This window comes from Lynx rufus, unplaced genomic scaffold (assembly GCF_022079265.1).
Source record: "Lynx rufus isolate CCGP_SWC_20201006 ecotype Redwood Valley unplaced genomic scaffold, mLynRuf1.p SCAF_8, whole genome shotgun sequence".
In the NCBI taxonomy this organism is placed as follows: Eukaryota; Metazoa; Chordata; class Mammalia; order Carnivora; family Felidae; genus Lynx; species Lynx rufus.
In genome coordinates, this window is record NW_025814896.1 from 1,111,981 (window position 1) to 1,173,112 (window position 61,132).

General features: G+C 61.5%; 2 protein-coding genes across 2 annotated transcripts; one reads left to right on the forward strand and one right to left on the reverse strand.

Annotated features, from left to right (window-relative positions):
- Window positions 1-12,181: 12,181 nt before the first annotated feature.
- On the forward strand, window positions 12,182-18,888 carry BHLHE23 (basic helix-loop-helix family member e23). The gene is made up of 3 exons (XM_047068121.1): window positions 12,182-12,209; window positions 13,991-14,160; window positions 17,848-18,888. The coding sequence occupies exons 1-3, from the start codon at window positions 12,182-12,184 to the stop codon at window positions 18,886-18,888; spliced, it is 1,239 nt and encodes a 412-aa protein (XP_046924077.1).
- Window positions 18,889-46,060: 27,172 nt separating this feature from the next.
- SLC17A9 (solute carrier family 17 member 9) lies at window positions 46,061-60,081 on the reverse strand. The gene is given in 14 exon segments (XM_047068934.1): window positions 46,061-47,074; window positions 47,574-47,603; window positions 47,766-47,821; window positions 48,049-48,164; window positions 48,505-48,539; window positions 49,463-49,550; window positions 50,173-50,269; window positions 50,464-50,560; window positions 51,131-51,261; window positions 52,280-52,379; window positions 54,042-54,117; window positions 54,119-54,182; window positions 54,571-54,768; window positions 59,932-60,081. Coding segments are annotated over 14 exon segments (1,314 nt in total). The 5' UTR covers window positions 59,994-60,081; the 3' UTR covers window positions 46,061-46,910.
- Between the last annotated feature and the right edge of the window lie 1,051 nt (window positions 60,082-61,132).

Below are 61,132 nucleotides of genomic sequence, written 5' to 3' on the forward strand. Positions count from 1 at the left end.
ATTCTTTCCAGAGCCCTCGAGCTCTGTTGTGAGCGCCCTGTGACAAGGGCAGAGAACTGGCAGCCGCAGGGGGAGGCCCGAGTCCCCGTAAGGAGTGCTCAGGAGGAAGAGCCTTTATGCACAGGTGGCCTCCTGTCCGTGTACCTTCACGTCATAAGCAGGTGCCCTGTCCTGTTCTGAGGGCTGAAATTGTGTGGTGTCCGCAGCGTGGCATGGCCTCCGGCCGGCGAGCGTGGGCAGGACCGCCGGCACAGGTTAGGCTGCTTCTCTGGGTCCCGGGAGCTGAGGGGTCTGCTGAGCATCTCGGTGCCTGGGGGGGTGAGGTGTGCCGAACACAGGGGGCTGGGGCACCTAGGGACTCCACGTGTTCCCCACTGACTGCTTTCGTGGCCAGAATATTTCAAATGGTTACTCCAGTTTTAATTCATCTTAAAAAATAAAAATTTCGAGGGGTGCCTAGGACGCTCAGTCAGTTGGGCGGCCGACTTCAGCTCAGATCATGATCTCACGGTTCGTGGGTTCGAGCCCTGCGTCGGGCTCTGTGCTGACAGCTGGGAGCCCGGAGCCTGCTTCAGATCCTGGGTCTCCCTCTCTCTCTGCCCCTCCCCTGCTCACGCTCTGTCTCTCTGTCTCTCAACAATAAATAAATGTCAAACACTGTTTTAAATAAATAAATAATAAAAATAAAAATTTCTCCAAGGCCACTCTGTATTGTGCTCAGTCCTCAGTGTCCCACATGAGAATGTGAGCCAAACGACCCCTAGCCCCTCCCCTCCCCTCCACAACCCTGCGCGAGAACCACGGTGGCTCCTCTCTGGCCGCACAGAAACCGCTGGAACGTGAGGGGCCTCTGGAAGGAAAACAGAGTCGAGGATCATATGCTCACAACCTCCACTCACCGCAGGTGACTCACACCCCCTCCGGGGAGACCCCTCACCCGGAGGCCCAGGGGCCCCTGCCCCGTGTGACAGGGTGACGTGGCCACCGTCCAAGCCACAGTTCCAGGCTGTAGCGAGCGGCGACAGGCAGGAGTCAGCCGTCCGGCCCCCGGCCGCCCCGCCCCACGAAGTGTGCACAGCGTGCTCATCGAGTGAACCAAACGGCGGCAGGAGGGCGGGCCCAGGCCACGTACACGCCACGAGGGCCGTGGGCCCAGAGGATCTCGGCTCAAGGGGCGCCCCGGAGAGGAGCAAGGGGCAGGGGGCCGCGAAGGAGGACATCGCAGCCACTAGAGCTTTGTGGTCACAGCGTCCAGCCGAACGAACGCATCAGCGCGGAGGCCAGGCCAGAGCGCGGAGCCAGCAGCCCTGACCAGCCGTGTGGCGCCTCCACGTCAGGGCGCATCTGCGCCAAGCGTCTGACGGGGGTTGCTTCCCACGGGACACCCGGAGGGGCTCTGCCGGCCGATGACACCACGGCGACGCCACGGCCAGCGCTGGCCGTGCCCCAGCAGCAGGGGCACCCGAGAGCCATGGCCGGCCCGGGGGGCCTTTCCTGGGGGTCAGCAACCCCACAGCGACGGACCCTGAGCTGCTTCTGCCGCGACGGAGAGGTCGCACGAGTGCTTGTGCGCGAGGGCCTGGAGGCGTTTCCAGCTACGCCGGCCGTCTCATTTCCGAGTCGCTCTGGAGCCTCACCTTATGCGGAAAGTGGGAAATAACGCTCGTCTCCCACCCGCTTCCGAAAGCCGCCCACTCTGCCTAACTTGGAGCCTCGCGCTGAGGCGGCTGTGACCACCCGTCCCCACCAGGTGGCGCCACCACGGGGAGCGGCTCTGGCCTCCTTGGGGCCTGGAAGCCGGGTGGGCGGTCAGGGGGCTGCACCTTCGGGGTCCGGGGTCAGCAGCCTGATCTCCTCCTGGGCGGCTCCCAGGACAGGGCGCCCAGCTGTCCTGAGCTGGAAGGTTCGGGCACACACAGCCCAAATTTTCTCTGTCGTGGCTGCCCCTTCCCTCTGGACGAAGCCGACCTGGGTTGCCAGTAAGAACGTTTGTCTGGATGACACTGTCCCTGAGGGTAGGATGGACCCGGGGAAGGGGAAGGAGGAGAAGCACGGGGAAGGGGGGCTGGTGGCTCCACTCCCAGCAAGCCCACAGCCCTCTGCTCGAATAGGACGCGACCCAGTGCAACCTCCTCCAGGAAGTCCTCCTGGGACCAGCGCAGCTGGGTGACTCTCCACAGCCCTCCCCAGGCCACTTGGCAGACGGGGTGGGCAGGCCTGCGGGGCACCCACAGGCGGATGATCCTTCTAGATGGGGGTCACTCTAGGCCCGTCTCTTGGGTGGGGGTGGGGTCAGCCAACCAAACCACAAGGACCAAGAGTCGGGACGCAGTTTCCCGGCCGAGAGAGAGAGCAGCTGCCGGAAGGGAAACGAAGTGGTTTCCCCCAGGGCGGCCAAGCTGGGCCGAGGTTCGGCTGCAGCTGCCGGCAGCCTGTGCTACTCGGGGGCTGCCCGCCTGAGAGCAGGGCAGAGCTGAGGGCTGAGGGAGAGCCCTCAAGCCAGCCTCGGACAGCTGGATCCAGCGGTGCCTGAAGCCGTCCTTCGTTCACACAACTGAAAACCCAGAGGTCCCTTTTCTTCTTAAACCAGTTTGCATTAGTCGAGATTCCTTCCCTTGCAAGTGGTCGGGTCTCAGCTCTGACGAAGGCCAAAGCTGAAAGAGACTCCAGACGGGTGTGGAGCGACACCAGGAGGCCACCCCCGGGTCTGCCCTGCACACGGGTCTCTGGGGCCCAGACCCCAGCCTGCTCTCCCTCTGCAGCTGGAGCCCCTCCCCACCCCACAGAAATGGAGGAGGGGCTGTGGGCAAGGCCAGAGGCTGTTCCTCGTGCCGGTGGGTCTGGGAGGACTGGAGACCCCCCCCCCGCCCCGCCCCGCCGCCATCAATCAATCTCACCGCCATAACCAGCGAACGCGCTCACCGAGCCAGCAGGCTGGGCCATACAGGGTCCCGCACGCCGCCCAGGACCGCCCCTCCCGATCCCCTGGCACACCATTCACTTGCTTTCCGATTGTGCCGTAAGCAGTTGCTGGCCGGAACACCTCTTTTTAATTCCCACGTGCTGATGTTTAATCTCAACCAAGTACAAAATCATTTGTGCAATAACGTGGGAGCCACGGGAATAAGAATCAGTAACAGACACGTTCAGTCTGCTCTCAGCGTGTCTCAAGGGTCCCCGCCCGCTGGAGGCGTTCACGCCTTCTTGGACACGCGGGCCACCCAGGACTCCGCGGCCGGGGCAGTCTCGTGGGCTCGGGGCAGGTCCAGGCCAGTCTTCTGGGCCACCTGCGGGATACAGACGGGGCGGCTGAGGGGTGACCGGCCCCTCTCCTCCACGGGCCTTCAGAGGGCCCCCAAGTCCTCATGTCTCCACAGGCCTCGTGTGCAGTGGGGCCCCCTCCTCCTCCCACAGCTGCCGGAGGCTCTGACAGAGAGCTAGAGAGCTGCAGCCACGCCCACCCGGAGAGGGACTCTGCACAGGGGTGCGGGGTGGGGGGAGAGCCAGGTGCCCTCGGGGCCCCCAGGTGAGAGAGTGCAGCTCCCCCCACCCGGGACTCTGGACCCCAGGTCCCAGGTCCCAAGCCTGGGGCTGGACTTTATCCCGTCTGCGTCCGGACAGATGCAGCGCATCCCTGACTCTGTCCCAGGGCCATGTGACCCTGGGCAAGCCGACCCTCTGGGGGAGGGGAATGAGGTCACCGAGTTCCTGGCAAAGCTGTCGGAGCTGGCGCCTCCCTTGTTCAGCAACAGCGACAGACTCAGAGGCCGAGCTCCCCGGTGGCAGGCCAGCGGGAGCATACGTGGCAGAAGGACCTGTGAGGACCTCCGACCCTGCGGGACTGTGCCCTTTGAGGGACAGAAGTCCATCTCAGAGCCCTTGGCTACCAGCTCGCCGGCGGGGGACAGCGCCCAGGCTGCGGCTCAGGAAGGCCCACGGGCCCAGAGGCCTCTCTGAGCAGAGGAGATAGAGGCCAGAATCAGGGAGGCCAAGGCAGCGGGCAGCCCAGGGCCGAGGCCCCGAGCGCCATCCGGAGGGAGCCCCAGAGATCTGCAGAGGGCGCCGAGCTCGGCGCAGATGAGGGTCTGCACGCGCAGGGTGCGAAGCCCCAAGATGAGGGCAGTGGCAGGACTCACGCGGGGCCGGGGCAACGTGCGTCCCAGCAAGGGGCACCGGGCGGGGCCCCAGAGGGACTCTCTGAGGGTACGTGAGCCGCACACAGTGCTCCAGGGCGCCCGTCAACAGAAAAGCCCGCCCGGAAAGGGTCGGTCTGGCCCCTGCTGACCTAGCTGCACAACACAGAGACCTCCCCGAAGCACTAGGACAAAATCCGCACCCAACGTCACAGGGTCCCCAAGGCCAGCGTCCCAGCAAGGTTGCCAGGGACAGGAAGAAGGGGTAAGTGTCACCCGCAGCGGGAGGAAAATGGGCCGGCAGGAGCAAGCCCAGAACGACAGAGGGACGGCAGAGGGATGCTCGGGCCTCGTGTCCTCAGAGCATCGGGTGGTGGGAATGTGACCCCCACGTCTTCTCATCCCACACGTGAAAAACGCAGCCTCTCAAGTGACAAACACAAGGGACAAGATGAACAGCAAATCTCACGTCACAAAAGGAAAAACGTGAACGTGAGGACACGGCAATAAAAACTACCCGCAAGGAAGCCCAGAGGGGACAAAATAGACTGAAACAAGAGTATCAGTGGCACGCAGGCCACCGGTAAGGGGGTGGAGGGACAGGAAATACGCCCTAAAAAATAACAGTCAAGTTTTCCAAACCTGCTGAAAATCCAGAGACTGAAAGAGACCAACAACTTCCAGCGGAATAAACCCCCACGAAAAGCCTGGTGCGGCGATCCCAATACAACTGCCGAAAACCGGCAATAAAGGAAAACCTCCAGCAGTCCAGGAAAACAGACGAATCACACACAGCGGGACGGGGATCGGAGCTACGGCGGACCGCTGGGTGACACTGTACGGGCCAAACACGGCGAGGAGACAGCTTTAAAGTATCCACAGAGAAAGAAAATCTGTCCAGCTAAAACCCGACGTGGCACAAAAATATCTTCACAGATAAAACGTTTTTAAACAAACAAAGAAAGTCAGAGGATTTGTCACCCGCAGGCTCTCAGGAAAAAGTCATCAAAGATCTTCAGGCACAGCGAATGACGCCGGGCCGGTCTACGCAGACGAACAAGGTGGGCCAGACACGGAGAGCACGTGGGTAAAGGTAACATACTGGTTTATTTTTGATTTTCGGAAGGTAATCGAGCGTTGAAAGCCGACTTATTAATGATGTGCCTTGGGCTCCGCCCACACAGCGTGGGCCGTGCGACAGTGGCACCAGGCAGGGGCGCGAGTCCACGGCTGCCGGGCGTGCAGGGTGGGCGCTGGGTTAGCAGGACCCACGCTGACCCCAGACAGCCACTGCTAACGTGCGAAACTCGGAGCCAACAGGAGAGAAAAAGATGGAAACACTTCTCAAACCCAGTCCACGGCGATACAGGAAAAGACGAAAGGAGACGTTTCGTGAAGACGCGTATCCGGAAAATGCGTGTCTCCTTGAAGACAAGGAGAGAGCCGTCGGTGGAGGCAAGGACTGTGCGTACCAGGGAGGACATCCACTCACCGGCGATGACAAAGGGACACCAGCCGAACTCCACAGGCCAGAGGCAATGCGGCTCATGGGACACAGCCAGGCAGATGTCACTCGCACCCTGGCCGACCAGCCACGGTCCAGATGGGGCCACGGGCCTCCGGTGGGGGTCCACACAGGTGGCTTCACGCAAACACAGCGGCAGGTGTTGGCGAACACTGGGCCGGGACAAGGCCCATCGCCCAGATCGGCCGGTGACCCGGGGTTGTGTCTTACTGGCCGTGAGGGCACCAGTGGGGGACGGGCTCCCGCCTGCTGCCCTGGGGGTGGGCGCTCCCATGGCCCCGTGTGGCAGCCAGGGTGTGAAATGGCCACAACCATCTGACCCAGTGCCATAGTGACGGGGCTCAGAATGAGGTCCAAGGTGCCGTGGGTTGAGGGAGCAGGGAGAGGGGACACCTGAGTGGGAGGCCAACAAGCCATCGTGCCTGCCGGCGACCGTCAGCCTTGCTACCCCATTTTACAGATGGGGAAGAGTGAGGGAGGCCTTTCTGGACGGCTGGGCAGGGCACCGGCGTCCACACTGCCATCGTCCCAATAAGGTGACCCACTGAAGTGTGTGAATCGCATGGTGCACACGGGTCCTGTCCCCACACACGCAGACCCCGTCTGCACACATGGGCCCTGTCTGCACACGTGGACGCCGTCTGCACACATGGGCCCCGTCCACACACTTGCCTAAAGCACACAGAACCTGGGAGGCAGGTGCCGTGGCCGGGCCTTGCCCAGGTGAGGAGAGAGTTGCGGGTCCCGCATCAGCCGCCAGGAGCCTGGCCTCAGGTCCCCAGCCGCCGCCCGCCGAGGCCTGCTCCTCCTCCCTCTGGGGTCATGCTCAGTCTCCTGGGCCCAGATCCTCCCTGCAGCCAGAACCCACCATCCTCGGGCACCAGGCTGGAACCCCTCAGCCATCGCACAGACGCCCCTGCGCCTCCCTGCAGCCCTTCCCTGTCTGCGGGGCCCCCTCCCAGGCCCAGAACGGCTGCTGGTGCCTGCAGCTCCCCCCATCCCCGCTGGACTCCACCTGATGCAGGGCTGCGGGGGGCAGGGTGAGGGGACCGGGGCTGTGTCCTGATTACCCCAGAGGGCCCAGGGCCAGAGGTCGGGCCCAAGAGCAACCAAGGACACGCTTGGACTCCATGACTCCGCAGCCCCCAGACCTGCCTTGGAAGCGGCTGGACCCAGGGGCTTGCTGCCCCCTGGAGGCCAGAAGGAGAACTGACCCTAATGGGCCACCCCCTCACCCCGTCAGGAGGTGGTGCGGGGCGCTGAGCCACACCCACGCGGAGCCCCACTGATGCCCGCACCTGCAGAGTGCGGGGCAGGGGCCCAGGGCACGGTGACCTCAGGTGACCTGAGCAAGTGCTGGGCAGTCACTGCCTGCTCTCCAAGTGCCCGCAGAGAGCACAGGCGAGGGGGCAGCAGGTGAGCCAGGACCTAATGGGGTTAATGGGGGAGGAGTGGGCAGGGGACACAGAGGACAGAAGTTGGAGCAGGACTCAGGCAGGCCCCCCGAGAGGGGTGCAGGGGACAGAGGGGAGTGGCATGGGCCTTGCAGGGAAAGTTCTGCCTGCAGATGTCGGGGGCTGAGGGACCACCTGGGCCAAGGTGGGAGTGGGCCGGGTGCGATGAGGCCACCGTTCTCCCGAGCTCTGGGCGGCAGCCAGGGGCCCCTGCAAAGGGCCAGGTGGGCCACAGTCTTACTGTGAATGAGGGGACCTCGGCAGGGACACACCTGACATGCTTCACCGGGATCTCCCTTGTCACCTGGGGAGGAAGAAACGTGGGGAGCCCGTGCAGCAGCGGGGTGCAGGGAGGCTGTCTCAGGTACTACTCCTGCGTGACGGCCAGCTTTTATCACTCGTGATCCCGCGTGTTGGGAATTGGAGCGGGCTCAGCAGGACAGCTGTCTGCTCCACATGCCGTGGGCTGGGCAGGGTCAGGAGGTCCAAGAAGGGCCACCGATACCCCAGGGCCTCCTTGCGGGCAGGTGTTAGGCACATCCTCTCTGGAAACTCTCTCCTGAGGACAATGTGTCCAGGGGCCAGAGGCAGTGAGGGAGAAGAGGCAGAGGCACCCCACCACCACCAAAAGAACAGATGCAGCCCCGTCTGCTGCACGGCTGGAGACCCACGTCCGGGGGGGGGGGCGGGGCGGGTAGCTGTGGACGCCTCAACTCAGTGAATGCTGAGGCCAACGGCCTGGACCGGGTGGGGAGTGGCAGCAGTGGGCAAAGAAAGGGGTGTCTCCAAGCACCCACTTAAGCAGCAGAAGGAAGGAACGAGGTCTGTCTGCACGGCCACGTGCTTCCAAGAGCAGTGTCTGCCCCAGGACCAGAGGAGCTGGCCCGGACCCCCCCACACCCTCACAGGTGGTCCAGAGCACACCCCTCCCTGAGGAAAAGGCAAGAAATTGGGGGAACTCTCAGCACACCTCCTCCTAGTGCCCCCTGGTGAAGACAGGAAGGTGCCCGGGGGCCCTAGGTGGCATTTCCACACTGTCCCACATCGGCATTACAGAGCCACCTCTGCCAAGGGAAGCCTGGGATCCACCAGCCTCTGATCTTGTTTCCAGCCTCTCCAGCTCTGCCTCCAGTTCTGCCTCCAGGACTCCCATGCCAGCCCTGTCACTGGGTGCTCACAGCCCTCCCCTGCTGCCTTCCCTGCCAACTCCAGTCAGCATGAGTGTGACTGATCAAAGCCAGGGATGGGACACCGGACCCCTCACCATCCTCAGGCCCCAGAGCGAATGGTCTGCCAGCAGCGGGGGGGAGCACAGTCCAACTTCCATTTCCTCCAGAGTCTGAGGTCAAGGCTCTGCCCACTTTTTAAATCAGTTTGCGTTTTTTGCTACTGAGTTGTATGAGTTCTTTACATAGTTTGGATATGACCCCTCCCCTTATCACATATATGATTTGCAAATATTTTCTCCCATTCTATAGGATATCTTTTCATTTTGTTGATAGTTTCCTTTGCTGAGCAGAAGCTTTTTGGTTTGATGTAGTCCCAGTAGTTCGTTTTTGCCTTTGTTTTTGTGTCAAATAAAAAAAAAAAAAAATCATCACCAAGACCAATGTCAGAGAGGTTGCTATCTGTGTTTTCTTTTAGGAGTTTTAAGGCTTCAGGTATTATGTTCAAGTGTTTAATCCATTTTGAGTTGATTTTTGTGGATGGTTTAAGATGGGGGACCAGTTTCATTCTTTTGCATGAGGTTGCCTAGATTTCTCAACACCATCTGTTGAAGAGAATGTCCTTTCCTCATTGAATATTCTTGGCTCTTTTGTCATAAATTAATTGGCCATATATGTGTAAGTTTATTTCTGGGATCTCTGTTCTGTTCCACTGGTCCGTGTGTCTGTTTTTATGCAAAAGCCACACTGTTTTGATTACTACAGCTTTCTACCATGGTTTTAAAGAAGGAAGCATGATGCCTTCAGCTTTGGTCTTCTTTCTCAATACTGCCTTGGCTACTCAGGGTATTTTGTGGTTTCATACAGATTTTAGGATTTTATTTTTCTATTTCGTAAAAAAAAAAAAAAGCAAAAAAAAATGCCATTGGAATCTTGATAAGGATTGCATTGAATCTATAGATGGCTTTAGACAGTATAGACATTTTAACAATATTAATTCAACCCATGGGCACAGAATGTCTCTCCATTTATTTGGGTCGTCTTCAACATCTGTCAACAATGTCACAGTTTTCAGAGAACAGGTCTGTCACCTCCATGGTTAAATTTATTCCTGGGTATTTTATTCTTTTTGATGCAATTGTAAATGGGATTATTTTCTTAATTCCTCTTTCTGATGGTTTGTGGTTAGCATGTAGAAACTCAACTGATTTTTGTGTATTAATTGTGTATCCTGCAACTTTCCTGAATTCTTTTATTAGTTATGACAGTTGTTTAGTGGAGTCTTGAGGGGTTTCTATACAGACAATCCCCTACTTGTGATTATTTGACTTTACAAAGGTGGGAAAGCAATACACATTCAGTAGAAATCGTACTTTGACATTTGCTCTCTCCCCCAGCTAAAATCATGCGGTCGGATCCTGCCTTGTGAGGCTGGGTGGGGATGGCTCCCAGCAGCCACGCGCTCAGGAAGGTCAACAGCAGATCCACTCACAACAATTCTGCATCCAGTCAACATCCTATTTCCCCTTTCCGTACGGCATTCAATAAATCAGATATTCAACACTTTATCATAAAACAGGCTTTGTGTCAGAGGACACTGCCCAACTGTAGGCTCATGTCAGTGTTCTGAGCACGTTTAAGGTCAGCGAGGCTAAGGTGTGATGTCTGGTAGGTGAAGTGTATGAAATGCATTTCCTACTTGTGACAGTTTCAACTTACGATGTGTTTGTCAGGATGTGACCCGTCCTAAGTCCAGGAAGATCTCTATATATAAAACCATGTCATTTTCACACAGAGGCAAGTTTATTTCTTCCTTTCCGATCTGAATGCCTCTTGCTTCTTTTTCTATCAGCGATATTGGCCTATGATTTTCTTTTCCTGTAGTGTCTTACTTGGTTTTGGAATCAGGGTAATGCTGGACTCAAAACATGGTTTTGGAACTGTTCCCTCCTGTTCAATTTTTTGGAAGATTTTGAGAGGGATCGGGGTTAATTCTTCTTTAAATGTCTCATAGAATCTACCTGTGAAGCCATCTGGCCCCGGGCTTCTCTTCATCGGGAGGTTCTTAATTATGGACTCAATCTCCTTACTAGCGATTAGTCTGCTCAGACGTTCTGTCCCTTCATGACTCAGGCGTGCTGGGTTGTATGTTTCCAGGAATTTGCCCATTTCTTCGGGCTGTCCAACTTGTTGGCATACAATTGTTCACAGCGGTCTCAGGACCCTTTGTATTTCTGTGGTACCTTATAAGCACATGGATGTTTATAGCAACTTCATTCATAATTGCCAACAACTAACAGAAGAAATAGAGATGTCTGTAACCATGTAGACATTTTTAATGATACAGCGAATTTGGCCAAATTAACTTACATAAAACATTACACCCAACAACACGCTTTCAAAAAAAAATGACAAAAATTAACCATATGAGATGTCATGGCAATTTAGGGAGAAGGAGGGAGGGACAAACGGGGGGCGCAAGGGCAGGGATTTCTAAGGCATTGTAACTGTTCTGTGTGACGCATACCCGTCACTACACATCTGCCCAAAGCATCGGCACCCACAGCACACGGAGGCTCATGTAAGCTACGGACTCTGGTGTGTCATATGTATCAGCATTGGTTCATCAGCCGTGACACCTGCAGCTCGTCCTGCAAAGTCAATAACAGAGGAGTGGGGGAGGGGAAGGGTTAAGTGGACACTATACTTTCTCATCAGTTTTCATATGAACTTTAAAACTGGTCTTTAAAGAAAGTGTACTAACTTTTTTTTAATTGACCATATGCTGAGCCTAAAGCAAGCTTCAAAAAGGACACTAAGGGATCTTGTTAACATCTTTAGGGAACAAATTTTTCAAAGCAGTCTTGATGTGCCCAGCAGAAAGGCTTTATGGATGGTTGTCCGCTCCCCGTGATACAGTCCAGTTACACAGTGAGAGACTGTCACATCTCAGCAGCTGTCAATAGATGAAAGGTAAGAATATGGAGGGCTTGAACAGCACGATACATACACTCGACTGAATTTAGGTAAATATAGACTATATATATATATACATACATACATATGATTTCAACTGTGTCCAATAAAACTCCCATCATATGCATGAGCTATGTTCAATGACTATAATGGAATAAAATTAGAAATCGACAAGAAAGGAAAACCAAAAAGGTATTCATATATCTAAGTAGTAGTTACAAACTTTAAAGCTGCTTTCCTATGAAGAAATCTGGTATTGCTTCAAAGAAATTTAACTATTTTGTTAACGTTTATTTTTGAAAGACAGAGCATGAGCAGGGAAGGGGCAGAGGAGAGGGAGACACAGAATCCGAAGCAGGGCTCCAGGCTCCGAGCTGTCAGCACAGAGCCCAACGCGGGGCTCAAACCCACAGACCACGAGATCATGACCTGAGCTGAAGTCAGACGCTTAACTGACTGAGCCACCCGGGCGCCCCACTTCGAAGAAATGTAAAGGCTCCATATCTAAATGTCAGGGGTGCAGACTGTGTTCTCAGAGGGAAATGCCGAGCCTTGATTGTCCAGAGTCTCTTGGCGAAGCTCACCGCTCCTAATGAAGCACGAAAGATGGACACCTTGTCCATCTGGGGGCTGGGGGGAGGGTGTCAGGAAGGCTTCCTGGAGGAGGAGGTACATTCAGCCCGATGGGATGGGCAGGGGCATTCCAAGCAGGCAGATGTCTAAAGCCAAGGCGCTGGAACCAGGAACACCCCACATCACACATCACTGGCACCAGTGCTGGGGGCACCGTGGGGTGGGGCTCAGCACGGGGTTGCGCAGGTGGGAACGGCCTAGAGCACCCCCAAGTGGCAGGGACTCTGCCGCAGGTGAGTGACAGCTGCTGGGCGTTGTGGGTGGAAAGAGATCGGACCAGCCAGGAACCTGGTGATGGAGAAGAGGGAGCAGAGCGGCGAGGGTGAGCCTGCACGGAAACCCTGCCCGAGCCGGTACACCGACTTGTTCTCTGTGTATTGCTCTAGGTCAGCGGCTGGGCCACGAACCAAGGAGACAGTTTGAGGAGATAAATTCGTGCTGATGCATGCTGCACCTGTCTCCACAGCATCCTTCCCGAATACCCAGCAGGTGCCCCCTCTGCGGGGGATCCGAAGGTCCAGCTGGTGGGACGGGATTTGGGAGTCGTGAGCAACATTCGGGAGGCGGCCGGGAGCTGTCTTATATGTGCCTCATCACGAGGCCACATCGCATTAAAACCTCCTCTCGTACGGCGTGGCGGAGCCTGAAAGTAGCATGCTCAGTGAGCGAAGCCCACGAGGCATGATCGCAGTCACACGGAATGTCCAGAAGAGACACAGACACAGACAGAAAGGAGACGGGTGGTTGCCAGGGGCTGGGGGAGGGGAGGAATGGAGAGCGGGTGGGTGAATACGGAGTGTCTGTTTTGGTGTGATAAAAGTGTCTTAAAATAGATTGCGAGGTGGTGAGGGATGCATAACACTGTGGACATACTGAGAACCTCTGAAATGTGCGCTTTCAATGGGTGATCTGTGTCGTATGTGAATTACATCTCAGTGAAGCCTCTCTCATCAGCCTGGACGGGCCTGGCTCAGTGCCTGCTCGTAGGGGAGAGGGGGGAATCCTTTGAAAATCGCCCAGTGCCGTAAAAATGTGAAAGGTTGTAGTTCTGCGAAGCTTCTAACAACACCTAGACCAAAAGCAGCTTCTTGGGGGCGCCTGGGTGGCTCAGTCGGTTGAGGGTCCCACTCTCGATTTCGGCCCAGGTCATGACCTCACAGTTCATGGGACCGAGCCCGATGGGATCCCCATGGGATCGAGCACTGGCAGTGCAGAGCCCGCTTGGAATTCTCTGTCTCTCCCTCCCTCTCTGCCCCTTCCCCTCTCGTTCTTGCTCTCTAAATAAACAAACATTTTTTAAAAAACAGCTTCTTGTAAGCAGACCAGGACCAGTCCGTCCACCTTTGCCCCAAGAAGAGTGTGGTGACACAGGGCAGAGGTGGGTCAGATGCCGACCACCACCCTGGGCACTGTGGCACAGACTCTGGGGGCTTTGAGGGCGTGCACTAAGCACTGCCTAGAGGCACTTGGTAAGGGGTACACAGAGACATGTGTCACCCTAAAATGAGCTAAGCAGCACTCTCCTCCATCACCAGAGACCCGGAAAGACAACGGGGGCGGGGGGCAGAGTCCCGCCTGAAATCCCAGAGGAACCACCCGGCCTCCTCCCTGCTGGGCGAGCCGGAGGTGGTCCTGGTTGCCCCTAGGGACCTTGTCCCCGGGGAACCATCCACGCAAAATCGCAAAGAGTTGCGACCTCGTTTGGCCTCCCGCACTAGAGCGATATCACAGAAACGAAGCACAACCGGAAAGCGGGTGCAGAGATGTGCAAGAAAATCAATAAAAGCATTCAGAGGTTTGAAATAAATGCTTGTTAGGCACCTTTCAGAGAACGTCTGTGAGTGAACGCCCCACGTCCCCACACCGGCCACCGCGGCCTCCTGTTCGTTGGTGGTGTTTGACAAGAAACGGTTGAAACGTCACGGGTGGTGTAAGAATCAGAAGGCTGCTCTGCGCCAGGAGACGGGAACCCTCCCGCGCAGGGCTCATTCCCAACACTGACAGGTGGATTCTTCCGCCCCTGAGGCTGGGAATCCCCCAGAAGGTCCACGCGGTGTGTCCACGGCCTCTCCTTGTCCTGTCTCGACGCCCCTCCATTTGCAGATGAGGAAGTGTGGCTTGCCCGAGGCCACGCAGCAGCGAGCTCTGGGGACCCCAGCGCCGTGTTCCCTGCTGCTCCCCTGCCCCAGCCTGCCTGCCTGGCCCCCCAGGTGACTGTGTTCCACGCGGGCCCCCACCTGCCCCACCGGCCCCCCTTCCCCAAGACCCAACAAGTGCAGATGCAGGGGCAGCCGGCGTCATCCACTGGGGGCTGTGGCATCCGACTGTCCCCGCCTGGCTGCGGCAGAAGGGCCGGCCGCATGCAGGGACCGTGCCTGCGTGGCCCAGAGTGGCTACCCGGAGGGCGGAGGAACCGCTGTTCAGAACAGCCTTCAGTTGCAAACACAGTCCCACTTTACTGATGCGGAGACGGGCCCAGGGAGGCTGCCGAGCTACCCGTAAGCGGTGGAGTCCGTGCAGCCCTACCTCACCCCATGCTGCCCCTGCCTGCAAGGGTGAAGGGCCCAGAGCTGGGGAGACCTGGGCCACGGGACAGATCGGCTTCATCAGGCTGTGTACACCAGGGCCAGCCTCGAGCCACCAAACCCCGGGACCGTGAACCCAGTGCCCAGCATGACAGACAACAGGAACCTGGGAAGCAGCCTCCTGTGGCCGGTGAGCGGGTGCCCAGAGGGCGGGAGAGCAGGCATCCACCTGGCCCTGAACTCCGAGGAGCCCCGGAGCCCAGCGGGCGGGGCGCAATCTCCTGGGCGGCCAGCAGGTGGCGGCGTCTGACCAAAAAACGGTGCCTCTCCGGGCGCCTGGCCGGGATTTGAAGCTGCCTTTCCGTCTGTGGGGGGTGGGCCCCCCACGAAGGCTGTTTTAGGGTCCCGGGCTCCAGATGTGGGCCCATCCCTGCCTCCAGTCCTTCTCCGAGCCGTTGAAGGTGTTTGGTTACGGGGCCATTTAGAAAATGGCCGTGGCCTGAAGTTTAGACATCCCAACTTCCATGCCCACCACAGACCAGGGTGCCCGTCCCCGGCTGCGACGCGGACGCCAGCTTTAACCTAACCTCCCGGGTGACGCCGACCTGCAGCCGTGGCTGGGACTGTGCTCCAGGCCTTTTTTTTTTTTTTTTTTTAAGGTTAAATCTTTTATTTCCATTTTTTTAAGTTATTTTAATCACGCGGTGCTCATCACAATCCCAAGTGCTCCCCTTAAACCCCGCCCCCCGTCCCCCCCTCTGGTGGCTGTGGGTGTTCTCGGCACTGAGGAGTCTGTTTCTGGGCTTGTCTCTCGCTCTTTCTTTTCCCTCCTCTTGTTTGTTTCTTAGATTCCGCATGTGAGTAAAATCATAGGGTCTTTGTTTTTGACTTAATTTGCCCAAGTGTATTTCCAGATCCATCCACGTCGTGGCAAATGGCAAGATTCCATTCTTCTTGGTGGCTGAATAATATTCCATTGCCTGTCTGTCTCTACCTCTATCTCTATGTGTCTGTATATATATATAGAGAGAGAGAGAGAGAGAAAGAGAGAGAGAGATCCAGGCCATGACTGGAAAGCCAACCTCACCGTACCTGCACAGTTACTATGTCGGTCACCACGGCGTTCTGCTGACACACCCCTCGGTGATTCAAATGCCCCCACTGGGTCCGTAGCATACCGTCCCCTCAACCCCATCACCTCCAGTCAGTCCTGAGCCCCAGAGGCAGGACATCGTCTGATGCACTTTTCCTCAGGGCCCCTGTGGACTTGGCCCACCTCTCTGTGTCCCCTGTCACCCCCTCTCCCCTGCAGCTCTGCCAGGCCTGGAGGGACCTCCAGGAGGAAGTGTCCCCAGCCCCCAGAGCACAGTGGCCTGTAGAGAACGCTTCCCTGAGCACAATGGCTGCTGCTGTCCTCCAACATGCCACACTCCTTCTGACAGCCCGGATGCCCCCACCCCCAGCCCTCTGGTCGAATTAACAGCCACTCACCCTTCAGACCACAGCCTGAACACCATGGCTTCCTGTCCACACAAGGCTGTCCTCAGAGCTGGCCTGTGACTGACCTCAGCCCAGGCCCCTCTCAGAAAGGCCTCACCCTGACCCTTCTCGTCCTTGCCAAAGACAGGGCCCACCTTCTCTCTGGGCCCGGAGACGCTGTGGGGGAGACCCGCCCTCCTGAACGCACAGCGAGGGCAACCACGAGGCCCCAGCACAGGCAGGTGCCTCAGCCTGTGTGTAGCTCCTCTCCACTCATTTCCATGCGGGGCCCGGAGCAAGGACGCCCTGAGGTTTTCCACGATGGCCTACCCCTAGGTTCCTGCCCTCAAACACCAGCACAGAGCATAGAAGCCCTTGAGAGCCAGGATCCCAGTCACTGCTGGATTTCCAGAACCTTCCAGACAGCAAATGGCTCTTAGCCATTCACTCCACGGCACCTACTCACCTCCCTGAGGACTCAACACCACACGCACCATTTCTGTTACTCTCTCCTTGAAGGAACCTGGAGAGCAGAGACACTAAGCCACTTTGCCAAGGTCTCGTGCTGGAGGCCAGGGTGACACTTGTCTCTGGGCTGAGCCAGAAGCAAGCCTTCCCACCAGCTCCCGGTCCAGGCAGCTTCCCACCCGGAGAAAGTCTGGGGTCCTGGCCTCCACCCCTCACTGGAAGAACCAAAAAGCTGGGTGCTGAGGCCGGCAGGACCTCCACCCACCGGGGCCGGATCCGAGAGGCAGCAGCAGCCCGGAGACTCCAGGGAAAGCCCCAGAAGCCAGTGTGCACGCAACGCCTGGGTGGTTTTCCGTCCAAGAACGCGGAGGAAAGTTAGCTGGTGGTGCGCTGGCCATGCGCGGATATCATTCCCTCAGCATACTCTGCAAACAGGGACCCAGGGTTTGAGGAAGGGAGCGTGGCGCCCTCAGCTCCTTCCCCTGCCCCGTCTGAGCCGTTCTGGGCTTTTCCAACCTGTGTTAGAAACTCCAGACCTTCCGAGAGCTCTGGCACTAGTCCCCAAAGCCTCCCCTCAGCCTCCAGAACTTTTCCTGGTGGGGGCTCCCAGCTCGGCCCGCCCCTCACACGGAGGAAGCTGAGCCCAGTGACCAGCACAGCCCCCACCCCCCTGCAGGCTCTGGGAGAACTGCAGAGTAGACCTCATACGTCGCAGCACCCCCCCCCACCCCGGGCCCCCAGGCAAAGATCGGGTCTGGCGCCCACCTGGGGATGCCACCTTAGTGTCCCCGGGGCGGGGAGTGTTGGCTGAGACACGGGCCAGAATTACGACTCCTCCCACCCCCCCCCACCCCCAGTGTCTCACTGGCCACCCTCCCCAACTCCACCACGGAGGTCACACCCTGACAAGGACAAATGGGAAGACCTCTCTGCCCCTGGACAAGCGTGAGAAACCCTCACACCTGAATTACCAGAAAATTGAAACCAGACGTTGATCCTAAGCAAGTTTTGTCCTCAAAGTCCAATCCCTGCTTTAAGCCACTATGACTTGGGGGAGTGTGGAAAGGGAGGCACTCATCCGGGGAAAGTGCGTCCCACAGGCCCAGGGACTTCCCGATGGCGCCACAGGGCGGGCAGCCGGAGTGAGCGGTGCGCAAACTCGGTTCTGAGGCTGTACGTGGGCTCCGTGGGGCACCTACCCGGGCTGCACGCCCAAGACCCCGGAGGAGGCCCCAGGCCAGGGCTCCGCCCCTGCTCCGGCGGGGTGGGGGGTGGGGGGCAGGTGTCCGGGGCTGTGCTGCGCGCTCCCCGCTCCGACCCCTGCGCGACGCCGGAGCCGGCTCTTGCCAGAAGAACCGGGGACAAGACGGGCTGAGGCAGGTGCCCGCGTCAGACGCGGCGTCGCGCGGCGGCAGCCCCCGGGGAGGCAGGCATCGGCCGGAGACGCGGAGATGCAGGTAAAGCCGCCGCCAGCCCATCTCCACGCAGACCTCCAGCTCCCTGCATCCAGCGGTCCCCGCCCCGGCCGTCGGTAGGCGCCGCCGGTGGAGCCAGGCGGTCACCAAGTCCCCTCTGATTGGATGGCCGCGAAGTCCCAGCAGCCGCCTCCGCACCTTAAAACGGGAGCCGAGCGCGTGGGAGCTCCAGCCCGCCCCGCCCGGCCCTGCACGCGGCGGCGAGGGGTGGGGGAGGAGGAGGGCAGGAGCGAGCGAGGAGGAAGGACGAGGAGGACGGGGAGAGGAGGCGCCCAGGAGGCGGGGCCCGGGCGGCCGGAGAGGCTCCGGGACCGACCCACCGACCGCCGCCGACAGCCGGACCGACGCGCGAGCCCGGAGCTGCACCGGCCGCGCGGCCATGGCCGAGCTCAAGTCGCTGTCGGGGGACGCGTACCTGGCGCTGAGCCACGGCTACGCGGCGGCCACGGCCGGCCTGGCCTACGGGGCGGCCCGGGGGCCCGAGGCGGCCCGCGGCTACGGCGCGCCGGGCCCGGGCGGCGACCTCCCCGCGGCGCCCGCGCCCCACGCCCCGGCGGCGGCCGAGAGCAGCGGCGAGCAGAGCGACGACGACGACGCCTTCGAGCAGCGGCGGCGGCGGCGGCGGCGGGGGCCCGGGGGCGCGGGGGACGGGCGGCGGCGGCCTCGGGAGCAGCGCTCGCTGCGACTGAGCATCAACGCGCGCGAGCGGCGGCGGATGCACGACCTGAACGACGCGCTGGACGGGCTGCGCGCCGTCATCCCCTACGCGCACAGCCCGTCGGTGCGCAAGCTCTCCAAGATCGCCACGCTGCTGCTCGCCAAGAACTACATCCTCATGCAGGCGCAGGCCCTGGACGAGATGCGGCGCCTCGTGGCCTACCTCAACCAGGGCCAGGGCCTGGCGGGCCCCGTGGCCGCTGCGCCCCTGACGCCCTTCGGCCAGGCCGCTGTGTACCCCTTCTCTGCGGGCGCCCCGCTGCCCTGCCCCGACAAGTGCACCGCCTTCTCCGGGACGCCCTCGGCGCTTTGCAAACACTGTAACGAGAAGCCGTGAGGGCCCCGAGCCGCCCCCACTCCCGCACGCGTCTCACATTTTACCTTGCCACCCCCCCCCCCACCCCGCGACCGTGTCACCCTGCCCCGACCGGCCCCACCCACCGGGAGAAGGCGCCCGAAGTCGCTTCCAGCCTGTGCGCGCGGAACCGTGTAGGGCCGCGAGCTCAGAGCACGTCTGGGCGCGGTGGAGAGCGGAATACGGGAATCCGCGCCCCCGAGCCCTCGGTGCGCGCCCCGGGCAATCTCCTGACTTCCGGCTCCAAGCCCGGGACGGGACGGCGGACCTGCCCTGCTTGTCCGGGCATCGCCACGCACCCTGAAAAGAAAACCAGGACTACAGCTGGAGCGGGGACCGGCGGCGTGACCCCGGGGGAGCGGGCCTGCTGGGCGCCAGCCCGGTTCTCACCGAGCGCGGGGACAGAGCTTAGCCCCGCCGGGGCGCGTCCTCCGCCCAAGTCGTCTGCTCCCGCCGGACTGCGGACTGCGCGGCCCGCTCCTGGTGGGCGTGTTCCCGAGGCCGCGTGGCGCGTGTGCCGGGTACCTCGGGTCTCTGAGGCTCCGCGACCCCGTCGCGCCCCGACCCAGCCCCGACTGGCGTTTGGAAGGAGCTGCCCTGAGAAGACCCGGGGCCGGCAGCTTCGGGGCCCCCTCGAGTCCCAGTGTGTTACGTTTAGCTCCCCGCCTGCCTAGAGGCGCGTGCCTCTAGAGGTGAGCCGACGCCGGCTGTCTCCAAGTCTGCGGGATTTGTGCCCCCAAACAGCCCCCTGGGCTCCCCGGCCACCGCCGCTGACGCCAGCTCGTCCCCGCCGGGGTGCGGCCCGCGTGGAGTTGGATGGAGACCACGGGGCGCCCTCCGCTTACAGGCAGCCGCGTGGAGGACGGTCCTCAGTGCCCACGACCGCGCTTGGCCCGGGGTGTCAGGGAAGGGCCTGGTCTAGCTCCGGTGACCCGCAAAGCCCCCTCCGCACCACCCCCCACGCGTTTCCAGGGGAGGAGGCCGGGGCATGGGTGAGTAAGCTGGTGCCAGGGGCTACCTGACCTGTGGAAAGGTGTGGGGGGGGTCTGTGTCTGGGATGTCAGGGGCACGGGGCGGAATTCTGCCACTACAGGGGTCCCCGCACCCGCAGCCCGCCAGCCACCCTGCAGTCCGGCTGTTGGCTCCCAGTTCACCCCAGCCGCTCTGCTGCAACAGCCGGCTTTATTAACCCAATTTCCTTGGCTGTCCTTAATGCTATGCTAATGAGGTGAGGACGGGGGCCCTACAAAGCCGCCTGTCTCAAGCATTTAACTTTAATTAATACATTTCAAAAGGCCCTTTTGTATTTGCAAAATGAAGTGTGCGATTAAGCCTTATTCATAAAGACGTACGCTTAATACTGGTTTTTGCTAATTTCCATATTTATTTCTTCACTGTCTTTTCTTCTCCCGAACCCGCAACTTTGTCAGTTTTGCACATTCAAAAAGGGGAGTCTTAGAAACTATGTTTCAAATCCCTTTTAGGGAAGGAGGGCAGGACAGGACCAGTGCGAGCCACTTACCCGCAGGGTCATTTCAAGTCGATGGTAAATCGACTCTGTAAATCCCTTACCCTAATCTGAAACAGAGTTGCTGATTCTGGTTAAAACCAGACGTGTTTAGGACATTTCTATTCAGAATAAAGTATTTGATTTCAAGATTTTGTTTTAAATATGATTAAATTTTAATATCAAATTAAATATGTTCGTTTGTGACTGAACTCAATTTCAACTTTCAGATAATTGTGTCAACCTGGGCCACATGCTTCTAAATCACAGAGTCTAAAAAGTCCCTGAGATGCAGACAGCCATCTGTAAGCCGTCACTCAGCGAATATATGAAATACTGAGGAGAAGGTGAGGGGAAAAAAAGCCTCTCTGCCCCATCTGGGATGAAAAACAATTTTTTAAAAGGACCATTTCAGTAATGAGTTCTTCCAATTACTTGGTTTCCAAAAAAATTAAATTAAATGGGTTCTTTTAGATGCAAAAGCTGTGTATCTACTCTTCTGGAAAACGTCAGCCTGCCTCTCGCTGGGGTGGAGTGGGGTCATTTTTCAGAGCGAAATTAGGCTGGATTCTCAGCAACGCTGATGAAGCAACTTGGTGTATCACATGCATGTCATTTCATACCCCCCTTTTTTTTTTTAATGTTTATTTATTTTTGAGAGAGAGAGAGAGAGAGCAGGGGAGGGTCAGAGAGAGCGGGAGACACAGAATCGGAACCAGGCTCCAGGCTCCGAGCTGTCAGCACAGAGCCCGACGCGGGGCTCGAACCCATGAACCGTGAGATCACAACCTGAGCCGAAGTCCGACACTCAGGTGACTGATCGCCCCAGACCTCCCCGCTCTAAGACAGCCTGGACACTGGAAGAACTCCCAGCACGGCCCATGTGCCCCACATACGGGGCCCCAGGGTCTCTGCCCGTTGGCCAGCCCACCACCCTCTGGAAACGTGGGCGGGGGCTCTGGCTGTCTTCTCCCAAGGGCTGCGTCCCCACGGGGGGTCACTGCGGGTGACCTCCCAGAGGTTTCGTGACCTGACCACCAGCGCGGTCACTTCCTCAGCCCTGGGGAGGACTGAAATAGGAAGCAGCCTTTTTCCCAGAGGCTCACGCTTAGATCCGCCTCAGGGTGAGGGGAGAGGTACATGCTGTGATGTGGGGTGAGGGAGTGACCCTTTAAACCCCAGCTGCCCCGCTCAGAACCGGCCATGCGGGAAACTGTAGCTTTTCTAGTGGCCACCTAAAAAGAGCGAATAGATGAAATTAACTCTGATGACTTTTACGTGCCCCAGTGTATGCAAAACAGTATCATTTCAATGTGAAATCAGTGTTTTTAAATTATTAGGGGGGTATTTCACGCTCCTTCTTTTTTGTACTAAGTCTCCAAAATCCAGTGTGTCTGAATTCAGACCAGCCTCGTTTCGAGTACTCAGTGGCCACACGTGGCTCAATTGTACGGATGCAAAGCATATGTATGAGGCGCCTTTGTTTCCTTCACCCTCCTAATAAACAGGAAGTGCCCACTGGTTCGAGGAGTAAATTCCAGAGCTCAACAAAGAGGAGACGCCTTGTGACTCCTCAGTCTGGCTCACCAAGTCTAGGGGCAGGTGGCAAAAGGAAAGACGTTGTCAGCTTTCTACCACGAAATGGGGCAGCACATCTACGGCGTCACCGGTTCCCAGCATCGCGCACCCACCTCCAAGCCTGGGGGGCCAGCATGCTGAAGCTGGCTCCAGGGGAGGGGGCGTCCTGAAGCCAACACTGCCTTCTTCCTCTGCTAACCACACAGCTGGAGGGCTCTGCCACGCTGTGCCACTCGAAGACCCAGGTTCATTCTAACTCAGTTGTGAGCCCACGGAGCCCGCTCGTGGCGCCCTGGGGCAGGCTTCCCCGAGCCCAGGGGCTCCGCAGGGGTCCCTTGCTGGGGTCGGGAGAGGCGAGTTGCCTGGCCGAGCTCCCGCACCCTGTCTGCATTCACTGACCGGCACATCCGGGGCCGATGCGGGTGCTAACACGCCTGCTTGCCCCGTGGCACCTCCAGCTTGCCAAGTGGAGAAAGAGGGCGCATGGGTCGGAAAACAAAAGTGGGGGGCCCTTATGGGTAAGCTAATGATTGAGCATCCCAGGACAGACACAGCCTCCTCTTCCTTCCTTTCTTTAAAACAACCGACGGGGGCGCCTGGGTGGCACAGTCAGTTAAGCGTCCGACTTCAGCCAGGTCACGATCTCGCGGTCCGTGAGTTCGAGCCCCGCGTTGGGCTCTGGGCTGATGGCTCAGAGCCTGGAGCCTGTTTCCGATTCTGTGTCTCCCTCTCTCTCTGGCCCTCCCCCGTTCATGCTCTGTCTCTCTCTGTCCCAAAAATAAATAAACGTTGAAAAAAAAATTAAAAAAAAAAAAAGAATTTAAAAAAAATAAAACAACCGACGGCCGATATATCTCTCCCTCTCGTTTGGGTATTTTGATGAGAATGTTTCTACCTACTTGGTGAGCCTCCGTGGTCCCAGTACGTTCTGTTCCCGGAGGGCCCGGGATATTTGACACCCAGGGATCTTTGTTTTCCTCCGGTTGGGAAATTCGCTTACCTGAAACCGCATCCCTGGTTTTCAGTAATAGGTAATGGCATCGGAACTGCGGGAGCAGAACCCCACCCTACCCTAGCTCTGCCCCCGGGGGCCTGGGGCACGGGGCGCACGGGCCATCCCGCCAGCACGAGGTCATCCGCAGCCCTCCTGCATGAGGCGCGGCGGCTTCCGACCGTTTCATTTTGTTGATTTCGTCCCAAAGATGGGATTTTCTCTTCACCCATGCAGATGTCGCTAGATTCGTCGGGGAACTTTGTTCTACCCTACAAGCGAGCAGATGTGCGTCCGTGCAGACACGCGCTTCGCCAAACATGCGTGTCTCTTTCCCTTGCAGGTTGGCAGCACCATTCAACGACGGGCGCCTCCTCCTACAGGACAAGTGCTGTTCTCCTAAAAGAATGTGTGAGACGCACAGACTGTTATCCAGCCTCACCCGCGGGCGTCTGTCCCCAGCATAGGCTGTGGAGCTCCGGCCAACCCAGCAGAGAGCGATTACAGCAATTTATCATGTGGATGTGCCTGTGATACGGCCCGAGTCTTTAATCGCTCTTGGCATCCCATCGTAAGGGATGGAAATAGAGGGATTTACAATGTATTAAATCATTTCTCCAACAATTAATTACCTCTTTGGATCATAACCCTGCACGTCATGTTCCATACCCCAACAAAAGTCTTTCCATAAAACTGGAAAATTAATACACATTTGCAGATTTAACCCCAAAGGGGCAAAACCCACGTTACCATAAATCCAGAACGGCTCCAAGAGTTAGCAACAGTACCTTGGATGTCAGTGTTACCCCCGTTTTACACAATGATTTATGCAGGTTCTCCCCAGTCTGAAGTGCCCGAGGCGTATGCAGTGATGTGAAGGAATGAACGCTGTTTGTAAGCGAGGCTCTCTGAGCAGGAAGCCGGATTATTTTCAAAGTCGGGGCGGAGGGGCAGCGCTCGTGAGAGGCACACGCGGAGGGGGGTCTCTGAGTAAACCGACGTTTCCACGCTCCTGTTCTGCGGTTGGCTGTGGGACCCCCCGGCTGTGGCCTGGTCAGGACACAGAGGGAGGAGGCCGTCTGGCTCCAATGACCGCTGCCGCCTGCGTTTCCATCAGAACGCGAACCAGAGCTGTGCACGGGCCTGGCCGGTGGTCCCTGAGCCCCGGACACTCAGGCCCCTCCCGGGGTGCCCGCCCCACAGGGTGCCAGCCTGACGCGGGGAGGGGGGGCAGGGGGGTTGGTCGGTGGTGCCACCTGGGACAGGGGCAGGATCCTAGCTGGAGGGTTTCTTAGGAGCGGCTCGCCTGTGCGTTCGACACCGAGGGCCTTCCCAGCCAGCCTGGTTTCGCCTCCAAGCCCCATTTTGTCTAAAGTGATGAGCCCACCGCCAGTTGCGCTCCTGGGGGCCCTGATTCGGCCTGACAGGAGCCAACCCACCGGCTCCGTGGGGACAGCATTCGTTGTGCTAATGAGGCCACAGCCAGTCTGGGAATTGGCCACAAACCCAAGGCACAAATGGGACCCGCAACACTCGCTCATGGCCACAAGGCATCTGACAGGACGCATTTCACTCTGCAGCCGGCTGGCTCTGAGCCTGGAGCCGTGTGTCCTCGGCCCTCCCTGCACCTCCCTGCTTTGACCACAGAGGCACGGAAGTCACAAAATCCCAGGGAACCATCTCTAAGTCTCATGCATTCTTGTACTGCCTCAGCGAACACCCGGGGCAGAAGCCCGCCTCTGCCCAGAGGGTTCCAGAGCCGGCCAGGCGGGGCTCGAGGGACCCGACCCGCCAGGTCGTCACGGTGCAGATAGAAGCCAGGCGTCCTCTGCCGAGGCCCTCGGAGGGTTTCGGGTAAAGCAGCCCGGATGCCGTCTGCTGAAAGCAAACCGGCGAGGGAGCAGCTCATCACCGAGGAGGGCTACGCCCGCGATCGTTGGTCACTGGGACCCAGAAACCCCACATCTGAGTCAGCTGATGCCAACAGGCCCGTGGCAACCAGACCGCTGATGGAGAAAACGCCGGAACAAGATGATTTCGGTGTACAGATCCGTTCATCTTCTGAGCATATCACAAACCCGCCCCGTTAGGCTGGACGAGCCTGGCTGCCAGCGGCCTTCCTCACTCCCAGAGGATCCGGAGATCTGCGCAGGCCGCACCTGCATTTCAAACAGCACACACAAGTGGGAAGGTGTGTGTCTCGTATTCAGGAGTCTGGGTTTCCAGAAGAATCCAAAGCCTCTTAACTACAGAGAACTGCCATCCACCTACACTGGGTTCCCTCCTACGGGCTGTGGGTTTGGCAGCGACATTCAGAGTGACCAGGCCCCTCCAGAGCCTCCCGTCCACTCCTTCTCCACCTCCGTGACATTGGGGTACCAGACGGGGTGAGCGCTTCGCCCCAGAATGTCCAAGGGCTGTTTCCAGAAACGCCTGTGTCCAGGGAGTGGGACGTGCCCCCGGAGCCCCTTCCCAGTGTGCCCACCCTAGCTCATTCCGTCCGTCTGTCTCTCGCTCACTCTCTCCCGTAGCTTCTTCAAGGAAAAAAGAAGCTCTTCGACCTCTCTCCCTCCCTCTGGCCCTGCTCCCCTGAGCAGCACACATACTCCTTAAAATACTCCACATACAAAATACTCCTGGCCATACCTCGCAGTGCGGCATCTGGCTTAGGGGGAGCCCAGCAGGTCCGGGAAGTAAAGGCTGAATCCAGAAGGCAGCTGACGGGCCGCCATCAGCCTGGAGCCTGGAGCCCAGTGGGACAATGGGTGGGAACAGGCCGGGGCCGCCATTATTGTCTGTGCTCACGAGTGTCCTGAACTCGTGTGTGCGTGTCCGTCGCACTACATACAGTTTCGCTCCCCACGCAGATCCCTGGGTCCTCGGCTGCGGTCACAATAGAAAATACTCGTCCCACCGGGAGCCCCCTCACGGCTCTCTCCTCCCGACGCCCCACCTCGCCGGAAACGGCCCTCGAAACCCCCTCCCACTCTCTAGACAGCCTGGCCTCCAGTGTGCTTGACCAAGGCTAGCAGGGTGACCCCCTTGCCTGCTTATCCGGACGGGGGTTTTCCCAAGACACAGGCCTTCCATTTTCAAACCGCAAAGTCCTGGGCAAATGGCTGTGCTGGTCACCCAGGGGTTAGGTCCTCAAACGGAAGAGCACAGAAACAGCATGAATAAAACCGGGCAGAGGGCCCTCCTCTCCGCTCGCACGCCTCCTGCGGGACGCCCTGAACCCCCCGCCATATGCCATGGAGACCGTGGCCTGGAGCACACAGTGTCTGCTGAGAGTGGGGGCCCCACTGCTGCCCCCGTGGCTGCTCCGAAGGGGGGGGGGCGAGGCCACTCTACGCAGACAACAGGCAGGACCCAAGGGACAGTGGTTTCTGTTTGGTCCGAGGGACAATCTCACAGCAAGAGCTTCGGGGAGCAGGAGCGGCTGAAAGCGCTCACAGGAGTGACTCTGCAGGGGAGGGGGGGGCCGAGACGGGGGAGGGCCGTTCCCCGAGCCACGGCCACTTTCTGTAGGCCTGCTTCTCCCAAGATGCCTGCACCCAGCTGGCCGGCCCAGCACCAGAGTGTCTCCACCCAACACATAGCCCATCCGGATTTTAGGGGAGGTGATGGGGGGGCGGGCCCTGAGGGAGAGACGTCTCCAGAAGGCGCAGGAGCTGGCCAGAGAGGGAGGGCAGCCAGCGGCGGCTCAGCGAAGCTGTAGGAACAGGGAGCAGACAGGAATCGGCATCTAATGAGCACGTCGTCGGGATGATTTTGCTCTAATTTTTTGCTTAATAGGGTTGGTTTAAAAAGTAATTTTGAGGAGCCATGCCTCCCCTAAACCTGTTCGTTATCACGACGGGCCTCCCCCTCCGGCACTGCAGGGGACGTGGTGGTTAATTAATACCGTGTCGGGAAGTGGCCGTGCTGACAGATGAGGGACATGGACGGACTTTCAAGGATACTGACTTCATTAAGCAGCCTCATTACAGCCGCAGAGCCGCTAAGTATGCTGTTTAAGGGGCGCTCAGCTCTCGGCTACTCCCCTTCTCCTCTCCACCCACCACCTAAGTGAACCAAGGGTGTTTCCAAAATAGCGACAAACGGGCAAACAAGGTCAGAGGCCCCTGCAGGCACCGACAGGTGTGCGCCCCGCGCCCTGACCCGCTCCGGACACAGCGGCGGGACAGGCGGGCGAGGGAGGGCGAAGACGGAGCCCGAAGCCGTCCCGAGCGCCAGGTGCGGATCTGCTCTGGGGGCTTCGCGCTCTCTGGGCCCTCGCGGGGCCTCCCCACGGCCCATTCCTCTGGCCAGACGGGTCAGCAGGGCGCTGCCCTGTGCCAGCGCCGTCTAGAGGTCCCTGGTCCCCCGCAGGCGGAGGGGGGCGGGGGTGGCCTGTGAGGGGGCTGTTCATTCTTTCACAGCGTGACTGTGTCCTCTTTCTTTGTATTGTGGCTTTTTGTTACGTAAACCGACGTTTTAACCATTTTGGACTGCATAGTTCAGCAGCCTCAGATACATTCCCAGTGCTGTGCAACCACTATACCGTCTACTTCCAGAGCTCTGTTATCATCTATAATTTGATTTTACTCAAGTCGGGCTTCTGAAGATATGATTTACATCCAGCAAAATGTGCCGGCCTAAACACACGGTTCCACGAATATGGGAGACATGTGCCATGTAGACACCGCCCCCAGGATCGAGACAGAGAATCCCGCCGTCACCTTCTCGCGCTGGCCTAGCCCCACGACCGCCAGCACACAAGGTAGCCTAGCCTTTTCCGAAACATCTTTCACTCGGCATGGTGCATCTGAGGTTCACCGAGGTCCCCCTCCGGGCCTCAGTCTTACTGTCTGTAAAGCGGGATGGTAATCATCAGCCCAAGAGGCTTCTGGCGAGCCGTGAGTAGACGTTTCCATAAATCTCAGCGCCTCGCCTGCCCCACCTTGGTTTTTGCGGAAGTAGCCCCCACGTGAGCCTCTGTGACGCGAGACAGACTTTCGGGGGGCGAAATGAGCAGTCTTCGCGGGAAGACCCGACTGGCGCGTGCTGAGACCTCCCAAGACCGTTCCTGCCTGGGATTCCGGGCCAGCTCCGTGGCGAGGCGGCGTCCAGGGCCGTCAAGGCCAAGCGCTCTCGCAGGCAGCCCGCCCGTCCCCCACGTCGCTTCGCCTTTCCAGACACATGTCTTCTGGGTTAAAACTCATGCGGCCCACCTGGCTGCTGCTGGTGGCCCCCGTGACAGGTGAGAGGGGTTGAGAGTTTGGGGCAAGGAGCCGCTGGGTGGCCCGCGCTCAGGACACGCGGAACCTAGAGCCGTTGTGCCGAACCCGTGAGAACCTCGTCTGAAACAAGAAAGGCTTGTGGCGAATGAGCCGTGAGTCGTGCTGGGGACATAAACTGCAAAATGGGCCGTGAGAGGCTTGATGCGCCTCAGACTTGTCCCAAACTCCTCCCGCTGCACTTCTTAGATACAGCAACACGGAGACGTCTTTAACAAGCGAGTGAGTTGAAAGTCGTCAGGGTTAAGTCCGTGACGTCATGCACGGACGGGCGTGCGCGTGTGACCCGAGTGGCCGCGGCCGGCGCCCAGCGGAGCCGCGTGCTTCGCCACTGGCTGGACCTCCGCGTGCCCCGGCCACAGACGTCAGCGGGGAGCTATCTTCATAAACAGGAGGTATTCATAATCCCCCGTGTGGCAGCTCAATTATCTGTCCAGGGGCAAGGGACTGTTACGGATGAGGCTATGATTAAATTTCCTCATGTAACGACCCTAAGTAAATCTTTGCAATTTTCATTTTGTGGAGATTTAATATAGATCGGCGCCCTGTTGTTGGCTCCCATTTTAATCCAAAGTCACTCATTAAATGGAGACCGGCAGACGTCGGTGGGCAAGGCCTGTGGGCTGAGCTGCGGACTGGACGAGCCAGCCCCCGTTCCAGATGGACGGCTGCTGGCCTCGTTCTGTGATGGACGCTAATCTGAAACCTTGACCTGCTTCTCTGCACATTACGCATATTAAATGCAACCTGGACACCCAGGGATGGGACGTTGTGTGGCCACAGACAGGAACTAGAGACCGTCACGTTCACGGTACCAACAGTTCCCGAGATTTACCAAGTAGAAGAGTGGCAGGAAGTGCTGTTTACAACAGGCTATGATTCCCGTGTTAAGGGAAGAAAAATGTATGCAGGGATCAGATCTTCGTGGAGGGAGACGAGACGCTGCCCGCGGTGGGGCTTCTGGGGAAGAGGCTGAGGGCCCGGTGGGGAGAGGAGAGGGGACGTGGCCCCCGTGGCAGTTCTATACCCAGCCGTCTTCACACACTACGGATATTGTCTATGAAACCCGGAGGCTAACCGTCGTGGGTTGAGTGTGGCTCCAAGTTACGTCCACGTCCTGATGCCTGGACCTTGTGAATGTCACCTTGCAGAGCAAACTGTGTGAGTCACTTAAGGATCTTGAGAAGAGTCACCTGTCCTCTCCTAGATCACCCGGCTGCACCCCAAAGGCACTCACCTGCATCCAAATCAGCAAAGGCAGAGGGAGTGGGGGGAGCTGCAGGGGGAGGCAGCAGAGAGGGGGCGGAAAGCCCTACGGACACCTACCCCAGGGTGGGAGGAGGCAAGGGGATTGTCCCCCGGAGCCTCAGGAGGCAGTACAGCCCCTGCTGACTCAGCCGTGGCCCAGAACTGTGGGAGAGCTTGGTTCCGACCCAGCAGCGGCCACCACAGGGAAAGTACTGCAGACAGAAGGGAAGTGGTCTAACCTTGGTGGATACAAAACGACCCAGTCCACCCACTTGGGTCTCCCGGCCGATTTCCACTTTCCCTCTGGGGCCTCAAGTCTTCTGTGTGACTTTATTCTCCCAGAGGAACAAAAGGAGGGTGTGGCAGTGGTTGCCCCAGGTATGAACCACACACTAGGATGGGTCCCTCCCAGGGACCGGAAGAAAACCACTCAGAGACACCCCCTCCTCCAAACAAAACTGTCCTCCCAGCAAGCCTGGGGCCGTCTTGTCTGAGTTAAGCTCTGTGGTGCCTGTGGATGTCCGAAGGGGCCACCGGCGAGGAAGCCCCTTTATCAGTCTCTTTCTTTTCTTTTTTTAGAGAAGTTTTTCTTTTTTTCTTTTTTTAATGTTTTGTTAATTTATTTTGAGAGAGCGAGAGAGAGCACATGTGCTGGTGCAAGCAGGGGGAGGGGCAGAGGGAGAGGGAGAGAGAGAATCCCAAGCAGGCTCCGCACCACCAGCACAGAGCCCGATGCGGGGCTCGAACTCAACAACCGTGAGATCATGACCTGAGCTGAAACCAAGAGTGGGACGCTTAACCGACTGACCACTGAGGCGCCCCATCAATCTTTTTCAAGAGCACGGTGCTGTCCTCTGTCCAGGGTCTTTGCTGATGTCCTTGCGGACAGGGACCTGTGTCCTCTGGGCCACACCTGTCCCTTGGGCCCATCCGCACTGCCCGGATCACGCCTGGTCAAGCAGACACGGACACACTTCCCAGACTTCAGCAGGACGCCTCACCCTGGACCACATGGGGCCCCCCCAGCCGTCTCTGCGAGCCCCTCTGTCCCCCAACGCCCTGCCCCAGCGACTGCGGGCCGGGGGTGGGGGGGGGGACATCCAGACACACTGGCTCTATCAGTCCCCTTATATTTTATTGGTAGTAATAAATGCCCGTGCTAATTAACGGAATAGGTTTAACCGCAGTAATGACTGTATCACAGGAGTGGCCCTTCTGGGTCTTACATAAAACCCTCAGTGATAAAATTTCCTCTGTGCCATTTTCATTAGGTTTCCATTGTTCTGAAGTGCGGCACAGGTTGTGCTAGAACATTCTGAAGGGGCTGCTGGAGCCTCACACCCGTGCTCCACTTGGGAAATGGGTGGGGGCGCAGCGCTCGGATCCCGGGATCTGAAACATGCCCTCAGAACCATCTCTCCCCACGCCGTGGCCAGGCTGGAAGCGGGGGAGGACTGCACAGGCGACCCGGACAGGGCAGAGCCAGAGGCCCGGACAACCCGCTGATCGCCGAGCCTCAGTGTCGCAGTCTGGGTGGGGATGGGAGTCTCTCTCTAGGCTGGGGGTGGGGGGAGGTGCGTGCCTGCCTCCCTTGGGCTCAGCAGACAGACTTCTTACACATGAGCCGTTTGGGGACCCTGGGCAGCACACGAGGAACTGTGTCCCCAGAAACCAACTTGTGCGATGCTTCCGGAGAGATCAGCTTGCTCTCAAGAGCCTGGCACGTTTTCTCTCCCACGGGGATCAGCTCCCAGGACTCATTTGGACCTTCACCTGGTCCCCAGTGCCCGGGGCTAACTGTGCCCGCTGACCCCTTGCCATTGGCAGGGAGGAACTGTGGGCAGCCGCGTCTCTCAGACATGGGCGCAGGAGCACCCAAAGACAGCACGGGGAAGCCAGAACAAGGACCCCCCAGGCCAGGCCCTAGACCAGCGCCCATCCCGCTGGCAGCGTGGGCCCCGTCTCTGTAAGGGGGAGGCACTCCTGACTCCCGAGCCGCAGGTCTACAGGGACTGGGAGCCGACTGGGGGGTACGGGTGCGGACGCAGTGGACGCGAGTTCCCGCCATCGCTGTGATCGCAGACAGACGGGTACCTGTGTCAGCAAAGCCAACTGTCCCAAGGTCACCACCTCCGTCCTTCCAGACCTACACGTGGAAACCCCAGGAGACTCATGTCGGAAATCAAGAGCCTGCATTTTTAAAACATGAGTTCAGGCTTTCCGCTAATTCTGACACTTGTTCTCTTTGTTCTCGACTTGTTTATCCTCCCTGGGTCTCCCATCCCCCATCCCGGCCTCCCTCCCCCCCCCCCCCCAGCCTCCAGTCCCACTCCTGAGCCTCCCATTCCCACTCCGTCCACTCCCATCCCCCCCCCCGGGGCCTCCCCTCTCTCTTCCTCTCAGCCTGGGGAGTCTGCCCTCACGTGAGGCCACTGCCCAGGAGAGGACTATGACCTCTGAGGGCCCCTGTCTGTCCCTTGGATGCTTCCACAGACCCAGGCGGGCGGCAGAGTTTGCCAGGAAGCAGTCACTCTTTGTCAACTGAAGCCAAGAGCCGAGGCCGCAGGGCAGCGCCTGCCCCCAGCTGCTGCTGTCCTCTCTGTAAACCACCGGCCGCTGGGCCCAGCTCAGGCCCTCTCAGGGCCGCCAGCAGGCCCATCCATGAATATTGATGGCACTGCCTTTGTGACAAGCGTCCCACATGGGCCCGGGCCCACTGCAGAGCGGCCGCTGCTCCGAGACCTATCCGGCTTTGTTGAGGGCCAGGACGCGCGGCGGCGACAGATGGACACTGGCCTCCAAACCTCTGTGCGCCCGAGCCCTGCACAAAGGAGCCCGGGATGTTTTTAATATCACACACTTGCCTCGGGGCTTGTTTTCAGTCCCATTTACCAAGGGCTTGGGCTTTTTATCAGTCAAATGCCTTAAGCACTTTGTCAACTTGGACATCTGGCCGCGCGCTTACAATTTTTTTATTTGCTAAAATATTTAACAGTGTGGCGGGGGGGGGGGGGGGGGGCGGTCACCGGAGTCTTGGGCCGCCGTGGCACATGCGGGCACCAGCCACCCCAGGAAAGCACCACAGGGGACCCCGTGGGAGTGGCTCTTCCCTGGTGCAGCAGTGGGAGTTCACCCCATTCGGGGCCTGGTGGGCGCCTCGCCATGTTCCCGCCTCTAACCGTAGGGACCTGTGAAGTCAGCAGACAGTCGTGATTGACAACGGGGCTGTAATCGATCCTGTACGTGCACGTCCACGGCAGCAGTCTGTTGGGTACCAGAGCGCAGCCGAGGCTGGAGTCGGCCCAAGTGCCCACCAGCCCGTGAACGGATGAACCAGACGTGGCCCATCTAGACAACGTGCGCCACTCAGCCACACGAGGAACGTGGTTCTGACTCGCACGGCGCGCGTGGGCCTGGAGAACGTGACGCGGGGTGAAAGCGGCCACTCACAAAAGGCCACACGGTGTGAGATTCCACTGGCACGAACTGCCCACAGCAGGCAAACAAGGGGGACAGGAAACGGATGGGTGGTTGGCAGGGGCGGGCGGTGCGGAGGGCAGGGGCGGGGGGGGTGCGGTGTCCTTCTGGGGTGATGAAAAGTCTGGAACCGTACAGTGATGAGATGATTGTACAAAATTAAAAGTGGTTAACATGGTAAATTCGTAAAAGGGAATTTACCAAGATGAGGTGACGCTGGTACTGGCTGTAATGGCCTTAACCCTGATCATCAGAGGTCATCAGTGATTAAGGGTCCCCTTGTGCTCAGCACGGCTGTCTGCTGAGGCCACATTAATGAGCAAGAACAGGCATGGACAGCAACCAGATAACTTAGTCTGAGATGAAGGAAGGCTTCCTGGAGGAGGTGACGTTGGGCTGAGCTCAGGAGAATGGGGAGGGGGTCCAGGCAGGGAAACAGCAGGGAGGCCATTGAGGCAGCAGTGTGGCTCCCAGGGATGAGAGAAGGATGACCTAGGTAGGGAACAAAGAGATCGAGAGGGCAGTGCCAGGCACCCTGCTCCTGCCCCAGGAACAGCGGGTCACCCGTGTAGAAAGGAGGTACATCAGAGGGCAGTTTGCCTGCCCCGTGGGCCCTTCCCTGAGCCCCTCCCACGTGCCCGGCCTGGTGAAGCTGTTCTCTCATGCCTGCCCTGGGCCCCACACTTCCCAGGTAAGGACGCTGAGGCTCAGAGAGGGTGGGTCACCGTGAACCCCATGCCCCCTCCGGGCAAGGCCTCAAGCCTGAGTCTGGAGCTCCTCTCCAGCAGAGGGAGGCAGCAGCCTGCCAGCCCCAGTGGGATTTATCCAGAGGGATAAAGACTCCTGAGAAGTCCCAAGAAACTGGCCCAAAGCCTGTGGTCCTACAGCCTGGGCCCCGGGAAGCCGAGGTCCCCAGTGTTGGGCCAAGTCCTCAGTCCTGGTGAGGACCACTCTCCATGCCTCACCCTCTCCTGGGCCACCGTAAGAGGCCACCAGCAGCACACGAGTGCACGGTTGCAGGAGCCACCAGACTGACTGGGGTGCTCCTGCCTCAGACCAGCCTCCATCACTCGCCAGCAGAGGGGGCCTAGCCCCTGGGGCTGCACGCAGTCTGAGGACCCCATCCCCAAATGCCTGTGCACAGGGGATGACCGTGGTGCCATCCGCGTCTGCCTATAGCACTGAAGGTCCACAGCCAGGGCCAGGCCAACAGGAGACGGCACGAAGGACACAGTGTGGAGGGACAGATCCTGGATGGCTAGGGGAAACTGAGCCCTCCCCAGCCTGGAGGGTCTGCCTGGCTGTCAGAGGACATTCCTGGGAAGAGGTACAGAGAGGCTGGGGTAGGGGGTGTTGTAGGGCATGTTCTGGGGAGATGGTCAGGGCCGCTGTGGGTCACGATCTTGTCCCCAGACAGGCTGGTGGTCATCGAGCAGGGTCTCTACGTCCAGGGGCCCCCAGTGGCCCACCCTCACCAGCCCACGCCCCCTCTCTCCTGCTGTGCCAGGCCCCCTCGGCTTGCTGCCCCCCGCCCACTCCCCTGCCTCCTGCCTGCCCCCACTGTCTGAGGACAGAGACGGACCCACTCCACCCCACAGCGGGTTGGCCAAGGCACCTCTATACTCCTGGATCCATCCACAGTCCTAGGGCCCACACTGTCTGGGGAGCAGAGGAGTGAGAAAGATTCCAGAGGCTTCCACACAGTCAGCATGCCCAAGCTTGGACAAGTTCCCCCAAATGGCCCAGCAGGGTGTTGACCTACAGCCCTCCACACCCGCCTGGCCTTTGGACACTGTTCTCAGAGCCCTGAGTGTTCCCCCGCCCCCCATCTCTTCCCCGTCACACCCACCAGACCCTGCAGGATGCCACCCCGGGGAAGCCACTCGGACTTCCCAGCCCAAGTCAGCCCATGTTCCCACCCCATGAGCCATCCAGGCCTTTTTCCTGAGCTGGGCAGGACCCCATCATTGACGCCTGGAGTCAGCACCTCGGACAGGGCCAGGTCCTGGGGGAGCCCAGCGGGGACCCTGGAAGGGGTTCATGAGGTTACCACCCCAACTCCTGGAGGGGACAGCAGCAAGACAGGACTCACCTGTGGAGGAGGGTGGCAGCAGGGACTGGACCCGACCGGCTGGACCCAGGATGCAGCCGAGGGGGCCCTGCGGCCAGCTTGGGACGCAGTGGAGGGGGGCATGACAGCCCACTCGAGACGCTGTGTCCTCCGTCAGCTTCTTCAAAGAGGACATCTGTTCGTCTCTCAAGGAGATGGTTTCTGTCCCCGCCCTCCTCCGGATGAGTCCCCACAAAGGTGCCGACAGACATGAAATGTGCCCGCCAAGCCCACCCTCACGTGGCTGAGCGTCTCGGGCTGACCCTGGGTCACCTGCACCCCCCCCCCACCCCGTCTGTCCCTCCCAGCTCCGTGGCTCCGTCCCCACGGGTCTGGGCCGCGCAGCCCCCTCCGCCAGCACCGCCAGGACCCCAGCCGGCTCGCGCAGGTTCTGGTGCACCTCTTGCCTTTAGATGTTCAGCAGCATGAATATTCTTATTTTTTATTTAAAACTAATTTGGAGTTCTCGCTCTCTAAGGGGCTTCTAATCACCAAAAATCGCCTACGGCAAGAGCTGATTGACAGGCCAACGTGGCCACTTCTGAAGAACAAATTGGCCATTGGCGGAGCCACATACAAAGGGAAATGCCAAGGGCTTGTATTTATGAGCTATTAGGGAGAATGCTATTAGCATCTGCTTCCCACATGGGCAAAAACACCTGTCAGACATCAGGAGACCATAAAACAGCACACGTTTAATAGTTACTTTGTTTAAAAAGTCATTAAAATTGAATGTCAGCTAAAACTTAGGAAAACAGTTATTCTTCAAACCCCTTTGATTCTTGCTAGCAAGCACACAGGACTCTTTCTTCCCAGGACAAAGACACACGTTTGTAAAGGGGAGGGGGGGACTGCCCCAGAGCAGCTTCAGTGACAGAGAGTGAGGCTTGAAGGAGAAGAAGTGTCTGTTGGGACCCCCGATGAGGTCCTGGGTGTGGCGGGGTGGAGGTGCCTGCCCGCCCTGTGGGATGGCTGGCTGGACAGGGCTGCACCCTCACCAGAGTCTGCAGATTGGGTCATCCCAAAGGCCTCCACCCTGACTGTCCCCACTTGCCCTCAGTCCTCCCCAAGCAGGGACCTCCCCAGGCAGGGTCCTCCCCAGGCAGGGTCCTCCCCAAGCAGGGACCTCCCCAGGCAGGGTCCTCCCCGAGCAGGATCCTCCCCAGGCAGGGACCACAAATGAGGTGGGCTCTCTCCAGCCACGAGGAGGCAAGTGCAGGACCCTCACACCTCCTCAGTGTCCCCAAGAGCTGCCAAGTAGCCAACAATTAGGGCCAATTCCGGAGACGACTCCTGATGGGAACTCATGGGCCCAAGCCCAGGGTCGGGTCAGAGTGGCAGGTGGGGCTGGGGGGCTGCTAGTCAGGCAGCCAGAGCAGGGCCAGGCCAGTCCGAGGGGCTGTCCGCCCTGGAAGGTGGAGACAACTGCCCGCTGCTCGCAAACAACAGATGGTCCCGGGGACAGAAATTGGCCCACAGCCCTTGTCACATTCGCTACACAATGTGGGTCAAATACTAAAGGCAGGGAGAGGTTTGATTTGGGAGATGGCAGGGGCAGGGAGCCCTGGTACAAGCGAAGCCCACCATCGTCTCCACCCCACTGGACAGAGGGGAAGGGAGATGGGGCGGCCCAGGTCACATCCATGACCCTCACCACACGGAGGGAAGGACTGAGATGGCCGGAGTCACGTCCCTGATTGTCACTGGATGGAGGGGAAGAACGAGGCCAGGGTTAGGCACAGGCACAGGCAGCTGATGAGAGTGACCAGCCAGCGCTGGGGACTTTGGCCCCAAGAACGTTGTTCTTGCTCAGGTTCTTGGCCCATCTTTGCCCGGGGCCTGCATGGTGCTGGGGGGCTCAGCCCAGGGCTGCATGTCAACTAAAGGTTGATGGAAGGAAGGAAAAGTTCCGCCTGGCCATGTCAGGGCTTCAGAGCTCTCAGGGTAGCTGGACAGCTGGACATAGAGACCCCAAGAGAGAGCAGACGCTGTAATTGGCCAGTTTTGACAACGTGACCCGTGCTACAACGGACCGGGTAGCCCAGCCTGGGGCATCTTTCATGTAGATGAGTTAACCCTGGTGAAATCGTTTCAGCAGCAGAGCCGTGGAAATGTTGGACATGGTGTGTGTGGCCACGTGGAATGATGAGCAAGGACTTCCGCGGGCTCAGCGAGGAAGCTCCGGAGAACGTTCTCCAGGGAGCACATCACATGATGGAAGCTGTGTGGGGTCTGTGGCTCTGGTGTCCTCGCGGGTGGTGCCCGCGGATCCGTGTATGCTCGGTCATCCATTTGGGGCAAAGTCCTGGGGACGGGGCAGAGAAATCTGAATGGTGGCACAGCCCTCCTTCCCCAAAAAGCCATCATCCTGGGGAGAAAACGGCATGAGATGATGATGCTGAGGGTCCGTGGGGGACACTGCAGCTCGTCCCCAACCTCCTCACCCCAGCTCAGCCCCAGGGACTCAGGGACTCCTGAGGAATGGCAGTTTGGGAAGACCAGGGGTGGTGAGCAGTGTGGAGGGCTGGGTCTTACTGTCCCTGTCCTTATACTGGGGGAGCCTGGGGCGGGGACTCCCTAGCCCCAAATTCCAAATGACCTTCAGGAAGCTTTCGGACCGTTGTACCGTCGAACAACGCTCTAATCCCAGCCTGTGAGACAGGGCCGCTGTCCTGCAGGGACAGAGGAAGGAGGACCCGGGGTTGGACCCCGGGCCGGACAGGCTGGAGCCGCTCCTTGGTGGGCATCAGGGGCCACGGACGCAGGTGAGAGACCCCGGAAAACACCGTCAGCGCCCTGGACGGGGGGGCCACATGTCCCCGTTGGGGACCAAGTCTCCTCACGGAGGGCATAGAGGGGCCAGTGCCCGACTGAGGCACGCGCACACAGACAGCGGCCTGAAGCCCTGTCACCAAGTATCAGCGGTCCTCTCTCGGGGGCATTTATTCCCACTCATTCGTCCTCTGCGTTCTCAGCAAAGAGCGTGTCTCTGCCAAGTCCATCAGGGCAGCGTCTCCAAACTGGAAAGGAGAGCAAGTGTGGGCCCAGGGGGGCCGATGGTGCGTGCGCCCCCCGGCACTGCCCACGAGCTGGGAGGCTCCAGGCGAGTTCGCCGCCCCTCTGCCTCCCTGGGGACGGGGGTGCCAACCTGACGGCCTCTTCCCCTACTGTTCGAGGACGCCAGACAGGCTCCGTGACCCGCCATGGCCTCCGTCCCTCCGGACGCAAGGAGGCGGCCGGTACCGGGCACCTGAGCCGGTCTCCGAATAGCCCTGTGCGCCCGACATTTGCAGCTGAGGCGAAATTTGCAGGACGTTAAACCAGACGCTTTTTCTTAATGTTATTTTGAGAGAGAGGGAGTGAGCGTGCGTAAGCACCCGTACGCGGAGCAGGGGCAGAGAGGGAGGGAGAGAGAGAATCCCAAGCAGGCTCTGAGCTGTCGGCACAGAGCCCAACATGGGGCTCGAACTCAAGAACTGTGAGATCCTGACCTGGGGCGAAACCGAGTGTCAGACGCTCAACCGCCTGAGCCCCCAGGAGCCCCGTTAAACCAGACACGGTCAGCGGCAGTTAGCACATTCCGTGCCGTGCGGCCCCACCGCCTCTCGTTCCGGAACATTCCTTCACCCCAAACGGAGGCCCGCCACCGGCGGCAGTCACGCTCTGCCCACCCCGATCCCTGGCAACACCGATCTGCTTCTGCCCCTGCGGACTTTCCTACGACTTGTGTCCTCCCGGGTCCGGCCTCTCACCCCACGCCGTGGTTTCAAGGCTCGTCCACGCGGCCGCGTCCACGCTTCGCTCCTTGCTGAGCCCGAGTGACACCCCGCCGGGGGCTGGACCGCGTTTGGCGGACCCGTCGTTGCCTCCAGCTCTGGCTGCCGCCAGCGTCCGCGTGTGGGTTCTGCACGGACACCCCCGCCATCCCTCTTGGGCGCACGCGGAGCGCTGGAGCTGCTGGGTTGCTATGGAAACCTCACAGTTCGGCGTCTGAGGATCTGCCAGGCGGCTCTGCCCGGGGGCTGCACCCTGTACCCCCCCGGCCGGCGTGAGCGGGGCTCCGCTTCCCCACCGCGTTCACACCAACGCTTCCTGCGGCCTGTGTGCTGATTCCAGCCGCCTCCTGGCTGGGCGCCGGGCCCGCCGAGGTGGATCTGCACCAGCAAATGATGATGCCGCGCGTCTTTCCACGGGCCGTGCTGTGCGCCAGGGCTTACGGGCCCGCGGCTTGTCTGTGGCGAGCAGGACTGAGCCGTTCGTTCCCCTGGACGCCGGTCGCTGGGGCGCCGTGTTCTGTCTGCACCGCGGTCTCCCGGGCCTGCACTGGCGTTTCTGTTGCAGCAAAGGGAGAGTCTCAGACACGGAGGACGTGGGTCTCCCCCCAGCCAGGAGAGGCTGCCCGGGGGGCCGGGTGGAGATTTGCCGCAGGAGGTCACGGGGGGGGGGGGGTCTCAGCACCACCCTGTGGGGAGGGACGGAGCAAGGGGAAAGCTGGGGTGTGCCGCAGCCACAGCCGAGGTCTCCATGGCCCCCCGGGAGCTTCTGGAGCTATGACGGCCCTCACTGCGGTCCAGCTGAGGCTGGGGGGTGGGGATGGGGTGGGGCGGCGGGCCAACCCTGGGGGAGGCGCAGCCTGGGAAAGGGGCTCGGCTGGCAGCTGCCAGCAGCCCCCACCCCCATCCTAAGTGGGGTCTGGTCGCCCACAGTATTTTCTACGGCCTCCAGGGCAGCCTCACCTGCCCTCTACGGCCCTGGGTTCAGGGCAGGTGGCAACAGAGAAGCCACACTGTATGGCTGAATTGTGTCCCCCAAACCCAATGTTGAAGCTCCAACCCCCGGGATGTCGGGGTGACTGTATTTGGAAGGGGGGGTTTTCACAGAGGTGATCAGGTCAGATGAGGTCAGTGGGGTGTGCCCCACTCCGGTCCGTGTCCTTGTAAGGAGAGATCTGGAGGACGGCATCTGCACGGGTGCCCAGGAGAGAGGCCTGGGGTGGGGGCGGCCTCTGTGGTTGGAGCCCCTAGCAGGCGGCACTTTGCTCTGGCGGCCTCGGGACGCTAAAACGCCACCATCACACCTACCCCGAGGGCGCTGGGCTGGTCCCTGTGGAGGCGCCTAATTCTGGGAATACAAACGTGCATCCAGGCAGGCACAGAGATAGAAGACAGGAGGGGGGTCGACAGAATACGAAACGTCCCTGCTGGGTGCAGCAGGTGTCGGGGAAACCGCTGGCTCGTACACAGGGAGCCCGTCCCCCAGGCGTCCTCTTCACCGAGGAACAGGAGGAAATAGGAAAATACATTCCCAGCCTGGGCACCGGCTGAAGGCTCTCTGAGCCAGAGGAAGAGGGAAAACTTGAACCACTTACGGGTTTGCCGGATGGCGATTAATGCTAACGCGTTAAATAATTTAATTGGACAGGGTGTACTTCGTGTCACATGTCCCTGGCATTAGTGGCATCTCCGTTAGTCTGTCCTTGGCACAGACGCTTTCCCGGCTCCTTCCTAAAGCAGCTCCTGGGTCCCCTGCCCACCTGAGCAAAGGCAGGCATTGCTTTTGTGAGCAGGAGGAAGTGGGCATCGGTCAAATTCTCCCTGAACAACAATCGTGAGCCAAGACTGGACAGCCGAAGGGCGGCTGGGGACGCCCTGAAACTCAGGGCCCCCCTGCGGTCTTCCCAAGAGAACAAGCCCCGTTCCTCCCGCAAGCCGGACCCAGCTCAGATGCCCCCAGACCCTCCAGCACCCACGTTGGACGGGCACACCCCTCCACTCTCTCCTCAGGAAGCCCTAACCCGTCACCCGAAAGCCAGGCTACTTTACATCAATCATCATATTCTCTCTAGCAGCCGCTGTAGGTCGGGCATTGGAGGGGGCTCATCTGGGCCATTCTGTCGGGGGCTCCTCGTGCAGTTAGCCAGAGAGCCTCTGTCTCTTTGTGCACACCAGGGCCTCCCCGTGTCTCCCTCACAGCATGGTGGGGGCCCCAGACCCAGTGTCCCAGGGGAGCTTTCCCTGACCTAATCCAGAAATCACCTTCCGGTCTTAGAGCCCACCTAGATCCAAGGTGCTCAAGGGAAGGAATTTGGGGGCTACTTTTAAAATAGCAGCTCCAGGGGCGCCTGGGTGGCGCAGTTGGTTAGGCGTCCGACTTCAGCCAGGTCACGATCTCGCGGTCCGGGAGTTCGAGCCCCGCGTCAGGCTCTGGGCTGATGGCTCAGAGCCTGGAGCCTGTTTCCGATTCTGTGTCTCCCTCTCTCTCTGCCCCTCCCCCGTTCATGCTCTGTCTCTCTCTGTCCCAAAAATAAATAAACGCTGAAAAAAAAATTTAAAAAAAAAATAAATAAAAAATAAAAAATAAAATAGCAGCTCGGCTTCTCGGGGAGGAAGGGCCTCCCTCTCCTGTGCCCGCTTCCCCCCGAGGCGGGCACAAAGCTGCCTGATCAATGCCAAGGCAGCAGACCCCAGGATTCCCACCACACGTGTCCCAGGGCCCGTTGATGCTGGGTATCTCTGCCAGGCAGAGCAGAGGGCACAGTGCCCTCCACCAAGGACCACCGAGGCCAGGCCCCAGGCTGGGGGGCACGAAGGAGCACTGTTCATGAGCCCCGCCCTCAGAGCCTCTGTCTAGTGGGGGGCCCCTGCCACACCAGCACCGTGTGTGTGCCTGCACATACACGTGTGTGCACGCGTGTGTACGTGTATGTTGGGTGACGGGGTGGGGGTGATCTAGGCAGTGACAGAGGCCAGGCCAAGGTCTGGAGGTGGAAAATATAGGCAGGGCAGAGAACAGGTGCGTCTGACCGACCACAGGCACCAGGTGTGAGGGCTGGAGGGACACGGGGCCTGGAGTCTCAGAGACTGAAGCGGGAGCCCCGGGGTGAGTCCCCGCCACTAAGCTGCCTCACTGACCTTGGCAAGAGTCATTTTAGTAGGTGGTCAGGCTGAGAGGGGCACAGGACCCTCTGGGGGGACAGAGACAGAGACAGAGAGATGGAGACGGAGACAGAGGGAGCAGGAACGGGGTGTGGGTCTCGAGCTGGCTGTCTACATCTTTGCTGGTAGGAGGAGGGTGGCAGGAGGGGCCCCGAGGTCTCTGCAACAGCACGGTGGCTGGCGGGCTCAGGCCCTGCCCGCTGGACGCCGGCTCACCGGGTGTGGGGAGCAGGCTGAGCTCCTTCCCCCCACTGCCAGGCGCAGCTCTGGTGAGCCCCTGGCCTCCCCGCTGCCCACTGCGGACAGGCAGGGATGAGTGCCTGGTGTGGGTGGGGCCCGGTGCGGGGACAGCACCCACCCCGAGGCACCTTCTCCCAGCTTCCAGCCCCTGCTCGCAGGACTCGGGGACACGGGGCTGCTTGGGCATGGCAGTGCTGGCCAGCCCCCCTCCCCTCCGCTGGCCTGTAACCCCACGTGGCCACCGCCTCGGGCTCAGGAAGGGCGTCGGCTAGACTCCAAGGAGGACCAGCCAGGGTCCACTGCCCCACAAGGGGCTGATCGGCGACGGAGAACACAGCTCCCCCGCCACCGGCACCAGCCTCCCCACCAGCTTCTTTCAAAGTTGGGAGTGTCTTTTGTATTCCAAAGGCCAAAGGGCCAAGCTTGCCTTTAATTAAAATGCACGTCCTTTAATTAAAGGCCCCATAACACATGAAGGGCATCCACTGAAATAGGACGTGTGACACAGTCATTTCCCTGCTGTTAATTACTAATTAATGAAGCTATTTCAATTAATAGCTTCCCCACCTCACTCCCCCTCTGACAGGCCCCGTGCTGGGGCGCGTCCTAGAATCAGACACCAGCTCCCGTGCCAGCAGCCACCGTGCTGAATATTCATGCCACGACCTCAAAGCTTTTCAATTAAACATAATAAAATAAATCCCAGTCAAAGCGCAGGCCAATTGTAGCTCATCTCCTTCCTCGGGCGCCCGAAGAGGGGGACCGGACGGCCCGCTGCAGACAGGACGGAGCGTGGCCGGTGGCCCCTGCATGTCCCCCTGGTCGTGAGGTCCGACTCACCCGGGGGGATGGGTGTCCAGAAGTCCCCGAGGGGGCAAGTGGGGACTCCCAGGGCACCGCAGTCCTGCAGCTGAAAAGACGCAGCCAGAAATGGAGGGCCAAGGAGGGTGGCCCAGAGAGGTGGGGGGCCGTTAACATGCTCATTAGGAATTTTAAGTGGCCATTAAAGATGCTGCTTTAAAGAAACGAGGAGGGGGGCGCCTGGGGGGCTCAGCTGGTTGAGCACCAACTTCGGCTCAGGTGATGATCTCACGGTCGGTGGGTTCGAGCCCCGCATCGGGCTCTGCGTTGACAGCTCAGGGCCTGGAGCCCGCTTCGGACTCTGTGTCTCCCTCTCTGTCTGCCCCTCCCCCGCTCGTGCTCCGTCTCTCTTAAAAATAAAAAATAATAAACATAAAAAAAAGTGACCTTATAAAAAGAAACGAGGGGGAAAGTCATTTGTGGTGACCACGTGTGGGCGGGAGCTGAAGGGAGGGCACCCGGAAGCCTGTGTGGGGTCTGGGTCCGAGGACAGGACTCAGGGAAGCCTGTGCCCCCACCCGAGGGACATCCGGAGTCTGAACCCCCAGCACCCCTGCTGCCTCCTTGCTCAGGCAGGTGGAGGACAGCCCGGTCTGGAGGACCCAGCCCCCGCCCCCAGTGTCGAGTCACCTGCCGGCGCCCCAAGCCCGGCCCCAGCCCCTCCCCCTCCCCCTCCGCGTCGGGCCCCTGCCGCGCTGTCCAGCCTCCCGCCTGCCCTGGCCCGCCCTCGCCGCAGGGTCCCCTGCACCTGGAACATCCTTCCAGCCCGTTCCCTCCACGGAGCCGAGCGGCAGGGCACCCACGGACAGGGCACTGAGCAGCCCGCCGGAGGCCCCCCCCCCCCCCACGGCACCTAGAGGCGGCTGGACGGACGGACGCAGCCCTGTCAGACGGCGCCCTCTGTCGGCCAGCTGCAGGTGACAGCAGCCCGGGCCTCTGGAGGTGCCTCCAGGCAGGGCCGCAGGGGCACACACCGACTCCCGCACCCCCGGGGCAGCGAGCTGCGAGCACGGTTGGGTGTGCGGTGCAGGAGGCCGGCCCGAGCCCCACGCCTCCCGGCTCTGCTGCTTCCGCCCCCGTCGCTGCCTGACCTTGGTCCCCGTCGGCCACCGGGACCTGGCAGGGCTGTTGACAGGGGACGCGTCTGAGCCTGCGAGCGGCAGATAACACAGGGCTGGGCCCCCGCCGGGCTGCAACACCCTCTGCCAGCAGCACCCTCCCTGCCGACAGCCGTTTCCCCCAGACTCTGCAGCCCTGACCGAGCTCCAACACTGGCCTTGGAGCATCCGGCCCAGAGACGGCTTCCCAGATCAGGAACGGCCGTTGCCGGGGGGGCCGGGCCCCTCTGCTGGGCACCCGGCCTGTGTCCCCAAATCCCACGTGCCTGCCTCCCTCCTCTGACTCTACGCAGGGGACCGAGTGGGACCCGACATGGCGTCCTGGGGGCCTGGGGCCTCAGTTCACACACGTGTATCTTGGTTCTCCTTCTGAGCAGACCCACCATCGCCTCCTGTGTCCCATGTTCCTCCAGGGGCTCAGGGTCCGAGACCCTCAAGGACTGAGCAACCACGGGAAGGGCCACCTCCTTGCTTACGCTCTCAGAGACCTCACGGTTTGCTGTGGGTTACGAAGGTGTTAAAGGCCTTACCCCGACAGCCAAAGGTTGAAACAAGCCAGGAGTCCACCGCAGACGAGTGGGCGAGCAGGTGTGGCCCGTGCACACACGGGACTGTTACCCGACCGTAAAAGGGAAGGACGAGCCGACACCTGCTACAACGTGGGTGGGGCTCGAGGACACCACGCCGAGTGGAACAAGCCAGTCCCTGAAGGACAAATACTGCATGACTCCCCTTATGTGAGGGGCCTGGGGCCCTCACACCCATAGGGACAGGAGGCGGATGGTGGGCCCCTGGGGGCGGGGGTAGGTGTTGTTTAATGAAGACAGGCTTCCCGTTCTGGAAACGGTGGGTGGGGACGGCCACGCGGCAGCGTGAACGCGCCAACATCCTGCGCCGCCCGCTGGCAGCGGTCATGAGGGCCGACCTCAGCTCCCGCGTCCCAGGACCGTCACCGTGTTCTGCGCTGCAGGACGTCGGCCGCGGGGGGCCCTCCGGGGCTGGGCTCCTCCTCCGCCGGGGGTCACTTGGGGAAAACCTCTCCAGCGGAGCACACGTGAAGGCCTTTGTGGTAAATTAACATCCCTAGAACATTTCCACGCCGCCCCCCAGCGCCTCTCCGCGTCTCCGCGTGTCCCCGACGCCCCCCAGCGCGTCTCCACCTCCACAAACAGGCCTGACCTATGGAGGCCAGACTCATTTTGTAATCAGAGGTCCGTCTTCGGGTCCTTTCTGATCACAAGTGGGGGCGGCAGGGAGCAACGTGTACTCACGCGGAGCTACCCTCCTCCTCCTCGAGCGCACCTGGGCTGTCTGGGCCCGGTTCCGCGGGAGCCGTGACAGGCAGGCCACAGCAAGGCCAGAGGCTCCGTGCCACCCCGGGCGGGTTCCCCGGGTGGAGGGGCACCTCCTCCCAAGCTGCCCCTGCACCTTCACCTCCACCTTCCTTCCTGCATGTGTCTGCTCAGGGGGCCGCCCCTGACCGTCACCTGCAACACTCCCCTGGCTTCCTCCGGGGTGAGCTCAACAAGCCTTCAATACGTGTTTATTCTTTTTACAAAAGGAAGATTGGGGGCCTGGGGGGGCTCAGTCGGTTGGGCGTCCAACTCTTGACTTCGGCTCAGGTCATGTTCTCACGGTTCGTGGGATCAAGCCCCACACCAGGCTCTGTGTTGACAACACAGAACCTGCTTGTGATTCTCCCCTCCCCCCCCCCCGCCCTTCCCCCGTTCACTCAAGCACTCTCTCTCTGCCCCTCCCCACGTGCTCGCCAACTCACTCTCTCTCAAGATGAATAAATAAAAACTTCAGAAAAAATAAATAAATAAAGGAAGGTTAATAAAATCGCAGCCTTCCCTTTCCAGTTTAATCATTTAAATAAGTCTGGTGTGATCTCTCCACATTCTTAGTTCTTCTACTTAGACATCTTGCAAAATCTATTACAAACTCACGAGATGACCAGTTTCTCGTTATGAGAGAGAGAAGGACAAGGTGGGAGGGCTCCCTGGTCCCCAGAAGCATCACTGGCAGAGAGGGACCCACAGGGGGTGCCGGGGGGGCCCCAAAGATGGGCGAGGGCATCTAGCCCACAAGCCCCAACAGCCTCCATCAGAGCCGCGGTTCTGGCCCAGGGCACAGTCTCCTGAGGACATGTGGTGAGGCCAGAAGCCAGTGCTGGTTGTCATCACTGGCGGAGGGGGTCACCTAGTAGGCGGGGGCCAACTGCTAAACAGCCCGCAGTGCACAGGACGGCACCCCCCAGGAAGAATGATCTGGCCCCAGGGCCAAGAGGCAAAGCAGAGCAGGTCTGAGGGAAGAGTCCAGCTGGGTGGTGGCCCTGCCCCTGTGATGACAGACAGGCAGCCCTCCCACCCAGTGACCACGTGGGCACGCAGACCTACGTGGGACAGACTGTGACAGTGCAGCTGCTACTCAAAATACCAATCCCACTCACCCCTGCCAGCCCACGAACCCCGGGGGAGGGCGCGATCACCTCACTGGCAGGTGGAGAGACTGAGGCCCACCAGGGCTGCCCGGGCTCCGCTGGGGCCCGTCCCCCTCTGCTCACACACCCGGGATCAGGAGCGGGAGGCTCTTCAACACAGCCCGACGCCCCGAGGCGGGCAGCACTGGGTCCTCGGGGAACCGTCAGGCCGAGGCAGCTAGAGGTCCTCGTGGGTAGGGCTCAGGTCCACGCGCTGGGCCTCTCCAAACAGCAGAAAGATGCACAGCCCCAGGCTGCTGATGGCGGCCACCAGGCTGAACATGGACGTCCAGGAGCCCGTGGTCTCGATGAGGTAGCCTCCCAAGCACACGCCCACGACACCTGCACCAGGGGCGGGCGGGGCAGTCCTGAGGGGAGGGCCGGGGCGGGGACTGGGGCTAGGGTACCAGGGGGGGAGGCCGGGGGCGGCCTGAGGGACAGAAGCTGAACTCAGGTGTCCAAGCTACCAGGCCAAGGGAGGGCCGGCCTCAGAGGGTCCCAGAGGGCCAGAGACCTCACGGGCTGTCCGGCATACTGCCTCTCACAGGTCCTCCGTGGGGAGTGAGCCCCAGCGTTCTCATCCAGCCACTCAACCCCTGGAACCCCGGGCCTTGAGGATTTGACTCACATCTGTTGGTCAAGTGAGGGCTGGGGTGCTCGCCGTCAGAAAAGTGAACGTTCGCCCCGGGACCAGCTCCGGGATCTCGCTGTCCCCCTCCCCGCTGGTCTGACACCGGGGGACCCTGGAGGGCGCCGTGCCCCACCCTGCAGGGCTAAGGGGCTGGCGGGGCGGGAAGACTCAGGGGTGGGACAGCCGGGAGACACCCAGCCCGCCTCTTACCTGCCAAGGCCCCAGCTGTGTTGGCCACACCTGTGAGCGAGACAGAGAGACAACGAGGATGGGTCACAGGAGGCCCTCGCCCGGGGGCAGCCCCTGGGGGCCCGGCGAGAGGACGGGGGGGGGGGGCTCGGGTGAGCAATGCCTGGGTGGGGAACAGCCCCTCCTATTCAAACGGGGGCCAGTGGCTCTCACCGAACAGAAAGCCGGCACAGGATGGAGCCAGGTCCTGGATGTTGACGGAAATACCACTGTGGGAAAGAGAAAGGGAGGTGGGCGAGCAAGTGACCACAGGGCGGCTGCCACCCCATGGAGTCCGGGGCTGGTCCTCTGAGCACCCGGGGTCTAGAAACTGCCACACGGGCACTCGGAACCCAGCCCAGCCAAGGCCCGCCCCCCACAGCGGGGCGCTCAGCCATGCCAGGGCACAGCCACCGTGCCAGGGTGCCGGCTGGGGAGTGGGGCGCCCGGCCCTCACCTGTGGTTGAAGGTCTGCAGGCCGATGGAAGCTGATGCAAACACCACAGATTTGCAGAAGCTCGAGGTGTGCCCCAAACACAGGGCAAAAACGCTGGACAGGCCAAGGCCCATCACCTGCGGGACAGAGGATTGGTGCCTGCCGACAGGGCTCCTCCCGGGGCCACCCGGGGCGCACCGAGCAAGGTCACTGGGTAAGCCCCTCCCAGGCCTGCCCAGCGGGCATGAGACCTCCACTTGTCCGACCAGAGGGGAATGAGGGCGACCCAGGCCCAGAGACGTGTGCGGGGGTCTGGGGGGCCACAGCCGGGAGAAGGGCCTCAGGTCGGCCAAACCAGCCCCCAGCACTGACCCAGGGCACCTCCGAATGCTTTCTGGGTCAGGAGACGGGGGGGTCACAACCCGCAGGTCCCGGGAGCAAACCAGGGGTGTCCAGAGGAGCATTCCACCTCCCTACCTGCATGAACTTCCGAACAGTGATGGTTCTGTAACCTGAGCAGAGGAGAGAGGTTCCCACTGGCACCCACGTGGGGTCCCAGCCGGCACGGCTGCAGGGAGGGAGCATGGAGGGGAGGGCCGGGCCCTGGGCTCAAGGCGGGGGTGTCCCGGGTCGTGCGTGAGACATGTGCACATGTGTGTGGGCACACGTGCCTGCACTGAGCATCCTGTGTGCTGGGTGTGTGTGAGCAGCTGTGTGAGTGTGTGTGGGCATGTGTGCCCTGTGCTGGGCATCCTGGGTGCGTGTGCACACCCACGTGAGTTCCTGTGGACGCGTGTGCCCTGCCTGGGCATCCTGCATCCTGGGTATGTGTGCACGTGTGCGAGTGCGTGTGAGTGTGCGTGCCCTGCCCTGGATGTCCTGTGTCCTGGGTGCACGTGTGCAAGTGCGTGTGAGCACGTGTGCCCTGCCCTGGGTGTGCATCTAGAGGACTCTCCAGGACAAGGTCAAGCAGACAGGCAGAAGGAAGGCCCCGGGACGGTTTACACACGTGCTGTCTCCCTGTTTCTGCAAAGTCTCCACTGTTTCCACAGTGAGGGTGCAGCACTCTCTCACTAGGAAAGGACTAACGTCTAAGAATGCGTGTGCGTGTGCATGCGCGTGCGGTGTGCATGTCTGTGAGATCCTCGTCCTCGGGCGTGTTCGCTGGGGTCCCGGGCTCGCACACACAGCCCCCCCGACCTATGACCTCTGACCCCTCTGAAGACCAAGGAGGAGCTCCACGGTGCCCACAGGAATCGGGTCCTCTCCCTGTGCCCCACCCCCTCCGGGAAACTGAGGCTGAGGTGGTCGGGGCCCCACTCTCGAAGCGAGGTCCTGGGGGTGGCAAGACCCCTCCCACCCCCAGGAGGGGGCCCCCCCCCCACAGTGTGGCAAAGCTGGGTTGGCTCCCGGCGGCCCCTCCCCCAGGGCTCACCCTGATTGATGAGATGGTCGGAGAGGAACCCGCTGAACAGACCGGCGGGGATGGCCACCAGCCAGGGCACCACGTTGAAGACCCAGCCCTGCAGGGAAGAGGGAGGCCTCAGAGGGCATGCGCCTGGCCACCCGCGAGAGGTTGCACAGGCTGGTGGTCGCCCATGTGCCCTGATGCCCGGTAAGTCTCTCCCTGCCCACAGGCTGGGCTCCCGGGCTGGAGGGCCCCCCCTGACCTTGACCTCCCCCACCCTGGCCGAGCTCCACGTCCACTAGGGCCGCCCCCCTTCAGGCCGAGTCTCCCTCACTGGCCCCCCACACCGTGACAGGGCCGAGCAGGGGGGACACAGGCCCACCGTGTGGAGGTGCAGGAGGTTCTGGTCACCAGACGGGGAGGGTGGCCGGGGTGGAGTGGGCCAAGCTGACCCTGCCCGTGTCGCGATCCCCACTTGGCCCGTCCTCAGTCATGACCACGCACAGACCGTCGGCTGAGCCTAGGACAGGGCTCTGCCGGGCGGCCGCACAGGGTGCATCCCGGGAGCAGGCGCTGTGCGGTGGTGGGAAGGGGCCCTGTCCTGGGTGGCTGCACCAGACCAGAGGGGCCGTGGGCCCTGAGCACGGGCGAGGTCAGCTCGGGGCCGCGAGCCCGAGTGGGGCCGCAAACAACACCGGGTCTCCGTCACCCCGCGGGCGCCAGGGGGGTCCACCCACCTTGGAGCTGGGGAACGTCTCCTTGAAGAAGGTCGGCAGCCAGGAGAGGAGGATGAAGAGAGCACACGCGGACGACAGCTGAGCGGAGATGGCTGCCCTGGGGGGCGCGGGCCGGGCTCAGGGTCCACGCGCCCCAGCCCCGCACGGAGGGGCGCCCCCACCAGCCCCCGCGGAGCTCAGAAGCCGGGGTGACCCCGGCCCGTGTAGGCTTCAGGAACACCCGAGCGAGATCAGCCGGGCTCGGCCCCGTGCCGCCCCACCCCAAGCCGCGGCCCCGAGGCGTCGGCTCACCAGACAGAGGGCTTCCGGAAAAGCTGTCTCCAGGGAACTTTGGTGCGCCTGGACACCCGCAGGCCTCGCACCAGAACGCCCAAGGCCAGGATGAGATCTGAGGGGCAAGCGGTTTCCATGTGGAAGCTCCTCAGAATCGGGGGACGGCGTCTGCTCGTAACAGACGGCTCCCGGGGGGGCAGCTCCAGGGGCCAGCGCCCCCACAGCCCTGCGGCCCGCCTGGCTGCCCCGGGGACGGCCACACCGTCCTCCCTGCCAGCACCTTGGGCTGTCGGCATTTGAGGGAGTCTGAACAGACTTCCTCGGTCCGTCCCCCGTCCTCAGATCCCCCAAGCCCCGCTTCCTGCCATGTTTAGACCGATGGCCCCTGCCAGCTGCCTGTGCCCGGTGGGCACCTGTCTCCGTGTGCCCGCTTCTTCCTGGGGCACGGCTCTCAGGCCTGGACCCAGGCAGAGCCGGCCCGAGAACTGGCATTTTCCTCAGGCTCTAGTCTAGAGGATGCTTTTCCGGACGGGGCCAAGCTGCAGCCCAGGGACCCGCTGAGCGGGCGCTACTCCGCAGGTGAGTTGGGTGGATGTTTAGCGGCCGCTAGAGGGGCCGGGCGCCAGGCCCTCGCCCTCCCTGGGCAGCTGCGTTTGCCGGCCATCGCCCACCCGGCCGCAGTTACCTTTTTCACTCAGCAGGTACCTGTGCACATAACACACCCACAGCAGGGTGAGCCCGCCGGAGAGGTAGAAGACGCTAGGCCAGCCGTACCGGTCCAGGAGCAGGGAGCCCACGGCCCCCGTCACCAGCGTCCTGAAAGACAGGTGGCCGTGACCCTGGGCTTTGCTGGGGCAAGGCGATGCCTCTGAGCACCCCCACCCGGCATAAGCTCGTCGCCAGGAAAGCAGCCGCCCCAGTCTGAGCGTATTTTGTGAAGCATCCGGAGCGTTCAGGGAGACTTCCGGCTGCCTCGGCGCCCAGGGGACGTGGGCACGGCCGTGCGGCCGTGACACGGCACGGGGGCCCTCTGTTGCTTTAATTTCTTGCTTCCGGGCCTCCAAGTTGGCCTCCAAGATGTCTAAACACAAAAGTGGGAGAAGCAAGCACAAAGCCCAGAAGCCCTGTGGATCCTGGCCTCCTGCAGGCCGGGGGGTGGGGGGTGGGCAGGGGGGCGCCTTCCCCCCCGGGGCCTCCCTTTCCTCATCTGTGCAGTGGGCAGACTGTGTTCCGTGCCTCTCAGCCTAAGACACGGGCCCAGGACGCCTGGGTGAAGCGGGATTTCAGAAACAACGCACACCCTTCCTTGTGGGAGTACGTCCCACACGGCGTATCCAGAACCCCCGTTCCACTGGGCGCTCTGGGCTTTTATCCGGGCTCCTGGCCCGTCCTCAGGCACCCCTCCACGCTCTGATTTCTTGGCAGCGGGGAAGTGAGGGACCTGAGCCCCGGGTAGTGAAGCCCCATCAGGACAGCAACATGTCCCTTCTCCCCGAGCGAGGCCTCCATTCAGGAGTACAGGGACAGGGTCTTCATGTCTGGACCGTGTCACATGCCCCCCAAGGGGGCACAGGTCGCCTCCCACATCGGGACGGCACCCGCTCTGGCTCCCTCAGCACAGATGAAAGGGAACGCCATGTCCCATTGCCAGAGCCTCAACCACACCACCTGCCCTGGGGACAGAACATGCACAAGGGTGGGGGGGGGTCCCCCGCAGCACAGAAGCAGCCGACCCGCATCTCCCTGAGCCGCAAAGGCGCCCACGTGGCCTGTCCCCGCCCAGGCCCCCCTGGGCACACCCTCTGTCCCCTGGGCTCTCAGGGCCAGGACTTACCCAAATTGGGAGCCGGCCCCCACGGCACTGTAGGTGAAGGCACGTTCGCTCTCTCGTACCTTCTGTGACAGCAGGCTGGTCAGCGCCGGGAAGTAGACCCCTGAAACGAGCAGAGAGCTGCGTCCCCACGCTGTCACCTGGGGCCAGGGCGGGGCCAGCCAGGACCGAGAGCTGCTCTGGGAGGCTCCCCCGGGGACCAGCAGGACTGGGCTCTGAGGACCTGTCAGCTGGACTCTCAGCTGGGGGACAGGTGTGCTCAGGGTCCTGGCACAGAACGGGCTGTGGGAACGACGGAGTCTGAGCTGGCACTCCTGCCACACCAGCTCGAGCCCTGGTGCACACTCACACTCACACACGCACTCACACACGCACGCCACACGCTGATTCGTGCATGCTCACGCGCGCACACTCACACACACACGCGCACGCTTGCTCGCACAGGCCCACTCACACTCGCACACTCGCTCACACACTGGCACGCCCTGCTCGCACGTGCACATTCGCACTCACGCTCGTGCTCGCACGCACACGCTCACAATGCTCACGCACACTCGCACACGCATGCTCACACATGACACAGTCGTGCACGCACGCACACTCACACGCTCTCTCGCTCGCACACGCACGCTCGCACGCGTTCACACACGCAGTGCACCTACAGCCCGTGAGGCCCGAGCGAGCGGCCCCACGGAGCCACGGTGCCCGGATGTGTCGTCGTCCCGCAGCCACACGAGATGCCGCCCCAGGGAGGCCCGAGGGACCCCGGGGCCTCTTCGCAACTTCCTGCAAATCTACGATCATTGCAAAACCTAATTTTTAAAACAGGGACGGCGGCTCCCACCTGTTGTGCTGCGCTTTTCTCCCCGGAAGAGCTAAGAGGCCAGGGGCTGAGGCAGGGCCCGGCCTTCCCTTCGGGGCCCCACCCCCACCCACACCAACTGCCAGTCACCCAGGCTGATCGCTGCCCCTTGAGCTCTCGTGACGGCACGGACCGGCCCCCCACCTCCCAGGAAGATGGGGGAACAGCCTGAGCCGAGGGCCCCCTGGCTGGACGCCCGGAAACCCCAGCCACGGGACCGGCCGCACGCGGGGCACCGGGGTGAACCCACGGGGGCTCAGGAGCCGGACTGCCCGAGAGGCGGACCGGTGGGGCCGGCCAGGAAACAGGGAGAGGCCGAGCGCAGACGCGGGTCCCGGAGGCTCCGGCCAGGGGCAGCCTCTGCCCAGCAACACGCAGAAACTCAGCAAGTCCCCGCTGCTGCAGCGGCCAGGGGCGCTGACGGCCACCGTGTGGCAAGCTGCCTGCCACCCGCGCCCCCGGGGTGGGCCTTTTGGCGGAGGGGGGCATCTGACATCGGATTGTGCCAGACCGTGAAATATTTCTGGGAAACAGACAGAGCTTCGGCGCCAAGGCCTCGCGCGGCACGACAGACCCGCCCGCCACGGGGAAGCCAAGCGCCGGCCGCCTGCTGGGGGCGGTCGGTCCTCGTGCCTCCCTGCCCACGAGGACAGCTGCCCGCCCGCCGCGCTGGGGGCTCCCGGGGCCTTATCAGCAGGCGCAGGAGACTTCCTCTGACCTAAGCACACGCGCGGGATCACGCCTGAGTACACGTAGGTACCCACACGTACACCCACCTGCACGGACACGTCCACACACCCACGTGTCCACGCGCGTGTACCTACACGCGTACACAACGCGTGCGCGCTCGCCTGGCGCTGGCACGGCTGGCACTGCAGAGGGGAGCTGCCAAGACAGCCCTACCTTGGAGCAAGCCCGTGAGGATGCGCGAGAAGGTCATGAGGACCAGGTGAGCACTGCTGAGGCGGGCGAGCAGCGGGGGTGGCGGCAGTGATGAAGCCCCAGGCGGAGGCGGACAGCAGGATGACCTTCTCACCCCCGATCCTGGAGGAGGACGAGAGCACTGTGGCGGGTGGCGGGCAGGGCGGGCGGGTCCTGCCCGGAGGAGCCCAAGCCGGTGCCTGCTCCAGCCCGGCTCTGAGCTGCCGCCACCGGGCCAGGCGCCGCTTCCTCGTCCTCCTCCGCAGAAGCGGCGGAGGGTGAGGGCACAGGCCCAGCCTGTCCCTCCGTCCCAACAAGCACCCCCCTCCCGCCCCCCAGGACAAGCGCCCCAAGGGGAGCCGCGCACCTGCCCCCGGACCGCCTCCTCCACGGACCTCGGTCCTCCCGGCCGATGCCTCTCTCCAGGCCAGGCCTGGCCCCACATTCATCCCGCGGGAGCCGCCTCCCCCCGGGGCAGCCCCGGCCCCGCGTGGGGAGCAGGGGTGGTTACCGGTCCCCCAGGTGGCCGCCCACCACCTGAGTCAGGCAGTAGCCCCAGAAGAAGCTGCTGAGCACGACGCCGGCTTCCTTCTTGTTCCAGCCGAAGTCCTGGCTCATGGAGACGGCGCACACGGGCACGCTGACCCGGGCGCAGTACAGCAGGCCCGTGCCCAGCAGCAGCGTCCCCGTCCATGCCTGGCACTCGGGCCTGCGGGACAGGAGGGACGGTGTCACCCAGGAGGGCAGCGTGGCCGCCCCTCCGACACCAGGACCCCCCTGCGTGTCGGCTCCTGGAGCACGGGCAGACTCTGGGGACGAGCCACGACAGCAGAGGCTGGGGGCAGCCGGACGGCCAGCAGAGGGGCACGTGGGACAGAGCACGGCTGGAGGGGTGTGCTAGCGGGGACCGGCAGCCAGGTCCACGCCCCCACTGCCCGCTCCCCACGGGCCAGGGTCCCCAGGGAAGCAGCTGGGCAGGAGCAGACAGCTCGGTAACCTGCCCAGGAGACCCCGGCTGAGGCCAAGAGGGAGGGTCTCGTGGCAGGGGTGGGCCACTACGGGATAGGAGCAGGGCAGCGGGTCCCCGAAGGCTCCGCGGGAAAGCTGTGCGTGCCCAGCAGAGGGGGTCGGGGCGGGCGGTGCTGGGCGGCCCGCAAGGGGACGGTGCCGTGGGGGTGGTCGGCCCTTGGAGGAACCCGGGCGGAGGAGAGGCAGGCCCGGCTGCCTAGGGAGTCGCCGGACAGGTGTCCACAGGGGGACGGTCCTTGGAACTTCTGGCCAGTGCTCCCCGACTGCCCCTGAGACCAAGGGAACTGAGAAACTGCCAGAGCCAGGAGACGACGCCCCCGTGCATGTGGGGTCCCGGATGGGGTCCTGGGGTGTGAAAACCAACGGCGGAAATCTGAGCAAACTCCGGGCTTTTGTCCCTGGTTCCCTGCGCAGGCGGGACAAAGGCAGGGCGCTGACAGAAGATGTGGAGGGAGGGGCGGGCGGTAGAGTCACTCCCTTCACGTGACTCTGTAAATCAAGAACCGGCCTCAGAGACAAAGTTTACTTTTAAACAATGAGAGAGAGGGAGCTGTGGGCACCAGCCGTGGGGGTGGGAGGTGGGTGGAGAGGGGGGTACCGCTGGTGACTTGTGATGTCCCGTGCGGAGGGCGGGGTGTGCAAGCTGGGGGCGGGTGGTCAGAGAGCGCGGGGGGCCTTGCAGCAGCCCCGCGGGGAGCTCAGGGGCCCCGCCTGCACGGGGACCCATCCTGAGGGGGCGCACACACCAGGAGCCCCATCAGTGGGGGTGATACGACGCACCCATTACCACGAACGCCCCGACCTGGAGCGGGGCCCACCTGCCGGGAGAAGTCAGGGCTGCGGGACTCCCCACAGGATGGACCACTGACCACAGGAGCTGCCCCGGGGGCTGGCCTCCAGGCGCCCAGGTGCGGGTGGGTCTGTGGACACGGAACGAGAGGCCTGGCCTCTTCGAGCCTCCGTCTCCTTAGTGAAGACAGGCTGGTGCCCACGACAGCTGCCTCTTCGTGGGTGAGTAGACAGCAGAGTGACCAGGAAGTTCCCAGTGTCCCAACAAGAAGCCACCGTGACCAGGAGGAAGGGAGGCCAGGCAACTGTGTCCACCTCCTCCGGCCGATGTCTCCACGTGGGTCCACTCCCTGTCCACAGACCACAGTGCGCTCTTCCACGGTCAGGGAGGAGGCGGCCCTCCCCACGGCCCCGACCTGCTGAGTGGCCCCACCGTGGGCGCCCAGGGCCGCTCCTGGCTGCAGCCCCTCCACAGCCAAGGAGCCGCCGCTTGAGGCTGTGGGGTCCTGCAGTCCTACCAGCAGAGACAGCTGATTCGAGGTTCGACACCATCACTCGGGAGTTTGGGGGTGAATGAGTCTGAGTTCCAGCAGCCGGCCTTCTGGCCCCAACAGACCCCTATCTGTAGGCCAGGGCCCCATCTGGGGCTTGGGGATTCCGGTTCCAAAGTGCCTTCCAGCTCCTGATGGGGCGTGTGGTGTGGGCATCAAAGAAGTCCCCGTCCGGGCCCTGGCACGACGCAGGGAACCCCATCCCTTCCCTGGACTGGTTTCCCAGGCGTGCTCTGGACCAGGCACTTCAGGCTGGGCCTCTGGACCTCAGAGGGGTGTGGCACGCAGGGCTCCAGGGCGCCCTTCTGTGGCCCTCTGCTTTTATATACCAGAACCAGTGGGAAATCGGGTCCTGTGCTAAAAATATTGGGGCGCCTGGGTGGCGCAGTCGGTTAAGCGTCCGACTTCAGCCAGGTCGCGATCTCGCGGTCCGGGAGTTCGAGCCCCGCGTCAGGCTCTGGGCTGATGGCTCAGAGCCTGGAGCCTGTTTCCGATTCTGTGTCTCCCTCTCTCTCTGTTCCTCCCCCGTTCATGCTCTGTCTCTCTCTGTCCCAAAAATAAATAAACGTTGAAAAAAAAAAAAATAAATAAATAAAATATCCCCAGCTGTGCAATTCCAGAAGCCAGACACTAGACCCTGCTTTGGCTGAGGTCGGCTGGGGGACGGTGCTCCACTTGGAAACTGCCCAGTGACACTGCCCGTCACACGCCCCCCACCCCCACCTCCAGGTTCTTAAAATGTTACTGGAATGATTCAGAAGCCTGGACAACGGGGACAGCAGCATGGACCCGAAGTCCCAAGGCTTCCCCTGCTTGAGAGGGATGGGGCCATAGGGGAAGCTCAGTGGCTGTCCCTCTGGGCCCGGGGGCCCCAAACGCTAGTTTTCTTTCCAGAACTGAAGACCGTGGGGTGGAGGCAGGGCCAGGCATCTGCGAGGCTGATAAGCCCGCAGGTGGCACCAGCTCACTGCCCACCCGACACAGGACACGGGGCCCCTGGCAGGGCGGACCACCGTGGGCTCAGGCACCTGCCCCTCTGGGGTTCCAGACCTGAAGATGATGCCCCCAACGTCTCCCCGACGCTCATCCCTGGGACTTGACCACAGTCGCCCCGCGAGCACCTCACACGGTCCTCCCTCCCACCCAGCTTTCCAGCCCAGGGGCAGCGGGCCTGTTGGGCACATCGCTCTCCTGAGCAAACGCTCCCACTGGCCTTACTGGGGAGGCCCAGAGCAACACAGCCCAAACTGCCCACTGGAGTCCGTCCAGCTGGCCTGAGCCCAGCGGGCTGCAGCATCGCCACGGCCTCCGGGTGCCCTGTTCCGGGGGAGCCCACGGCGCTCCCACGCCCCCCGCGCCCCCTGCAAGCATGTGTATGCACTGCCCAGGGGCACCAGGAGAAGGCGGGCGTGGAGCAGAGCTTCCAACGCCCCCACAGAAAGCCACAGTCCAAAGGTGCCTTCGAGAAGGAGCTTCATTCCTTTCTATGGTCAGAGCAGTGGAGGGCCACCCGCGTCCAGACTGGACTGTGCCCCCAGCAAGCCCACCTGGCCCATCTCACTGGTGACCCTGAGAGCCTGGCTGTGTTTGCTCTCTGGGTGGGAAGGCCAGCTGAGGCTGACCCACTCTGGGAGGCTGGCAGGCTCCTAGAATATGGTGCTGCCCCTGGGCCTCCTTGTGACCACGGGAAGCCAAGAAAGGCCCGCCAGCATCCGGGCCAGCAGTCTGCCCTGAGCTTGTGTGGGGCAAGGTGCTGTCTGCTTCCTCCCTGGGAGGCCCCCACGGCCCAGTCCCCAAGCTGGAGGCAATGCCAGCTGGGCAGGCAGAGGTACTTCCTCTCCAGTGGCTGGGGACACAGAACGAGGAAGTCTGGCTGGACTCGGCGGCCCAGACACGGACTCCTTGATCCTGCGATGGCCCGTTTGGGAACACAGAAGGCAAGAGTGGATAGGAGAGCTTCATCCTGCCCACTGTGACCTGCCCTGAGCCTCAGGCCTGTGCCCCCAGCTCATCAGAATGCTTCCTATGAACCTTCTAGAAACTTCTGCTTCCTGCCAGTGGCCCTTGTGCATAAGCATCCACGGCTGAGCAAACATGTGGTCACGTGGCCCCTCGATTCAGAAAAGGGAAATGTGCCGGCATTGCAGGCCACGGGTCCAAGGCCACTGGCTGCCCCCACCCCTGCTCCCAGGGCCCACAAGGGCAGACACGTGGCTGTCGAGGCAGAGGGCACACAGGGTGGGCAGCCAGAAACGGCCACACTCACTGCGATGGGTCCACTCAGGGGTGGGGACAGCCTCGTCCCGGCTGAATCCAGTTCCACTCAGGACCCCCAGACCCCTCCAGAACTTCAGGCTGCCTCCCCTGCCAACGGCCTGGGGGAGTGGGGCAAGTGCCCCTTCCAGAGCGAGCACACAGGGAGGCAGTTGAAGCCGAGCCAGCTAGAGCCGCTGAAACGTGACCCCGCGCCACCCGGATCAGCACCTGGATCAGCCCCTCAGTATCCAGGGCAGCAGGAGGGGGTGGGAGGGTGGGGGGGAGGACGAGAGCGCTCCTGGACCCTGGCAGGCACCGGCACGCAGCCCCCCAGCTCTAGCAGATGCCTGGAGCAGGGCCCGGGCCAAGGCTGCGGTTTGGGCTCTGGGGCTCCCACGCTCACTGCGGCCCTTCCCACGCCGCTCTGCACACCCTGTCCTGCGAAACGACCAGCTTCTCTCCCGTCTCCCCCACTGGCTTTGCCTTCATCTTGCCCCAGCCTCGGGGACACTACCTCTTAGGGCCTTCCTGTGACCCTGTGCTGGGCAGCAGCCGCAGGTCCCGAGACCAGGCTCCCTGGGCACTCGGAGACGGACGTGAACTGGCCTGGGAATCCCAGGGCCTGACGTGGGCCCGGGGTCCACAGAACCAGAGGGAGGGCTGCGGCACAGGTGGCCTGGCTGTTCAGCGTGTCACAGTCGTGAGGAGAGCCCCTGTCCTGGGGCCTTCTGTCCTCGGCAGTGGATGTGGAAACAGAATGTTTCCCAGAATGTGGGCCCTGCCCCCCCAGGAGCCTCCCCCCCCCCACCATGGAGACCTGTCCACAGCACACAGCTGGCAGGTGTGGGCAGGACTCAGCCACCTGCCATGTCAGCTGAACCTGCTCTCAGGTGTGTGGTCACAGGTAGGGACTCGGGCCTGTAAATGGGTGTGGTCCTACCCGGCAGGGTCACTTCTAGGACCCACAGCTGTGTCCGTGAGCTCCCCCTTCACCAGCCAGGACGATGCCCCCTTCCCCCAGGCAGGACTCCTGGGATACCTCCTGCCTGCGCACCCGCCCGGGACCCTGGAGGGCCTGGAGAGGGCTCACGGGGGCTCTCGCTGGCCCTGGGACTCGAAAAGGGATGGGGTCTGGGGCTGGGTACTGGTATGCGGACCGTCAGGGAAGTGCACAGCCCATAGGTGGAGAGAAGGTGGCCTCGCCCCGGCCCCAAGCCACCGCCCCGCCCCCCACACCTTGGCCCCACCTGGACCACTGGGCGTCCTCAGCCCCGTCCCTGCGGGCCTCCTCCGGTGGCAGCGGCTGCATCGGGGGCAGCCGTCCGCGGGCGCAGCGCGTCCAGGTCGGGCGCCCGCCTCTCCAACCCACACGGGGCAGCGCCGCCCAAGGCCACGTGTCAGTCCCGGCCGTGCTTCCGTCTGGCGCTCTGCTCTTAGGACGTGTCGCCCCCGGACGGCCACCGCAGAGGGAGGGCGGGTGGGGCGGGGCACACACTCGGTCCCCGCCCTGCGCTCCACCGGCAGCTGTCAGGGTCCACCTCCCTGCGGCTCCGGCTCCGGCTCCCGTGAAGTCTGGCGGCGGGAGTGGGGAGGGTGCGGGGCTCCCGGTGGCGGGTGGCCCACTGGGCGGACCAGGCTGTGGAGGGCGGGGCCCGGGGGATCCGGGCGTCAGGGCTCTGGTGTTGGACAGGAGCCTGTGAATCGGGGGATGGTGGTGGTCCCCATGTCACAGGGCTGTGGACTCGTCCAGTGACAACTGGGGACAGTCTTCACAGAATGCGAGAGCAGGAAGACTCAAGCGCCCCTAGTTTGTAAGGTGGGTCTTCGGAGGTGGGCTCCCGCCCTGCCACCCAAGCCAGCCAACGCCGGGCAGCTGAGCGGGCAGTGTCCACGTGGCAGGCCGTGCGGAACAGGCCAGAACCCCAAGGGCGTGCCAAGCACGGAGGGTCTGCCAGCCCCCAAGCTGAGTCCCCGGGGCCCTCTCGGTGTGCGGGGGGTGGGCTTTACGTGGCCTCGTCGAGGACACGGCCAGCACGGAGCCGCGGACGCCGGGACCCGATGGCCACAACCGGGCTTCCGGCCACACTGGCTTCTCCTAGCTGCCGCCTCCTCCGTCCTGCACAGGGCAGCCCAGTGAGCTGGGTCCCGTCCCGCCACGGCACAGCCTCCCAAGGCTTCTCACCGCACTTAGAACAAAGCCTAAAACATCCCCGCAGGGCAGGGCCCCGTCAGTACCACGCAGCCCGAGGGGGCGCAGGCCCAGCGCCACACCCAGTACAGCTTCAGCTTCTGTAACCGACAGACCTCAAGGACCCGGGCCCGGGGGGGGGGGGGGGGGGGGGGGTGGGTGTCTCCCTGGTGCGGTGCCCCCCCATCACCTCTTTCCCCTCCCCCCAGCTTCACACCAGCTATTGAAGGGAGGAGTCTGTCTTTTGCACCCAATTACCA

Bases quoted from the DNA above. Each gene is read 5' to 3' on its own strand.
- BHLHE23 (XM_047068121.1), top strand. From the start codon at position 12,182: ATGGAGAAGAGGGAGCAGAGCGGCGAGG. The intron at 12,210-13,990 runs GTGAGCCTGCAC...CTCCATTTGCAG, and splicing joins GAGGGAGCAGAGCGGCGAGG to ATGAGGAAGTGTGGCTTGCC. The intron at 14,161-17,847 runs GTGCAGATGCAG...ATCTCCACGCAG, and splicing joins CCTTCCCCAAGACCCAACAA to ACCTCCAGCTCCCTGCATCC.